The following is a 72089-nucleotide window of genomic DNA, read 5'->3' as shown; positions in this document are numbered from 1 at the left end:
CAAATACCACATGTTCATTTTAAAGCATGTGATTTGGAAACATTCCTTTCCCCTTATAGAACAAAAAACAAGAGTATGTGAGTCATATCTCTCATTTTAAGTAGAAGATTAAATGTACATGCATCTCAAGTCGTATGGACATACAATGCCATCTTGTGCTAAAAATTATAGCTTTTAAAAAGATCCAGAACACGGTATGTGACAGCCAGGGATGAACGAGAAATCTCTCTAACATGGCAGCTAAGAGATGAGAGCGTTTTATGCTGTCATGTACACCTGACGGTTAGCAAGAGAGTTAATGAAAATGTTAGCCTTATGGAAATATTTATATTTAAAAATTGCTGTTTATTATTTTTATCAATCAGATTAATCAAGGGAAGAGAGTGCCATTCACCAGTTCATCACATACTGGTGTTTTTTAAGGTTAAATTCAATTGACAGCTACACATTTGCCCATTTTACCGTGCACTGATGTTCTTTTTAAAGTCAAGTGCCACTGCCCACTATACACTAAACAGATATTTTAAGGTCAAATGCCACAGTTCAGTACAAATTTGCTGGTATATCCCTACATTGAAGTTTTTGAGGTTAAATGCCTAAGAAAATCAAGAATGTGAAAAGAACCAAAACCATCTAGTACAAAATATTTATACAACAAAAGAACAACCAATGCACACAAGGAGCACGTATCTGCTTCTAAAGTAAACAAGTAACTAACATTGTCTAACCATTTGAGCTGAAAATTACCATTACGCATGCATATTAAAAATCTCCAGCTAAATGCGCTGAAAATCGACCAAACTTCATTGGAAATTATAAATAATTTTAAAAAATTATTTAATTATTAATAATAAATAACTAAAAGATTAGTTATTTTAACTGACTTAATCGATTATTATTATTAATAACCCATTTTTTACATTGACCTCAATATGTATAATTCATACCATGCAATAGAAAAATAAATTATTATTCCTTTTCAACCCTAATTTTTTCGTGTAATCAAATTTTTATTAAAGTGATAAAATTAGTCTAGTTACAGCAGTCAAATAACATAGTCAAAAAAATTAATACAAAATTTGGCATTTGGGATCTCATACTACTGCAAGAACTATTTTCTATGATCAAAGGTTTATTTAAATTAAGTGTTTTACTTCACCTCAAACTTCTTCATATGCAAAGAAGAAAAATAAGAGCTTTAACAGAGAATCAAGAAAATAAGGATAATTAAAAATGATTTAACTAGCTTTCAACGTAGTTAAATCTACAACTTACAATAACATATTTGTAATTTAAAACTGGGGAAAATTTAAGCTGAATTTAAAAAAAAAATTAAAAAAATATTTGTGAGTTGCATAGGCCAAGAGGGTGAATTTAACACATTTAAGAAAAAACAAAAACAATAAAAAAGTACTACTTTTTTTTTACACATAGAATAAGAAAATTTCAAAATTTTATTTCCTGAATTTTTCTGATATCACGATGTCGGCTGTAATTTTCAATAAATTAATGACCTTGTAAAAAATTTTTATATTAAATTAGTAAAAAAATTAAAATACACATAATTAACTATTTTCAGCAAAGCAACTTATCTTTTGCATTTTAAAGCAAAACATTTACTCGGCTTGAGCTTTGATGGCAGTTTGAATATATATTACCTAGAGAAAACACTAGCATTATTTCAGAAGACAGAAACTTTTTTTATGGAGGAATTTTCTTCACAAGATGTATCTAAAACATTTTCTTAACTTCATTCAAAACTTTAAATGTTTATTTTTTTAAGGTAAAATTTTTATTTTAAAAATGCGTATTTAAAAATGAAAAATGAATAATAATAAACCATCATAAAAAAATTTCAAAATAATTTAAAACAGTGAAAAAAGTGAGTACTAAATCATAATGCACATTATAATAGAATTTTCTAATGAGATTATAAATATAAAAAAAATTATATAATTGGTTATAAATAAATAATTAGATTCAAAATTCATAAAACTAGAAAAAGTGTGTATTAAAAATTAATTTGCACAACTTTTTGATGTTTTCTTTTAAATTTTTATCAATTAGTACAAGCCATCTCTGGTTCCTCTTTACCTCCATAGTAATCCAAGATCGATGAAAATTATGCCCTTGGGGTTTGTAACGTACTTGCTGTGGTACATTGTGCTGGTGCCCTCCGTGGTGTCTTGGGCTTCCACTTCCAATTACTATATTTGTAAGATTATGATGATGGCGACGTCTTGAAGATGGTGATGGTGAAGGACCAGGACTTGAATGCCTACTACCTCCACCACCACTAGGGGTAGTAGTAATAAGTGTACCTCCACTGAGACTTGTACCTGCAAAAAAAATCAATTTAGCATTGATATAATCTCAATATGATTTTTTTCTAAATTTTAAATATATAAAAAATAAAATAAATTGCATTATGAGAAAAGTAAATAAATTTTAAAACTTAAACTTGAGATACTTTTCAAATTGAAAAATAAAAATCAGATATTAAAGTAAAATATTTAGAAATATGAAAGGATTTTTCACAAAGTCAAAACAGAGGTGCATGAACAGAAAATTTTGAGTAATATTACATAAAAGTCAAAACTATGAATCAATTAGAGTATTGTGTATTACACCATTACTTCATACACTGTATTATATAGTGAAACCTGAGAAAGTTGACCACTAAGTTGATTACTTCACTGGTAAACTTAGACAGGTGGTCAAATTACAGGGGAAAATAAGTAATCATTTTGTTTTATCATTTCTTACACCATATTACACTCATGTTTTTTTCCCCCATTTAACTACCAATGCAATTACCTTTTTTTTTAACAAGACTTTAAAATTTTATTTAGCAACTACCCCAACATATATTTTTAGATATGAGATTAACTACCAGAATAAATTTCAATTTCTTACAAGATTTTGAAACTAAACTAATTACCTATAAACCTTATTTTGTTAGTAATAGATGCCAAGTGTTAATTATAAAATTTTCTTAAAATATGAGTACATAAAAATGTATGCAATAATAAAACTAACAAATTTTCAAAACCATGCAAAAGTGATAGCTGCTGAAAAATCTATAGAATTATTGCAAATACTTGGATGCGTAATTAAAATTTCCCGTGAAATATATAATGACATATCGCACACATGAAATATAGCATGATTTTATCGATACTTTAAAAAATTATGTGACAGAAAAAAGGTCAAAATACTGCATGAATTTAGCGCAAATTGAGTGTTTCAAAAAACAATTACTTAAATTCGCTAATTCTTGTGTTACGAATTTCTCCTGCTGTAATAATACCATATAAAAATATCAGGATTTTAAAAACCATTTGAAAACCAGTAGCAAAGCTGCGAAAATGTCGTTCGTAAAAAACAGTGGTATTGTCATATCAAAAAGTAATTTATCAACTGCGCGATTCAAATTTCGAGTATCGTAATAATATGGGAGTTTAAGAAACCATGAGAAAATCAATAGCAATAACAGCTAAAAGAAAAGAAAAAAAATTATTGGTACACAGCATAGATTTACAATGAAATCCAACTTGTTAAAAAGTTATTAGTAAAATAACATTAACCTTTTCATTAAATCTTATTAAAAACATTAATTCTTAATAGAAAAATTAATTAAATAAAAATTTTACCTGAATAAAAAAAAGGCAGAAAATATACCACATTGAATCAAAATTTGTAATGAAATAAGCATATTAAAATATAAGTTTTAAAAAAATTGAGAAAAAAGCACCACTTTTTTCTAGAAAATGATCAAAAGTAATTTGGCTTGTACAGCCAAAAGCATTTATTACAGAATTTTTCTTTAAGTCTCGTGTTCTCGAAGTATACCAGAAATTGTATTTCGCTTTTACAAATCCATATAAAAAAAAAAAGAAGAAAGAAAAGAAGAAAAAGAGGGACCTAAATGACTTACCTAACAAGATTTACTTAACAAGATTTTGACTTACCTAAAATGTGTGTCTGATGGTGCATTGATGAGGGGGACAATGTTGTACTGGTAGATGAATGAGGGGGTAACTGACTACTTGTGATGATACCTGTTTGATCCTCAACATCAAGTGGGGTGGTGAGAGGTGATGGGAAATGTAAATTCGTCAGATCAGGCAATGAACCTGTATTATTTGAGATTGGCACAGATCCACACTCTTCTTGAGAGGGATAGATGCTGAAAGCAACACAAACAGCTTTCGTTTACAGCATTCACAAAATTATAGAACAATGGGAAAATGTACATATGTAAATTAAATAGTATGCTGAACAAAACAAAGATATGCTTAAAATAGTTGCTTCATACCAAAGAACAATTATAAATCCAAAGAAAATAGAAAATATGATAAATTGAAATTGTTAGAGATAACACGAAGAGATTTTCTTTCGAATAAAATACGTCAAAAGTATGAATACCTTTTTAACACTAAATTGTGGAGAAAGTAATTCCTATCTTTTTACAATCACTTATAAAATTCTGGCTTATTTGTGAGCCATGATCTGACCAAACAACAAAATTAAAATAACAGGTAATCAAATAAGAATAAAAACATTATTTTTAATACTGAATTTCTTATTTTACTCCGAGAAAAGTTAAATTAGAAGAATTTAACATAACATTTTTTTCTGCATTAATTACATAATAAACAGAGCTAGTTAAAAAGTTAAGTTATACTGATAAGATCTTGCAATAGAAGGATAAATTTCAAACAACAAAAGTAATGCATTTCTTTTTGTAAACAAACAGCACATATTTTATTATGAAACAAAATAGATATCACTTATACCTCATATGGCTCTGAGGCTTATGCCTCATATTAGGCTTAACTTTTCACCAACTTTCCTTGACACATACTTTATTTCTTAATTTAATGTATATATCAGAAAACTAAAACAGATGTTCTTTAAAAAAAAGTTATTTTATTTTTGCATTGAACGCAAACATTTCTTCATTAAATATTAAACTTTATTAAATTTCTAATAGTATTCTTATTAATTTTAAGAGTAATTGCTTTTAACTGTAAATTTCATATTATTAATTTTTAGAATATTTTTTTTAAGGTACGTTAATTTGTTTGGCATAAATAGAAAAATATAATGGTTATGTTAATAAGTAGAGAAAGGCACCTTTTGAATAAGAAAAAACAGAAGTTTTGATAGAACCATCATTAAACTTTTGAGATGGCTAATACAACAGTTGTAATTAAAGTCTTTTTTTCTTCTTCTTTGCTATAAAAGTGTTTTGATATGAGAAATATTAATTTTTTGTGATGTCACATTGGTCCTACATAATATACTCAACATAACATGTCTCTTATATATCACATATTTTTATAACAAAAAAAAAGAGACTTAAGATATAACTGTTCTACTAGCCATCTCCAAAATATTAAGTAAAGGTTTAATTTCATAATAATAGAGAATAGCAAAAATTTATCATTTTTGTATTGTAAATTGTCCATTAAAATTATTTTGGTTTTCCATTTTTTAACTGGACAGTGGTTCTTGGATGATCTAACTGAAACTTAACATTTTTATACAGCAATAAAATTATATTTTAATGCGAATAGTTTAGAAATTATTCTAAGAACATTCCAAGTTACATAAAGTATTTCCACTCACAAGCACACACTAATTAGTTTAATTTACATACAAGACAAATATATTATTTTAAAAGTATAATATTTTAGAGGTATTTACTTTATTCCTGGAACTTCACAAGATTTTGGCCTCGACTGTTGTAATGGCATAAGATGGTTCTGCAAATAACAAAATCATTTAAACAAACAAAAATCAACTTAAAGTAAATAAACAAGAGAGAAATAAACTCTAATACTGATAAAAAATTGGTTTGATATTTAATATTAAAATTTGGGGGATAATCAACAAATATTGAATGGAAAATTCTATTTTTCCTTTTTTTTATATAACATAAGAAAAAAGGAAATTGTTTTGAAATCAGAAATCAATAAAATAACAAAATATGCTACTTGAGACAAGCAAAGTTTTTCGGACACTAAAACTTAAGGCAAATGTCACAAAGTATCTAAAACTATTAAAAACATAAGGAAGAAACATACTGAAGATGAGATATAAGAAATCTAATCTAATTTAATTAAATCAAATTATCTAAGAAATTAATGTATAAATATAACTGAAAAGTCAATGTTCTGTTTAATGAGATATTTTTGCTAGTCAAATGGAATAAGATACAAATTTAATGATTGAGTTTCTGATAGATTTCTTATTAAATTAATTATAATTATATTTCAAGATTTGATCAATGCACAAACAATCTGGGATTGCCAAATTGGCTCCTTCAGACTTCAGTCTTTTTAGTGTTAATGGTATGNTGAAATCAGAAATCAATAAAATAACAAAATATGCTACTTGAGACAAGCAAAGTTTTTCGGACACTAAAACTTAAGGCAAATGTCACAAAGTATCTAAAACTATTAAAAACATAAGAAAGAAACATACTGAAGATGAGATATAAGAAATCTAATCTAATTTAATTAAATCAAATTATCTAAGAAATTAATGTATAAATATAACTGAAAAGTCAGTGTTCTGTTTAATGAGATATTTTTGCTAGTCAAATGGAATAAGATACAAATTTAATGATTGAGTTTCTGATAGATTTCTTATTAAATTAATTATAATTATATTTCAAGATTTGATCAACGCACAAACAATCTGGGAAGGGCCAGATTGGCTCCTTCAGACTTCAGTCTTGTTAGTGTTAATGGTATGTGACTTTTATAAAATTCTATTTCTCAAGAACAATTTGACAGATTTCTTTCAAAGTTTGTATTTTATCATTTAAAATTATATTATTTTAAATAATGTTAAAATTAATAATTATTGTTTGTATGATTTATCTTTGTATAAATGAATTTTATAATTGTGAGCAAAATTTTCTTGGTTGGTTTGAGAAGCATGCAAGATTTAGCAAAATAAACAAGTAAAATTCACATTAAGTGGTTCAAGCTTTTGACCTCTCCTGATCCAACTATTAGTATTATATAAACCAGATTTCGACTTCACCCTAAATTATATCTTAAATCCTATATTTTAAGAGTCATGAATCCACATCCATCGAAAAAAGGTATACTTTTTTCAGAGGAAGTATGTTTTCGTAACATCTAAAGGGGAAAGCAGCCAAAATTTTCAGAAAATAGAAGGATTTTTTTTAAAAAAAAGGAAAAAATAGGAGTGTTGAAAAACAAATAAAAATTTAACTTTAAAGTAATTTAATCAATTTTTATGAATATTAATTTAAATCAAAAAATATCTTTTTCCCTACGTAGCCAATATAAATTTTGAAAACAGTAATAAAAATAAAATTGCTGAAAAGATCAAAAATTATTTAAGTAAGACAGATATTTTACTTTCATTAGGACTTTAACAATATAATTATGATGCATAAGTAATTTGTATAAATAATATATTTCTATAAAATTGAGCTACAAAAATTTNGAAAAGATCAAAAATTCTTTAAGTAAGACAGATATTTTACTTTCATTGAGGCTTTAACAATATAATTATGATGCATAAGTAATTTGTATAAATAATATATTTCTATAAAATTGAGCTACAAAAATTTATCAAAAAATTGTTTTTGCCGAATTGGTATTTCATAAATAAAAAATTCTTATATTAAAAACTATTATTTTATCAAATTTAAAAATACATTCATTTCATACATAACTTTTTTTAAAGAGTTATTTTGGCATGGAAAAAAAAACAAGGAAAAATTCATAGCAATGATCAAAACGCTACATATATTTATGATGCTACATGTTAACAAATAAGTAATAATAGCTACATGTAAGCACATGTTAACAAATCTGAAATTGCAACAAAATCCCCACTCACAGTCAAATTTTATTTAAATGTACAATATATCAATTTTATTTAAATGTTCTTTATAAAAATAAAAAGTGAAAGCAACAACATGATTTTTAGAGCAAACTATCTTTCAAACTTTCGCGATTTCAGAATTTTTCTAATATTATCTAATTGAAATTCTAGCAGAAGCCCATCATTATGAAATTTTTTAATTTTTTTCTCAAATAAGAAAAGAAAAATCAGAAGCATTTCTTTCCCCTTTGATGGGTGAGAAAAGTATCTTTTGAAACTTGTTCAACAGAATAAAAAATATCTTTTAAAAATTTCTGCAAAAAGAAAACTAAAATTTTTTACTTCATTATACTTAATTTTTCATTATTAAGAAATGAAAATGGAAAAATCGTGAGCATTTCTTTTCCCTTCTATGCGCGAAAAAAGCAAGGAAAAAATCTTTCGCAATTACTCGAACGTTCTGTGACAATATCGCCATAATTCCGGCACACGATTATTGATACTATCTACAGTTTAACCTAAGTTTCAACATTTTGCTAAAACATTAATCGAAATCAAAAGGTAAATCTTATTGTGCATCACAATCTTATCTTTATGCTGAGCAATTTTATTTCTCCACCACTCCAACTAAACATGAATTGGCAAGCAGAAACAGAACCTGACGTAATAAAAAGAATTCATGTTCTACCACGTTCTGCCCCCTCCTCACACCCCATTCAAAATTAATGAATTAAAAAACAGGTGCAGTTGCAATGCTTGACCTTGAGTCTTTATTCTGTTCACTATGTTCAAAGGGGGAATAGCAGAAATGAGAGATGATTTTTAAAAATATAAGAAAAAGTAGGAAAAAGGAAAAAACAGGAAAAAAAGGAGGGGTGCTGAAATAGGAAAAGTAGGGGAAATTAGGTCTGCTGTCCCTGCATCTATATATATTTGAACATCGTTTGCACTAATTATTAGCATATCTGAGGCTATCAACATGAACTATAAGTTCTAGCACGCAAGAATCCGATCCCTAAATCAAAAGTTACTCAGAATGTTCTTTTTGCGCACTCTACAGATAGATATATAAAGCTTAAGCTGCAAAGCAAATTATGTCATGTACTTAAAACGAAATTGCCAGCTCCCCTCCCTTGAAAATATATTGAACTATACACTGTAAAAGCCACACAAAAAATTTGCAATAATAATTGGCATCCACCTCTAAAAGAAAACTGTGAAGAGGGAGGAAGTAAATCACACTTGTAAACACTGTGTTTATTATAAAAAAATTACACTTCAAATGCCTTTTAAAAAAACAATTTATGCTTTTGAGAGACATAATATTGATAAAGAAAAGAAATTCTAAGGATTCTGAAGAAAAGGGTACATAAAACTTACTTTTTTTGGGTCCCAATAACTGTTAACTTGATCATTTTCGTGCAATAGTACTCTATCAACTTCTACAAAAATCAAAAATGGTTTGTAAGAAAAAAGAAAATATTTAATGCTATTTTCAAACCTCTATAGCAATTTTTATCTGTCAATTATGCAAAAATATTAATATTATACAGATGACAATCTTCTAGATGATTCCTAGATAATAAAATTTAAAAGCGATTGCTACAACTCCAAGGTCAAATATACATAAGAGATAAATAAAAATTATTAACAAAAAATTTTTTATGTGTATTCAGCATGAAGGATAAATTAATTCTAATGATAAAATATAAAACAGAGAAATCAAATAACTAAGAGTTTAGTAACATTCTTAACATCTTAACTGGTACACCAATTTTAGTAATGGATAAAATAATAAAAGTCATACATAAAAATCAACTACATACCAAATGTCCTGTTATTAGGAGGTGTATTGGCACCATGATAGTTGTCTTGGGGGTTCATAGCACTCTGATGAAGGGCAGAATCTGAATTGGTCCTAAAATAGCATAAGTTAATATTGAATTTCTTGGTGATAACTTTATAAAAAATGTTTGTTGAAAAAGTATTTATTGTTATAATATAGAAATTTAGAATTTTCATACAAATGTTCAGTTAGAATGTTTATTTATAATCATAGAAAGCAATTTAAATTCTTTTTCCCATAAAATGTGTTTTTTCCCTCATAAATATTATTTTAATAATAAGCGACTAATAAAATGATGAGTTTATAATTTTTTTCAATATACACAGCATTTTCTGGGAAGTAAAAATACTTTACTAATAGCAGCAAAGGAAATGTTTCTATGAATCTATTAACAACAAGTACAGTAACCTTGAGTTTCACTTTTCCCACGAAGTCATTCATCATTTTTATGGTGAGCCTTGTCTGAGTAGCATGTCTATATAACGTTCGCCTCAATTAAAAATCCCACCAGTTGTAAAGTGCACTCCATAACATTTCTCATGCAAAAGGTAAATAAAAATAATACAAGTCAAAACAAACGCAGGATCTTGCTGACAAAGAGTTTATTTGGTTTTTAAAAAATTAAGGCTAATTTCATTTCGCTTACACATCAGAAAATTCATCACATCTAAAATATTTAAAGAAAACTCAAAAATGGCAAATTTCTTTATAAAAGAAATAGTTTGTTAAAACTAATAAAATAATTTACTTTACCTCCGCCAGTTGGTATCAGGTGGTGGTGAAAGATAAGATGAATTGTAAGGTGAAGCATCAGCCTAAAAGTGAATTAGAAATTAAATCCACATATATACTTCCAAGTAAAAAAATTAAACCAAAAGATTTTAATAAAGACTCAATACAACTTCATTTAAACTAAAATAGAAATTCAAAGGTGAGGTCATTATATTTTGAGTGCACAAAAATAAAAATATTTACTTTAAAAAAAAAACACTAAACTTATTTTGACCATCAAATTACATTAATAAGAATTAAGAAAGTAACAGAATAATTGATAATTACCCGACTTACTTTTTTAATGCAAATATATACTTAAAAGTAATATCTAACATATTACATAATGTGAGAAGAATATGTTTAAAGAAAATCTGGTTCCAGACATTATTTTTAATAAGTAACACACATTCAGATAACTGCAAAGCCTAAACATAATACAGCATATGAGAGGTGAATACTTAGCAATATACCAAAACAGACCAGCAAAATTTACAAATAAAAATATGAGTGACATTTTTCACTAAGATATTTTGTGTACAAAACCTTTAAATTAACTACTTGTACACATAATTGCTACAAAAAGATATCTATATATTGTTAAATGAACATTTCAACAGCTTTTATCTAGATTTCTTGCACAAAGATTCAATATTAATTACTCAAGGATATAACTCTAAAATGCTAATTAATTTGAGCAGATAGTATTTTAAATTACAAAGATAGGCTTTCTCTAAAATGCCTTCCTTTTATTTATTTATTTATATGTTATTATTTTGGGCAGATTTGGGTTCTAGTCAGTTAAATTATAGGAGGTAAATGCAATCTGGAAAATACATATTCAATAGATTTATTAGTTGAAAGTTTAAGATAAGAGAGACAAATTGAGACGTTATGGAGACAAGTTGAAAGTTTGGTTCTTGTGATATAAATTTCATTTACACATTTTCATAAAAAGATAATTTCAAGCAAAATATTTTTTTATGATAATCTATTAATTTTTTATTATTTAATTTATAATAATTGCTAAAATTTTTCTAAATTAAGTTACAAAAATTTTAATTTTGCAATTTTAAATATCTAAACAAAAAACTTCATATATAAAGGTTCAAAAAATTATTGAAATTTTCCAAAGGGTCAAAAAAGTTGAAAATAAAAGATTTTTGAAAAACTTTTATAATTCAAAAACCTTTCAATCAGTTTCATTAAAATATTGGACTTCCCTAGGGAGCTCCTTCCCAGTTAACTTTCTTGGGTCGCACTGCTGCCTGGCAGTACAAAACACACACTAAAACTAGTAAAATTACCCTTTTATTTTCAAATGCAAAACGACGACTCTGATGAGGAACTGCATGCCGTCCTCTTTCTCGGTGCATTCTGTCTGCTGAGACTTCTCGTCCTTGCTTCATATCTTCTAAACTATTTAAAGCACTCTATAAAAGAAAAAAGAAAAATATATAAAGTTGTAAAATCTACAGTAAAGAACGAGTTGAGGTTCAACAATGGGCAATTACGGCATCTCCTTATTTTTTTAAAATTTCACTCCCAACTCATTGGAAATTCTTTTCTGAACCCGAAAATCTGATTGTTTTTTCTCCAAACTGCGTATATATTTAATTACTAAACATTTAAATTGCCCAAAAAGAGCCTCGTTGGTGATGCAATCAAAAACAATTTCCGATTGGTCATGGTAATGGCAAGTTATGTGCTGAATGGAAATGTGCCGTCTCCATCTGCTAAGGCTATTTCAATGTTCTTTCATTTTTTATATCATTTATATTGTATGAATATCCCTTGTATATTATTAGTATATTATTATTAATACAATAGTCTAAAGGATTTAGATCTGGTGAAGAAGGGGTTGACATCAAATCGAAGAAGGGGCTAAAATAACTTGACATCAAATTTACTTATCTGAGAATCCTACATAAAATTTTAAATACAACCAATAGAAAACAAAAACTCATGTATTTAAAACAAAACAAGTTGGCATCTCTACTGCAGCAACAGGTTAGTGGCATAACATATTCCACTGTAATCCCATTGATAAAATAAAGTGAAAAATAAAAACAGCACTTGTAAAAATTAAAAGACATACAGAAGGGGAAAAATAAAGCATGATGATCGTTCATGAAAAAATCTGATCTATGGCACAACAAAGAAAAATACCCGAATTTATTCGTTTAGAAGCTAATTGGTAAGAAATGTCCTCAGTTTTTCATAACTGGTTGCAAAATAATAGTTTTTTTCTATATTTTGATTAAAATAGTCACCAGTCTCCTTCACTTTAAATAGTCGTTTTTTATTTGTCAATGGCAGCCCTGCATTTATTACCTATTCTAGCAAAGAAACTGTAAATCCAACTATAAAAAATTATGCTTCAAACAAATTTAAAAAATTAAAATATGCATTCTTTTAACATATGCATTCATTTATCGATACTTTCGTTTTTCTCCCAAATATTTGACATAAATATTCGAACTCAAAATACTTATTTTAGTTTAAAAGTTTATTTAATTTTGTATATACAGTGTTTCAAACAAAAGGAATATAAATACAAACGTTACTCATAATACATACCTGTAAATCAATGCTATTGTTACCAATCTGATTTACGTTAGGTAAAGAGCCAGCTCTGTATGAACCAAGAGACTGGTTAATTATGAGGTGATGATTTTTTGGAGGACCCTGTAAAAGCAAATAAAGAAATATTAAAATTAAAATCTAAACAAAATGAAGATGACAAAAAAAATATGAAGTATTGTATTACAGACAGAAAATTAGTTTTTGTAGATCATCAAAAACCTACAGACATCTCTTTTAGTTTAGCAGAGTTTACGGCATTGCATAGTTGACCAGATACTGATTTTAGCAAAGGAAACAATTATTTTGGTTTTGACACATAATATTTAAAACATAATATTTTTGAGGTAGTCAAAAGCCACTTTTTTTTTTTGTTTTTGTTTAAACCACTAAAAAAATTAGGGCTAAAAATGAAAAAGGCTGCTTTTTTTAAACAATATATTTCAAAAACTGTCATTTCAACTGAAATTTTAAAAAATTTGGAGCAGCAACTTTTTAAATAAAATATACTCAATTGTTTTGAAAGATACAGTTATATGGAAAAGTGCCTAATTTTCAAAATAATTATTTCAAATTTTAGAAGAAGTAAATTTGAGTAGATAAATTTAAGCTATAACAAGCGTTATTTTATTTCTAATAATCTTTAGAAAAATAAAAACTACAATTTTTTGAGCTTAACCCTTTGCTTATGGGGTTCTATGTTGTACCATCACTTATGGTCCACATGTTGTACCAGCCGTAAGCAAAAGGTCAATTAAATATAATTCTATATAGTTTTAAATTTTATTTTAAACTGAGAGTAAACAATAGGTATACATAAAAAAATTCTCTTTTTTTGATTACTAGATTTGTAAAACTAATAATCAAAAAAATAAATACTGTGAATAACAAAAGTTATTGTGAATAACAAAAAAACAGTTACTGTGAATAACAAAATATTACAAAAAGTCAATACAGACTATTTGTAGGTAAAAACTTGAGATTTTTAAAAATAAAAACCAGTCAGTCTGGTATTTTTCACAAAAGACCGGCTTTTTTGCAACCTAGAGTATTTTCCGAAAATAAATGTATGGAGAAAGAAAGTATCATGATAATAGCAGTAACAAAGGCTGGGATAGCCTGGTTGGTGCATGTCCAAGAGTTTGTGGGCTCGATCTCCGCCGATCGAAGACTCCCCGTGTAGTAAATGGTGACTGGTTAAACCTGTCAAGTCACAAAGTCCTAAATGTTCCCATAACAAATCATACCTCTTGGGGTAATCATCCAGGAGTTTCCTTGTCTCCCGAATTGGCTCAAAATTACAAGGCTACAGAATTGAACATTAGTCGTAAACTCAAAAAATTAGGTTGGCTGTTCAACGTCGGATATAAAATAAAATAGCATTAATACAATATTAATTGAAAGTTAAATAAAAGGCCATAATCTTTTATCTTCAAACACAGTAGTTGACTATAAATAATTAAAAACTGTAATTGCAAATTTACACAATAGGTAATTTTAATTCTTATTTATACTCACAATCCCCGTGGCAAAATCGTAGCGACAAGGTGACATTGTCGCAGAACGTTACAGAGTTCTTGCAGAAGGAATTTTCCTTTAGAAAGTAAAAAATTTTGTTTTTCTTTCTGCAAAAATTTTATTTTCTCTAAAATTATATTTAAAAGATGCCTTTTTTGAAGATCAGAGGAAAAGGAAATCATCGTAATTTTTCGATTCTTCTTTGAAAAGAATAAAAATAAAGAATATTGAAGGAAGAAAAAAAAATTTCTGCAAAAATTTTTGAAATATTTTTTGCCTCCACAATTATATTCAAAAGATGCCTTTTTCATGCATCAGAGGGAAAGAAATGCTCATTATTTTTTAATTCTTATTTGAGAAAATAAATAATTAAAAAAAAATTGGTTTTCTTTCCTTTCACAGATTTTACGATTTTCAACTATATTATGTTATGATGATTTGCGAAAAAAAATAATAATTAGTGCATCACAAAATTTGAGAATATCGCCAATGATATTAAAATAAAAAAATATTACATATTCACTAAAAAAAAAATAAATAAATAAAAAAAAAACATTTTATTATATCCAAATAGAGTTTTTTTTCTTTGTAAATACAACGTTTCTGTTACTTTAATTAACATACATATTAGTTATTATTAAAAGTATCTTGTAGAAAGATATTAGTGCTAGAGAGGTTTGTCGCAGAAAGCCCAAAAAAATTTTGCCAACTTTTTATAAAAACTGACAAAGAAATCAAAATGACAAAATTTAGATATTAATGTTGTCACAATTACAACTTAAAGCAATTGTGCAGATATTCTAAATTATTCAATTCTTGTTAAGAATAAAAAAAGAAATACAAAAATGCCAAGTAAACTTCGAATTAAAAATTTAAAAAGCAAATTAATAAAACTACACTTAAAATTTTTTTAAAAAAAATTTAATTTTTTTTAGCTATTTAGATTGATTAACAAAGTTAATATTTTTATTTTCTAAATTAAACTATTGGAACACAAAACAGAATGTACTCATACCTTTTTAAACACTTGTAAGTAGATTATTTTACATCAATTTAAAAAAATATTAATAGCAGTCATAAATTTGCTCTTAAGTTTTAAAATTTAGTATTGTTATGCTTACTAACTATGTTCTTATTGTCAAGTAATTTGTTCCATTATCATTGTTTGAAATTAGACTAACAAGAAACTAAATATGTAATAGCATAACCAACTGAATCTAAGATTCTAAAAGTTTTTCAAACAGAAAATATAATAATTTTCAAATAGTAAATACATAAGTTTTCAAATAGAAAGAGTAATAATGAGATAACGTTTTTAAGAAGGGGAAGCAAACAGCTAAACAAAACAAAAAAAAAGTAGTTTAATCCATAGCTTTTAAACTTTCATTTTGTGCAGTATATTTCTTTGAACTTAAAAAAAAAGGAGAGACAAAAAGACAACACTTATTTCAAAACAACTAAAATCCATAGTGTATTAAAATTATTACTATAAAAAAATTTATGAATTACCTCCAAATTTAAAGACTAATTTTACAACTTATTACAATATTAATAATCACTAAAAAGATTGACTACAATATGAAAATAAAGTGCAATACGATGTTACATCATATTTTTAGATAATGCAGACAGTTAGCGAATATCATTAATTTTTATTTTTAACAAAAATTATGGAAAACTAAAAGTATTGAGGGGAAAAAAATTTCTTAAGGGGGAGATTCGCTATTCAGATGGCAGAATGGCACCCTTGACTCGTACCTTAGATCAGCGACATATTTTCAGTTTGTCAATACTACAATAACATAAATAAATACCAATAAAGAAACTAAAATAACACGCAATGTTGGGTCTTTTAAATAATTTCAATAGTCACAGATCATTTTAGGTATATAGTAGTTCATTTATAACAGACAATAAAATTACAATACAATAAATAAACTTACAATATTTCGTAGAAAAGAAGCCACAACAAGATTCTTGCAGTAATATTTAACTTTCATTTTAGACATATTTTGGACCTCAGCAAAAGCAAAGTTATTTTTATTTAAAAATAATGAAATATTGTAATATGGAAGAAGGGTTTTATTGTTTTAAAATTGTCTACATGTTTCTGAATTAAATTTTTTAAAATTTATTACTTTTTATCCTTTGATAAAATAAATAATTGCATTAATATCACTGTTTGTAAGATATAATTAAAATTATCTTGATTTTTAATCAAAATCAAGCACTTGAATTCATTATAAATAGAATTCCAAAATGGGAAAAAATCATTTGGTCTTTTACAGTTGCTATGTATAAAACACATTTGCTATGCTTGATCTTGAGGTCAAACGCCTGCGACAGGCTTATAATAAAAAGAGGTGAAAAATGAAATGAAAATAGAAAATGATTTCGTTCGAAGGATGGTGTTTAGTAAAAATATTTCATGCAGCAATAGTTCATTCTTCAAAGAAGAAATGAAAAAAGGGGTTTCATTTTTTTATGCTAACTCTTTTTCATTTGATACCTGATTTCAAGGTTGGCAAGTTTTTGACACATGACTGTTTTTACCGGTTTATACCATGGTTTTTAACCCTCTGTATAAAACGTCAAAAACCCATAGTTTTGGTAAAACTGTATTTTTATTTGAGTTTAACTGCTTATAATTGAAAATTAATTCATTTTTGGGCAATAAAATTAGAAAAAAAAGTTGTTGAAAGATATTTTAGAACAGATTCTTGCATTTTCCCAACATTTATCAAAACATACTATTTGAAGTAAAATATTAGGATACTAAACAAAATTTTCAACATTTCCAAGCATCATCTTGTTTAGCATATTACATTACTAAAGAACGTCAAATCATTCTTGAGTTAGAGTTTGTTAGTAGTTACAAGTTTTGAAAGTTTTGTTTAGCTTATTTCTAATATTTAAGAAATGCCAAATTTTAAATTCTTCTTTTTAGTTCTTGAATTTATAAATAGTTCCAAGCTTCTTTGTTTGTTTGTTTATTTATAACAATTAAGAAGTGCAAAATTTTGAATCCTTTGCAAATCAAGCTATAATGATAAAAGTAAGTATCACTATTTCAATACGTATATTACAATATTTCTATATGAATGTATATCCTTCTATAAGAATACATGTATATACAGTATACTCTCGGTTATCCGCGCGCGGATTATCCGGTTTGCAGATTATCCGTGCTCATTCCGGAGTCACACAAAAAATATAAAGAGAAACATTTTCAAGATTTAAAAAAATTTGATTCATGAAGTTATAACACTACCAAATTTTTGGAAGCAATATTCGTTATTGGATTGCAGTATATGGAATATCAGCAGCATGGTCAAAGGTAAAATCGTCTGCGTTATCACGATCTTGGAGAAAGATCATACCGCTTGATGAACAATCCTCTTCAGATGTTCAAGAAAAATATGATAACAGTATTCTCGAACAAGCAAAAGAAATCTAAGGTTTCGAAATTCTTGATGAAGAAAATTTAGAAGATTGGTTTCAAAGTGATGCATGTGAGCCTGGCTTCCAGTATTTGACTGATGAAGACATCGTTATGTTGTTAAATCAAATAGTGATGATAGTAACTGATGCAGAAGATGTAGTAAATGAATGAAATACAATTTCTCATTCTGCTGCTCTGTGGAAACTTTATTAGATTATATGGGAGGATTTGATTACGGTGACATTACTGCGGTTCGTAAAATATGTGTATCGATATATGGCGAAGACGCATTACACATTTTTTAATAAGGAAAATTCCTAGTTTGATGTTATGCATGCTAATGTCAGTAATTTTTATATTTTTTGTACTGACATTGAATTTTTCTTTAATAAAAGGAGTTTTCGGATTATCCGTGTTTTTCGATTGTCTGTGCGACCTGTCCCGGTGATTAACCCGGATAATCGGGAGTGCACTGTAGTTGCAAAACCAATAGCAATCATTTACAACATTCATTTATAAAGACAACTATGCAAAAATAATATATTGTCCGCAATATGCCATAAATTAAAGAAAACAGTAGGCTTTGGATGGTTTTTACCACTGTCATGTCAAAAACCAGTTTTTGATGGCAAAAACCCAACCCTGCCTGATTTAGATTTCTTTTTTACTTTTCCTTTTCTTTCTTTTTTTTTTGGAAAAAAAAACATGAGTTTAAGCATTGACAGGTCTAGTTTTTCTAATTTCTTTCCTACTAAAAATCCTGTCGTTGATGAAATGTTCCATTTTGAAATATCAAAAAAGTATGAAAATCATGACAAAATACCAAAAATCAACAATCAATTGTTTGGTAGAGTTATAAATACATTTAGTACAAATCATAATTTAAAGCACTTTGATTAATCCTCAAGAGTAGAGGATATACTTTTTTCTACATAGAATAAAGCAAACACAATGTGAATAAAACATAAATAAATGACAGAAATGGACAAATAACAAAATGAACAAGAGGTAATATTATGCATTTAAGCATTTACCATTTCTGCGTTTTTACTTGCGCTTTATTCATGTTCTTTTAGTTCTATGCATTTCAATTGAAATATCATTCATATCAAAGTAAATACCAACTATACTAAATAAAACAGAGGCTCGTAACAAACCTTACATAAATAATACTTTCGTAAGTAGGTACATAAAAAAAAGAGAAAATTAAAATTTAATTATATAAATCTAAAAGTTGTAGTACAATATATGTTATTTGATGACATATTTAGTTTGAATTACTTTTAGCAACAATCACTCATTAAAATTGAACTATCATTCACATTAGATATCTACTACTAAACTAAATGAAAGAAAGGCTTAAGTATAAACATAACATTATAAATATTACGTAAATTTAAAAAAAATTTAATAATAACATAAATTTTAAACTGATTTTAGTACAGCAAAGGATCAAAAGGGTACCAAACATTTAAATAAGTTTAATATTATAAAACCTTTAACACATAAAAATTAACATAACTCTATTATCAAATATTAAGAATATTTCCTAGCTAGGATTGGGCGATAAATCGATGCATCACGAACGATTGATTTAAGGCATGTATCTGCATGCCGATATAGTGACTTCCGTTTTAAGCGATGCACCAAAAATTTGATTTAACCCAGCGATATAAGACAACCCTTGTGGTTTACCTACATAACGATTTAACATTCTAGCTGTGAAGATGTTGATTGCATCTAGCTAGGAAAACGATGTTCATTTCGTGATGTTGACTGACGAAGAGCTAATTTAATCGGAATTCCCGGTTTTGCATGAGGACCAGGGTTGAATTATAGAATGCAATGCACAGTTTTATCTTTGAGATTTTAAGTATCATGAAGATTATTTTCAGCGGGACTTACGTTATTTTGCGGTCGCTGTGCCTTTCATTTCGTGCAGATTTAATGTTTCGAGTAAATTATTTTCAGTTAGACTTATGCTACTTAGCGATTGTTGTGCATTATTTTGTCACTTTTATTCTGTAGGGATTTAACGGTTTTTGTCAATTATTTTTAGTAGACATACTGTTACTTTTTTATCGCTGTTATTTTACGTTTTCATTCTGAACTTAATATCAATGAAAAGAAATTATGAATATACAAAAAAAAAATTCTTCATTGAATTTTTAATCATTGTTTTTCATTTTATGATAAAATTTAATAGGGGTATTTTATATTTAAGTAATTCATACTTTTATAAAAGTTAGTCTGTTTGTTTAATAAGTTTATTTACTGCATGTAAGTATAATAATTTGATTATTTTTAAACCAATAAATCCTATTTTTAATTATAAAAAATTAAAACTATTAATTTGCTTTAATTTTTGCAAAAAGTAAAACAAAGTTTGTGCTATTTTTTCTAAAAAATACTTTGGCTATTAGTTAAATTGGCCAATTTTTTTAAATTAAATAAAAAGTTAAGCAATGTTTAGACACTTTTCAATAATTTAACAACATTACTTTTAAACATAGTATTTCTTTTAATTTTTGTTAAAATTCTTTTTGTTCGTTTGATAATTTGTTACATAGTCAGAGTCAGTATTATTTTTAAACCAATTAATCTTTAGTCTATTTTATTTTCAAAAAAGAAAATAAATAAATAAAAAACTTTCACTTATATTTACATTTTTTAAGTCAATACATTTTTATTATTTTAAATAAATAAATAAAAGAAGGCCTAACAATGTTCCAAAAGCATGTTTTTTTTTTCAACAAATAGTTTAAAAATTGTTTTACTTACTTTTCTGAACATTTCTTTGGTTTGTTTCTTATTTCAGTTTTTTTTTTTCCCCCTTTAATGCATGTATGTAAAATATTCTGTTACAGTTTTTTTATTATTTTAAAACTAATAAATCTTAAGTCATTTTTAATTTTTAAAAAAAAATTTAAACAAAACAAGACAGTGGTCTTAAGCCAATCCATCTTTATAATTTTAATTGAAAAAATTAAATAATGCTATTGATTTAAGCATTTCTTTAGATTATAGATTTATTCTACTTATTTATTTTTGATTGATTTAAAGATTTCTGATAGATAATTTTTTAACATATGTTAAATCGCTCTATATCACCGTATCACAATGTCTAACAGACGATATATCACGATATAAAGTTTCTTACATCACCCAGTCCTATTCTTGGCAGAACATATTAGCACAGCTATTTTAAAATTTTATATCTAAGTAAAATTTTTAAGTATGTAATAAAAAAACCAAATATAAACATGGGTATATCATTAAAAAGTCAAAACTTTAAAATTACTAAACATAAATTTAACTCTGAAGTTACAATAAGTATATAAAATTGAAAAACATAATATGTCTAATCTGATATTCAAAATATATATATATATATTTTTTTAATGTCAGATAAAATACAAAAAAAATAATCAAAATATATTTAAATAAATAAACAGTGAGGATGTTAAATTAGTAATTTTTAATTCCCGTCGAAAAAGCTTAAAGAATTCTTCGAGGAAATCAAAACGGATTATAAGATATATACCACATACAGTAAATTAATACTCAATGACACCAAATTCAACGATCTATAATGAATTCAACAAATACTTTAATTTCATGCTAAACATAGTTATCATAAGATTGCATAGCATAGACAAAATAACATAGTTATTATAAGATTACTGAAAATCTATAAACATCAATTTTAAAGTCAGATGCATAAACATAAACAGAGTCGTAACGTAGTACTCACTACTTTTACATGTAAATAAGATGCCAGTTAGTAATGATCATAATTTTTACAAATTAAACAAATAAAAGGTTTAAAATCATTTGGACAATGTAATGCACCGCAATTAAATAAGGAAAGTATAAATTAAAGCCAAATTTGTTTGTAAATAATGCGTTCAGCTCGTAAGGAATGCAATGTTTTGACAGTATTGAACCACAGATACCCAAACAAATCGCATTGGTATTAAGTTTGAGAAGCACTTAATTATTAAACTTTAAGAAGTAGATCAATTTTAATAATTACCCTCGTAGCTCCAATAACTTCTTTCATAATTTGCTCAAAAGCAGCCGTTTCTTCAGCTTGCTTTTGATTATGAAGAGCTATTTTTTCACTAAACTTCCTCGGATTCGCCATCACGGAGTTTTGCTTGTACCTACATACTCTTCAACCCAGTAAATAATGACTGGACGTGAAAATTAATCAATAAAAAACAAAAACATAAGCTGAGACGCAGTAAACAAACATGCATTATCCTCCATGTTTGATGCTCAGCTCAATGTTAAGCGGAAATAAGCACAACAGCCCAACGATATTCAATATTAGTAGGATTTCATTTTTAAAAAAATGATCTTAAGAGATAACAGCAACAGGGAGAAGATCCTTCACGTTCTCTCTGCATAAAATTAATACAATACTTTGTGCACCCAAAAATTTTAAATAAAAGAAACTAATTTTGAAAAATAAAAAACTTAATATTGAATTGCTTATTATAAAAAACTTGCAAATAATTCGAAAACTGTTTTAAACTGCAGTAAAACAATTACAATTATTTAGCATTAAAACTCAATAATTAATTAAATTATTTAAGTTGGTCAACTGGAATGTCTATGACCTTGAGCGTTTAATAAAATAATAAATTGAATGAAGGAGATTTAGTTCATAAAATCATGTTCAATGCTTTAAGACACTTACAACTTTTATTCATTTACGAACGAGTTAGCTCGTTCTTTTTTTTTTTTTTTTTTTTTNACTTACAAAAAAAAAAAAGGTATCATTTAAGTTCAAGCAGAGCCAACAAATTTTGGTCGAAGTCGAATTTTTCTTTTTCTATGTAATGTTTAATAATTTTTTATTTTCGCCTCGTCGTTTTATTTTAAACTTCTTATCAATTTATCTGTAACTGTAGATTACTAATATTTAAAAACTTGTCTGCAAGATAAATCAGCCATAGCAGGCAAGTTAAAAAATCTCGGAACTGCTACACCTAAGTATAATAGTGCAAAAAACAGGATTATTTTGTCAAATATAATAGGAATTTATAACTTCTTTTGTTTACCTGCAAGATGTAGTGAAACAAATTTTTTAAAAACCTTGATATATCTTTCACTTTATATAAAATAATAAAGTAACTTTAAAATGATGCTCAGGGTGTGTTTATTTTCAGGTCTCTGTCCATTCCTGATATTCATTGGTAAAAGATTTGTTTTTAACGGTCACAAAGTTATTTATTCTGTAAAAAGAAAAATTTGACTCAGAAACATCATTAAATTTAATATAGCAAAAGATTTAGTTTTAGAAAGCTAAATTAATATTGCAGGAATCAGTGCATTTTTTAGAAAATTAATTTGCCTACTAATTAAATTGATTTTAAAAATTAATCTCTTTAATTTTCCCATGAAAAATATTTATTACTGGTATTATATTTATTAATTAAGAAGTCAAATAATATGTTTAAATCAGTATTTTGAGTTGTAGAATTAAAGTAATTCAATTATTCTGAATTTTTATTTAAATGTTTTAATTGATAATTTAATAAAAATATATTCCAACTATATATTCCAACGTTAATTCTACAACTCAAATCGTTATTCCAATGTTAATATATTCCAACTACAAACGCCAAGGTTCAAAATGCAATTTTTACTTGCAAATTCAAAAAAAATAAAATGTGTAGATGTTTATGGGGGTTGCTACAAGTTATCTTCCGTGATATTGTTGCTTAATTTCTTGTGAGCTACTGCTTGCCTCCTAATTGATCTTTTTTTAAAAAGTCAACAATTCTTGTGATATATATATTTATTAAAAACTGGTTCAACAAATTCAAAAAAATAAAACATGTCGATGTATATGGGGTTTGCTACAAGTATCTTCTGTGATATTGTTGCTTAATTTGTTGTGAGCTACTGCCTGCCTCCTAATTGATTTTTTTTAAAAAGTCAACATTTCTTGTGATATATTTATTAAAATATGGTGCAGAAATGAATTGATTTTAATTTTAAACATTTAATTCTATACATATTCTCCCAACAGCCTGATATTCCCCCTCTTTATTTTATTCAATTGTTAAATCAATTTGCTATAATTAATCAAGTTTTATTCAAAATAAACTAATTAATATGATGTTATAATGAAGTACGAAAATGATTTTAAGTTATAGACAAATATGTTTATTGTTAAATTTTGAGTGGACCAGTGATATTGTTTGTGGGCCAGTAACTTTTATTTATAATTTCTAACTCTATAATTCTTTAATTATTGTAATTTTCTTTCATCAAAGCCTATATATTTGCTCAAACAGAATAAAACACGCAATTCATGCTTCTTAATATGAGAGTATTAAACATGTCTATAACCAGTTTCTTCCTATAGATCTTGACAAACTGATGTTTGAAAAAGCATTTTATGGGCCAAGTACATTAAATGTACATTTCTTTTTACTGTCTATTATTAAAGATCTTAACTTTTTTTTTTACTGGTTATCATATTCCTAACACAAATACTATTGTAACTTTTAAATTATTGAGGAAAGGTTTTAACGGTTTTTTCTTATCTTTCTCGCTCTAAAAGTGCTCATCCAATGAAATGCATTTCAATGTTGAATTTTTCCATAACGCGACACTCTAATAAATAAAAGCAAACTGCTTCAATCTAAGACTATTTTCTTGAAAATAATGGTTCTCTTTTGCTGCTTTCCTTTCTTTGAACTATGACTTGCCATAATATGCATGTTTGAGGACAAATACGTCTGAAATGAATAGCTTAACTGAAATGTTGTTCGCAATGACACTTGCCAATACCAGCAAGCCTGCTTTGGGAATCCAGAGGATGTGTTTCTTGTTTTTCAGCGGCGCCATCTATGGCTAAGAATACGACTTCAGCCACACATGTTTACAGAGAGGACCCATACATACATCCATAGACCATAATTTTGACCTGAACCAGAGAACGATCAATCTCCAATTCAGTACCCCCAGAGGTATTGATTTGTTATGGGAACTTAAAGGACTTTGTGACCCCCATAGATTTAACTTGCACCAGTCACCATTTAATACACAAGGATTCTCTGAACAGCTGGATTTCGAATTCACAATCTCACGAGCATGAGCCTGGCATAACAGAGATGCCAACTGCTCCGGACATGCCAAAATAATTAAAAAAACGGTAAGTAACTAAATGTAAATTTTCCAAATATTTGACTATTTTTGCTTGAAGGTATAGTACTTCAGTACTATAAAATGACGAATTATATAAGTCTACGAATTATTTGGAACTAGTGGTGAATAAAAATCTACTAAATTGAATTGGAAGAATCACAATTGATAAACTACCACTTTAAAATATATACTTGCTGTCCGGAGCAAGTTGGCATCTCTGGCATTATACCAACCAGGCTATCCCGTCCTTGCTTAACTCAGATTAATACTAAAAACTTTTCTTAACATAATAACCATTACTGTTGAATAATTCTTTTACTTACATTAATTTACTTCAAAGCAGTTTGCATAGTAGCACCTCCTTCTGAAAGTCATTTGAAAGAAAGCTGTGTAAGTCAAAACAAAATTTTGTTGCTTATTACTTCCTTCACTTTTTAACACTATTCAGGCTAATTCGTAAACCTTTTTTATAAATATCATCCACAAATTCTACAATAATTATCTTCCTACATTCTTTTTTAATTTATTCCTGCAGTTATTATTTTTTAGTTGGGATGTTTTGTTTGTTGTAGATGAGACAATTCTGTGGGCCACCGGTTGAAGACCTCTTTAAATATAATGCAACAGTGAAACTAAAGAGTTCACAAGTCATAAGATTGAATTTTTAGATTAAATGTGGTCTTAAATTTTACTACTATTATTTGACAGGAGAGCTTAGTATGGTAAGTCAAATAAATTTTCTCTCTTGAAAAATACAGACATTTTAAACGGTTATTATGGTAAAACCTCAAACAAATGTTTCCTTGAAAGGAAAAAAAAAATAGGATCTAATTTTGAAAATTTTTTATAAAGCAATTGTGAAAAATGCCTGATGTATACTTGAAAATCAACGCAACCAATGTAAGCTACTCACACTAAGTATGCAAGAGTAAATTCTTCTATATTAACTTTGTGAGTAACAGCAACAAATTAATTTTTTGAATATTGTTTATCATTAAATAATTTAAACATAAAGATATAATATTATGTAAAGAAAAGCTTTAAATTTGAAGGTATGTATTATATTGTGTAGATCCGGTAATGCAGATGCAGGGTTAATAAAAAAGGAATCAATATGTCAGTACTGAGAAACACTACCAAATCATACTGAAAATTGAATTGAGGAGCTTAGTGGAAAAACCAGATAAGTGATATTTTTAGGGGAATTAATGAATCAGAGAAAATAATATAAATCGGTTGCATCAATATAGGTATGTTTAATGTAACAGAATTGTTTGAGCCTTCACTTCAATCTTAACAAACTAATCCACATTAGTTTTTAGTATTCTTGATTGATTTTTATTCCAAATTAAGCGGTGGTAAATAAAATAAGGCAAAGAATTATTAGTCCGACTTTCTAATATATGGATAATAAAATAGTTCAGATATCACTTTTTTTTTCATATTCTGATTATAACCTGTCTAAAAATGTCACTTAGCTTGTTCTTCCACTAAGTCCTTCAATATCCTTAATAAATCTAAAATATTTCAATTTTTTTTTATATTTATTATTATTTGTAACCCTTTCCCATGATTTTATGTTATTAAACTAAGCAAAACTGGTTTATCTTAGTTCATCCCATCATAATAGAAATTAACAGTATTTTGCTTCACTTAGCATGTTATTGCTCGTAGTCAACTAATGATAGTCTAAACTTACCACTATCAATTTTCTCTGTAAATATCCCTTTCAAGAGGAATATATCCCTTTCAAGAGGAAAAATTGTCAATATAATACTTTATACCTATTTTAATACATTTGGTACTTATATACATCTTCAACAAAACAATTACATCATTTATCTGTAGCAACAAACCAAATCCAAATGTTTAAAAAAAACACACACACACAAAATTGATGTTTACAGTAATTGAAACAGTAATTATGTGGTAATAATTAATTTGATAAGGACTTCTGAGCATGACCATTTCTCTTTCTAACCTTTAAGTTACAGTTTAATATATTTATAGATAGTAGTCAGGGGTCTGTCCAGGCTGAATTTACTACCGTTTAGCGGTACCTTCACAAATTCAACTTTAGGAAAATCAGTACTTTCACAAATTCAACTTTAGGAAAAATGGTAGTTTCACAAAAGACTTTTTCTTGAAATTTTATTTTTGTATCCCTTAAGAAACGATAAATCCGTATTTTTGTGTTGATTTTTTATTAAAATTTTTTATTTTTCACAAATTATGTCTTAAATTTTCACAAAATAGGTACCCCTCAGAAAAACCTAGACAGACCCCTGGTTGTGTAAAAAAATTTTTCATTCTGTAGGACGATTTTCTACGGTTCCCCTAAATGAAATTCGATTATACATAGCTTATTTTTATTATGCACATAGTATTTTTTTTATTTCAACTAACCCATATTACCAACATTAATTAAGCATCATTGCCGTCAATAATAGTATGGCAATTTTTTACGGTTCTTCATAACGAATAATTACCTTTACTCTATTAATTTAGCCTTTTACTACAAAGCCTATTTCTTTTATTTCAATACTCATATACTATCTAAACTAATTAAGAATCGTTGTCGTTAATAATAATAAGGCGATTTTTTACATTTCTCCTAAACGAATCAGTATCACTTTTCCATTCATTTTACTTTTGAATACATAACAATTTTTTTTTTGCATTTCAATTACCATTAATTTAAAATAGTTACTTTTTTAGAAACACATTTTAAAAGAATAACTATAAAAAAAATGTGGTATTTCATAACTTTAAAAATAGAAATTTCGTGACATAATCCACACGTTTTACAAAACTCTTTTTTTTTAGCAAATAAGGCTATAAACTACAAATATCACTGATGTTAATCTTTAAAATATGTGATTTATGGAATCGTCTAAATTTGAATTTAAAACAATGGCTAGTGCTTAACCAATCAGAAAATTCAATTTCGTTTTTCGCTGATCCCACTCGAACGGTTTGTCGTAGAATGTTCTAATGCCAACAGTGACCTTCCTTGGGGTTTGAACTATCTGCCAAATAATTTCATAGCTTTCGGTCAGATGGTTTAGGAGTCTATAAAGGAATTACACACATCCACAGACAAACATTCATTTTTATATATATCATTTAATTTCCTTTAGAAACTTAAAGTAGTTTTGAAAATAAATATAATGGTTTGAAAAATAAGTAAACTGAAATTATGTTATAGTTGATTGACATTATTAATTAGTATTCTCATATTGTGTAGTTTTATCTTGCAAACTAATAGATGTGGATATCAGGCCAATAGAAAAAATATACTAAATATTTACAAACTATAAAAAAAATTGCAATACACTCAAAGAAAAAGAATTTAAAACCCGAATTTTACTCAAGCTTGGAAAGAACAGTTACCTCAATTCTCTCATAAACCATATGTTAAAGACATTCAACATAATTTAAGTATAAAGGGTGTTTCAACACAAAGTTTACAAGTTTTTACTCTACATTCAGGGAAACAGATGATGCAGTATCACATAGAAATGCTATCATGTGGCTGATAAAAATCTTACAAATATACAATAAAAATTTTATAAATTTACAGAAAATACAAGAGAGAACACCACTTAAGAGAATATACAATTTATTATTAAATGAACACCAACAAAAGTAACATGGTAGACTACATGTAGTCCATCCACTGTAAAAAAATAATTGATTTTAGACTTGGCGGGGTCTGTGTTGTAAAATCATTTGGGCCAAGATTTTCTCATGCAAACCATAAACGTATGTTTAAATGTAACTCCTCTTTAACTACTGGATTGTTACTATGATTTGCTCTTTAATCTTCTTAGAGTAACTGGAATATGAATGTTGGGAAATAAGTGCTTAAGCCGTTATCAACAAGCTGTGATACACTCCTCATATCTTTCACATATGAAATGGAAGCCTGTGTTTCTTAAAAGATTACAGATATGTATTGGTCTCCCCAAAATGCTGGGTGTGCAACCAGATTCTTCAAGTAAGCAAGACATAACAGGGATAGCAATCGATGACATTAATATAATGTCAAACCAACTACTGACTAAATGTGACAGCTAGATTATGAAAAGTCCATGAATAATAAGAAAACCAACTTGCATGCAAAACCATCTAAGTTGTATGCAAAACGTTTGCAATTCAACTTTGCTATATGATTCAACCATCTAAGCGCATCCTAACCCTCCTAGAAATTTGAAACCCAAGTTCTGAGAGGAGAATAGACATAGTATGCATTTCCTTTTATATGACAATTCCTTGCTATCACTTTTAGAGATGTGGCACAATTTTATTTTGATATAGTACCAGATTAGTAAGAGCATTTTACACAACATAAAAATCAAGGACATTATTTTTGTAACACAACAAAATTATTTTCAATCTGTACATTAATGCAAGATAAAATTCAGCACTAAAATGGAAACATTTATTTTAAATAGCAAGATACATATTTACAAGTTATACATTTTTTTTCATATCTGGATCAACTAAATAAATTGAAAATATTTAAATTACATTTTTAATAGGTATCTAAAAATCAGTAACTCTTCCTTTTCTTTCCCAGTCTCCATATCGAGTAGGTTCTGGGCCTCTGGGACCTCCTACTTCTCCAGTGGCAGGATTTTTGTTTTCAGGAAAAGGAGCGTAAGGGTCAATAGTACTTTCTTCAGTGTCCTCTTCAGCTACAACTTCTTTATCTAGTTTTCCAGTTGGGGTCTTACCTCTTATCTTTTTACTAGAATCTGAAAAACTTCTGTGAACAAAATCTGGAGAAACCATCATAGGTGTAACTAAAAAATTTTTCCCTGTAAAAAAATAAAAACCATTGAAGGAAAATATGTTGTAATAATAAAGCATGTTGTAGAAAATTCATTTATAAATATTTTTACAAAATTGTAAATTATTATAGATGTAATAATACATAGATCAAAAAAAAATTTATCTAGTCTAAATATTCAAACTAGGAAACTCTATCCTTACTGCAACAAAACTAAAACCTTATTTTGTTCTCGACAGAAGTATTAAGTACCAAGCCAGACTTTTAAAAAAAATTTCAACTACCTTATGAAATGGTGATTGTTAATTGGGCATAAATAATCTGATTTATGTTGATGAGATAATGTAATTTAACTAGTTCTTAAATTTTTGAAGCTTATAATGCATTGCAGGTTATGATGTTCTGGTCTATTTGTATCTTTTGAGTGTTTCAATTTATTGTTCATCCTAATTTTTTTTAAATTATTGTTTCACTTTTTCTAAATTATAAACCCCCTAGATTAAGAGACATTAGTTGATCTGTTTATTAATCAACACACTATTTTTACTTAAAAAATTCATTGAACATTAGTTGTTTGAAGTATTTGATAGTAACCAAAATGGAAAAAAATTATTTTATTCAATTTTCGAGATTAACTTTATTTCTGATGTGATCGGAAAATGTTTTGCATCTCTAAGCGTTGCTTTCAAAGGCAAGCTGATGTTGGAGATCATGTTACTCTGTGCCAGAATAAATGAGTCTCATCTGTATGTTAGTAAAGTATAAATGTCAACACTCCCTCGGTTTTTAAAGGTTTGACAATTTTTGCACCATTCATTTGTCAAACTTCCAAAAAAATTTTTAATCTTCTGAATATTAATTAATTAAATGTAAACAGATTTAACATTTTCCTTTTAGACAGAAGGAGAAAACCTTTTTGAGTTCGACATGAAAAAGCGACATATTTAAATAAAGGCTTGAAAAAAGTTGTAGTTGATAAAAGGGGGAAAAAAATTTATACTTAATAATGTATGCCAAATTTATGATGTTGAAAGTTTTTAGATGTAGTGCCTTAAAATAATTATTTTGGCAAAATGTGCAATCTTAAAGCAAAAAAGATAGTGGAAAATGAGTAGAAGACTCTTCAAAATCAATTGTTTCTGTGGTTCCATTTTCAATAGAAATTATTGGCAAAGAATTTAGTCTCTTCAGTGTACACCTTAAATACGTTTTTAATTTGCTAAAAGAATTAAAATGTTTAAATTTATCTATAAGTTGGGAAAAATATGTTCAAAGTTGTTCTTATAAATGAACATATATTATCTTGTTATTTTTTTATAATTGTACATGTTTTAATAATAAGTTAAAGGTGATTTGCATTCAATGTACGCCATTTTGTTAAAAATTGTTTGTTTTATAAAATGAGACATGAAATTCATTAAGTGTCATTTAAAGAAAATATTTTTCTTATTTTTTTTGCTGCACAGCACTTTTGAACTGAGAAATATTCTGCAACACTAATATTGCACTTTGGAATTGAATATCTTCGGGTAAAAATTTACAGTTGGGCTTCCCTCTTATTTGAAAGATTTTCATGTTTTTCCAGAAAACATAGAAAATGTCTTAAAATAAGATTGTCTAATAAAAATAATAGGGGAAATGGATTCTTTTAAAGACAGTAAAAGGCCTAAGTTGCAGTACCCATCTATTCTAAAGGGACACCTAATTCTAAATTCCAACTTCTTCTAATATCCTAATAAAATGTATTAAAATAAACCTTACATTGGAGATTATGATTTTGGGAACTATTTTTTCTTCCTACCTTAAAAAAAAAAAAAATGAGGAATACGTTTCATTAGATTAGCATAATCAATAGCTGACGAAGTAGGTGAAGGGAAGTAATAAGTTTGGAGACAGAAATTAAATTTAAATTCCTTAATCATTTTCTTTTAACAAGGATGTAACCATAGCATATAATTAAATATGTAAAAACTCACTAGGTTTTGAAATCGTTCTCAGCATTTTCGGATAAGTCTTGATAACCCTAAGCATCTTTTGATGGTTCGTTAAATGTTTAACATAAGTATTTAGGGAAACTATATTTTCATGTTCAATCCGAAGTTCAATCGCAATGTTTGTTTACATAACATTGCAAAATAAAGCGACGAGTCCTTTGCGAAAACTTGCAGCTCTTCTCGTTAATATTTCGTCGTATTTACTTTTCCTGTTGCAGGAAAAAAAACTGTCTTAGCAGCCGCGATTTTAACCCTACAAATCTGTGGCGCAACGATATCTGAAATTCGGGAAAGCACGCCAAGTTTTGTCCGAGTAGTGGTAGCTAGGTTTTGCGCAGGATGTGAGGAGCATGTGATGTACAGTCGGCTGAAAAATAAGATATCATGCTGAATAACTTTCATTCTAACAATCGGATTTTCACGAATTAAGTGTCAATCTTAATGGTTCCTGGGTGTGACCTCAAATATGCTATTTAATTAGTGCTAACTATTAATTAAGTTGCGAAATCAAACGCACTTTCTCTGTATAAATGCATTAATATGTTTTTTTCATATTTGGAATCCTGGCCCTTGAAATAGGGTGGGGGGGGGCTTTGGATAAAAACGATTTTTAAGTAATATTTAATTTATTGTTTTCTTTCTTAAATAAATGTTTATTTATTAATAATATGGGTTACTATGGCGGAGGTTTGTTTTTCATCAGTAGCCGCCAATATTCGTATAGTGAATGATTGTTCATTTTGGCCATTAATGAATGGATTAAACAATTAACAGTCTCCAGGAAAGAATATACAAATTGTTTAGTGAAATTTAGATTTTATTAAACATAATTAGTAATATAGAATGTACACTCTAACATCATCCAAAAAAAATGAAATCTCCTAAAGGGATCAAATTCAATATTCTCACACTGAGAGATTACACAGCCAGAATATCATCAGAGTCTAGCTTTTTCCAGCATGGCAGTATTATATTGCATCTTTCTAATGTCAGATAATATCATTTTCATTTTGTTACCTGGGCTATTTTTGAAACATGTGCAAAGTGAAAATGATAATTCTGCTTATAATAGTAATTCACTTTATTTCTACAAGCACTGTGGATAATTATTCTTTATAAGACTAAAAATTGAGAAGTATGAGTCACTGACGAATAACTTTAAATAAGAATTGTATGAGTATACTTTACTCCTTACGTAAACCTGCTAAATCTAAAAATGTTTTATTCTCTTATCAGTTATTTTTACACCAGCAGCACTTATAGTTTGTAAAGTATGGCGTAACTTGAAATTTCTTTCTCTCAATGAAACGGAAAACAATTAAACATCAAGTCGGAAGGAACTAAAATCCACCCCATCTGCCCTAAATGCCATCTACACCTGGCTTCCGCCGATCACATCCTGAACTGTCTTGGTCTTCTCTGGGAAGACATTTACTCTACTCCTCTTTTGGTGTTTGATTTTCTTCAGGTCAACGGGTTCATAGATCTGGTCTGACTTCATCAGGCCAGAAGAGGATAAGCAACAACAACAATTAAACGTTTAGCGTAAGATAGAAATAAATATATTTAAACTTTACACGCAATCAAAATGAGTTGTGTATGTGAATTTCTACTTTGCAAACAATAACATTTCTTATACTTCGAATCATTTTTTGTTAGACGTATTATTTTAAGTATCTTAATTTACACACTTGTTTATTAGAAAAACATTTTTAAAATGTTATTAAAATTTTAAAAATTTCACCCAGTTGCCCCCTGCCTGCTTCACTAGCTGCAGTGAACGACCAAAGAAATCAACAGGAAAGAGACCGAAGAACTTCACAGGCAACATGGGTGAAAGCCCTTATATAGCAAGACGGAAAAGAGAAAAACCTGGTACGTAAAACATTTCATTCCAGCATTTTTTTCGAAAAAAATGAAATATCTGTAACTATCAAGATTTCTTTTATAATTCTGGCATATATATAAAACTGCTTCTTTTTCAAAATAAAGTAGATATTGTTGAAAAATTTTAAAAAAGATACGTAAACTCCTTCCCAAAACTAGCTATAACTGAAATGGTTTTACTACCAGCCNTAGATCTGGTCTGACTTCATCAGGCCAGAAGAGGATAAGCAACAACAACAATTAAATGTTTAGCGTGAGATAGAAATAAGTATATTTAAACTTTACACGCAATCAAAATGAGTTGTGTATGTGAATTTCTACTTTGCAAACAATAACATTTCTTATACTTCGAATCATTTTTTGTTAGACGTATTATTTTAAGTATCTTAATTTACACACTTATTTATTAGAAAAACATTTTTAAAATGTTATCAGTAATATTAAAATTTTAAAAATTTCACCCAATTGCCCCCTGCCTGCTTCACTAGCTGTAGTGAACGACCAAAGAAATCAACAGGAAAGAGACCGAAGAACTTCACGGGCAAGGCTACTAAACTTCTAGCATCCTAGAAGTGTTCCTTCAAAACGCCGAACTAGTGACGATGCTGCAATCACTCCTCTCCGAATCCCAAGCCTAATCCAAAATCCAGGACTAAGCCTTTTCCACGAGCCGATCACAGCTGATCATTTTTTCTTCTATTTTCAGATCCTCCAACATCATTGATCCTCTCAACTTCGGTGAGTCGGTTAAAGCCACTTCGCGGCTGTGTACCGAGATAGATGGAATTTATACCGTTCTGTTATTATAGAGGTTAAAACATAGTTCTGTTTTATTAGTAAATGCAGGCGGAGCCGGAAGGGGATTTAAGACAAGGACGCTTTTATAAAATAGTCAGTTCACTTCATCATTTTCGACTAAATGAAAAGTAGGCGTAACTTGAAGTTTCGTACAGTTACTGAGAACAAAACTTAATAATTAACTTTAATAAAAACTTATGATAATTTATTCAAGATCATTTTAAAAAAATAGAACAAAATAAAAAAATTTTATAACTTACCATACAACTACAAATTTTAAGATTCCAGAATATCATATGCTTTCTCATGATCAATAATCATAGGTAGACTTATTCACTGTGATATAGACTAGTTTTATATTTCGGTAAAGTAATATCTATTCAAAATATATGGGGGGAAAATCCCTTTATACCAATTATTATATAAACTTTAACAAAACCTAACATATTGCACATTAAGCTAGTTAAATGATTTCTGATAAAGCTGTTTTACTGCTTACTTTTCGGGTTACTAGAAACAAGTCATTTCTTCTCTAATAGCTGAGCAGATGTGCATCTGGATATGTGATTTTTCAAATAAAGTATAGTCAAGAAAATCAGAGAGTAGGCGCGGTGCAACTGGGAAGTAACGCCCACCTAGATAATTTCGCCTTTGATTTTATGAATATTTTTCATAGTTCTGAATTCCGATTACTGAGTTGTTACAACACAATCTTACGCGAAAAGGCCGAATCCTTAGGAAATTACAATTGGTCGTGGGGCAAGAAACGGATTACGAATAATGCTAAACTAGAAGACTTTAAATTCAGTCACAAAGGTTTGGCTTGTGAGACCCTGAGACCGAAATGGCCCTTTTACCCATTTGAAATTCGGGAATATGATGTAAAATCTTAGTGTGACATAAAAGAAGTGAAATTGGGGAAAATGGGCACATTTGCTCAGTTAAGTCCAAAGGACGAAATGAAAATCCGGAAAAGCATGGGATGGTGGCAGGAAAAAGAGTGGTGAATGGTCAACAATCATGAAAATCGCTGTACTTTGCTCGAAAAAAACATCTGACTGCTTAAGCAGATGCTTACGCAATGAGGTAGTTAACATCCCATGACGCCGCTGCTAACTTAACCTGTCGGTCGACAGCAGAACTTAGCTTCATGGGAGACTCCTACCAGCGATAACTGCTACGGACAGACGGGCTCAAACGCAAACAGTTTGACGGCGAACCTAATTGCTGCTACCGAATACCGCCACAGAAATTACGCTATTTGATCAAACCGCTACAACAATTCTCAACTGTTTAGTTTACACGGTGTTATGTATTTTATCTTCAGTGTAAATGCGCCTTGCAGCGACTCAACTCAACTCCATCTTTTGTTATCCCGCGCTAGTCAGTTGTTGTTCAGCTTTAAACGTAACAAGATGTAAACCTCACCTTCTCCCTAATAAAATATGATTTACCTTGATTCTAGTATATAATACACGGTGTGCTTGCTTTGTCCTGGTCTTAAGACCACAAAATCTTACATTTCTGTCATAAATACGTTGACCAGTTAACGACTCGCAGAAATCCTGCATTCCGTAAAAGTCGCAATTCAGGCACACGAAGGAGAAAAGAATCATTTCGGAAGCCTGAAGTGGACGGTGCGAAGCTCGACTGGTAACCGGAACTCATCGGACCGGACATGCGTCCAAGTCATGGCGAAGGAAGACGTCGACGACGATCTTTATTTGATAAGGTAGCTGCCCGAGAAAGCGGGAACCAGACCTCTTAATCTGTAAATTTACCCTAGGGCAACTGTTGCGAATCCGCCACCTTCATCTAGCGGACAAAATTGAAACTAATTTTAGCTGTAACCGAAACTGATGAGTTTATGTATTATTATTATTGCTTTTCGAATACGAAGTGAGCAACCGTTCCGTTCAAAATGATTACTTCGACGCTTTAATTGTAAATATCTTCATTAAAATTTTCCTATTATTCTTTTTACTAGTTAATAGTTGAGTCTCAACGAGAAGTAGGCATCAATTAACAGGAAAAATGCGGTCTGATCAGCATCGAAGAAGAAGAAGCGATTTAAAGAAGAGGTAAGCTTTTACCCAAATTATATTCTACTGGCTTTAAATCGTAAAAGAACTATATCATTTTTAATAGCAACGGTGACTATTAGCATATAAAGATGGAAATAGAATATTCCAGAGAAGGAATTCTGCGGTCGTCATCAATGGATTTTCTTCGTGTCTATGTCTTGGAAGATGAGAGAAGAAATTGGAGCAGTGGAACTAACTCCGTATCTTTTAAGAATTCTTGTAGTTCTTTGACGTTGTTCAGGAATCTGGTTGCGGTGCGGTCTTACTCCGAGGCCTAGCCCTGCAGCCTGTGAAACAGGCCGAGTGTTCTTCCTTTGCAGTTGACGCGTGTCGGAGGCTTGTTCTGGGGTTTCATGCAGAGGTAGGAGTAATGCGCGTCTGCTCATTTCATGCATGCCGGCTCATCGGTGCAGTTTCTCTGGGTGTGGCCGATGCCTTATAGCACTGTATTTCGTAGTGACAGCCACGAAATCTTTCCACTCGAACAGGTCTAGAAGTCGATCAATTTTGAAGATTTCCTGGTGCTTGGGATCATTGGTCAGGATCACTAAGTAGAGTGGGAGGAGCTTGAGTTCCTGGTCCCGCCTCTTCTGCATCTGCTCTGTTTTGAATGGTCGTAGTAGACCATCATCTGAATGGTCTCTTTCGATGGTGAATCTCGATATCGGCCTTAAGTCCTCGGATGAGTATTTTTAACTTTCTGGTGGCGGGTTGCAGAATTTCTATCTGTTCATAATTTTCAAATGGAGTCTCGGCGGTAGCCGGGGCTTCAGAAGTGGTCAAATCTGGGGTGATTTCTTCTGACGCAGGTAAGGGAGCTATCTTTTTCTCCTGGTGAAATGGTTCACTATTCGGTTCGTATTCAAAAGTTTTTAATGTCTCCGGGTTGACACTACCCTTCTTCTTTTTCTTGTTTTGCTTTTCTACAGGTTTAGCTGTCTCTGAGTTGTTGTTCAAGATCGGCTTTTCTATCTCGGTAGGGGTCTCAACTGGGACTGCTTCTTCTAAATCCATAGAGGTTTCGGCTGGTGTTGTTGTCTGATCTACTGTTGCTGCGAGTTTCATTTTCTCTTCAAATTCTCTATAGCTTGAAGGTTGAATTTCTTTCATAGCTTTCAGTGTTTCAACTGTGTAGGTTATTTCCTATCTTAATCCAGGAAATTCGGGATTTGTAGGGTCTCTTTTAAGTCACGCTGTGTAGTTATCTGCATATGACTGATAGTCTCATCAACATCCATGTCGGAGTTTCTAAAAATCAAATAGGAGCTGCTATAGCCTTTACTACGCATGCGTTCCTTCAGGGCAGTGTCATCGATGTTCAGTTCGCAAGAGGGTCGGAAAGCCTTCCCTCCGCGGGCAAATCTGTAAGATGCCATTGTAACGCAGGGCTCGGTTATAAGATAACTTTACTCCTCGGAGTCTGGAACGAGAATGGTGATGGAAGACGTCAAATTCAAAATAATGAACAAAAATATTTTTTTTAAAAAAGTGCTGGCAAGATTTTTTTCCATTTTAGTATTGTTTTTTGATCTTTATTGTTTATTGCATTTGAAATAGATCAAGATAAATAAATAAATAAATAACTTGTTGCAGCCGCGTCTACCTTTTTATGACATTATTTGTGAAAAAGTAGTTTTTGATTATTTTTGAACCAAAACTACGAATAGGGGGTCCATTATAAAATTTGAATCAATTTAACAAAATCACGTATAGATAGTGGCTCATATGTCAATATTATCTAGAGCTTTCTTTAATTAATTATAAATCAGTTGCATAATTTTGGCGTATTTATTTAAAATATGGCGTTTAGCCAAAATATTGACTGATATCTCTTTAAATGTATTTATGACTTGAACATCCATTTTTCATAACCTCTAGAACTTGAGCAGCGATGGCTCAGGAGATAGAGCGTTCGCCCTCCAATGAGGTGAACCGGGATCGAATCCAGCTACGGCTGGTCGATACGAATCCGCATCTGGCTTGCACCGACCTCAGTGTAGACGTGAAATATCCTCAGTGGTAGACGTATCATGGGTTAGAGCCCCTTCACCGTCAGGCTAACTGTGGAAGGTTCTCATGGTCTTTCTCTCCATGTAACACAAATGCGGCTTAGTTCCTTCAGAAAGTCCTCCACGAAGGCAAATTTCTCCCAATACTTGATCCAGGAGTTCCCTTGTCTTTTGGATTGGGTTCAAAATTACAATTGTACGGAGTTGAACATTAGTAGTCGTGAACCCAAAAATTGGGTCGACTGTTCAATGCCAGTTATAAAATAAAATAAAAACCTCTAGAGCTTCAGCAGAAACAAATTCTGGTCTATTTTGCTCTAAATTTTAACTCCTCATTAAGAAATTCAGGAATATAAGACAGAAACTACACATCGTAAAGAAGTCAGCGGGGGCGGAACTATTATAAACAAACGAATTTCTCTCCTCATGAAACTATGGAATTCTTGTATGAGGGGAGGGGACATCCCCCTGGTTGGGAACCACTGTTTTGGTGTATAATCCCAACCACAACCAAATGATCATGTATCTAATATAGTCAGTAAATATAATGAATTGTGTTCATTATGACAATGAGTATTTCCAGTATAAGTAGTTGACTTCTGTGTAAAAGCACGTTATCTAACTATAAATAATAAATATTATAGTTAGTTCAGAATATACTCGTAAAGCAGCATTTACTTAGTTATTCGCATACGACAGAATTTTTCTATAAAAAAAATTTTAAAAAAAGTCAATGTAGCAAAAAATCTTGTTTAAATTTTCATTTGAAAAGTCCTGTATATTGCTTGTGAAAACATGTTTTGTAAATGCATAATATAGTTTTTTTTATGACTATAATTTATCAATATCTGAAACTTGACTCTAGCCTCCTGCTCAATACTTTACTGTTTCACAACCAGAGCCTGTCAAAGGCAGGAGCATACGGGGCTGCTGCTCCTGGCCCCAAATCAGAGGGAGGGGGGACGAATCGAAATGAAAGTTTATTTTAAGTTTCCTTCATTAATGAACTTTTTTTAAACAAAATATCAGTTTTTAAACAAAATACACAGTCCAGTCACATTAATGTGACCACCTGTTAAAAGCCAGAATAACCACCTTTGGTAGAGTGGACCGCTGTGAGACGTGCAGGAAGAGAGTCAGCTAGGTTTCTGAAGGTGTTCACAGGGATGTTGAGCCATGCCGACTTCAGTGCCATGGCCAGCTGCGCTAAATTACGCTGTTGAGGATATGTGGCGCGAGCAACCCGATAGAGGTGGTCCCACAGATTCTCGATTGGGTTTAAATCTGGAGAGTTTGCTGGCCAGGGAAGTACGGAAAACTCATCCTTGTGCTCTTCGTACCACGCACATACACTGTGAGCTGTATGACACCTTGCATTATCCCGCTGGTAGATGCCATCATTCTAAGGAAAAATCATTCGCATGTAGGGGTGGACATGGTCCGCAAGGGCAGATGCGCACTTGTGCTGATTCATCGCTTCTTCCACAATGATGAGTGCACCCAGTGAATGCCAGTAAAACATCCCCCTAATCATAATGCTCCCTCCTCCAGCCTGGATCCTTTCGGCAATTGTTGCAGGGTGTTTGCTTTCAGACGTTTCATGCTGTATACGCCAGCGTTCATCCGTCCGATGGAGCATAAAAAGTGATTCATCGAATAAAGCCACCGGTCGCCACTCTGTGGACGTCAAGTTGCGGTACTGGTATGCAAATTCCAGCCATCGTCGCCGATGAACAGCAGTCAGCATAGATGCATTAAGCAGGCTTCTGCTACGGAGGCCCATACACAGCAACATTCGCTGAACCGTTGTTGAGGATACATACTTGGTAGCCCCTTGGTTCATCTGGGCGGTCAGTTGCTCAACAGTTGCACGTCTATTCACCCGAACGCGTCTCCGTAGCTTTCCTTCGCCTCTGCCATCCATAGCCCGTGGTGCACCGCATGTGGCACGCCGCTGATTTTGGATAGTGCCATTTTACCATGCACGGTATACTTTCAACACGGTGGTACGAAAACAGTTCACAAAATTGGCCGTTTCCGAAATGCTTCCACACTTGGCCCGAAAGCCAATAATCATACCCTTTTGGACGTCGGATAAATCGCTACGTTTTTGCATTACGCCAACGCTTGAAATGCTTTCCGATGCCCTAGGACATCCTTTACATACACTCTACTGTAANGAGCAAGTGTATACCGGGCAGTGACACTTGACCTTAAAAAAACATCAGTGTAGGGTATACCGGGCAAATGTATACCGGGCAAGGGCACTTAACCAGACCTAGTATGACTAGACCTTTGGTAAATGTCCGAAATATATACTAGGTCTAGTGCCACTTTTGCTATAGCTTAAATATTTAAAAAACATTAAACAAAGCGTTTGAATCAATTTTAAACTGATAACGAAATTATTGCTTTAAAATTAAAAAAATAATAATTAAAACTGCGCCAGATAAGAGTAATTGAAGTAGTTGCTTTATACAGCGCATGTGCGGAAAAATTTTTTAAAAAAAATTATCCACGTGCATCTAAAAGTGGATGAATATCCCAAGACACCGTTTTGGTTTGCATGTTTTCTAATCTATACCATAATTTCTCTATGCCATTATTGTAAAGGATTATCATTTGTTATTAAATTTTGTAGTATGATAAAAAATGAAATTTGGGAAAAAACCCATATCGTTTTGAGATTTCTTTTGCAAAGTGCAAAAACTACTTGAATTGCTTGAAACTTTTTAATATTGCCAAATCAATTTTTTTTCATTAGTTGCCAAACAAGATTCACTACGAAATTATGAAAAAACTTTTTAAAAATTTTTCAGTACATACGCAGTATAAAAGAACTATCTTGAATACTTATAACTTTCATATTTTTTAAGGAATTTTTAAAAATTTTAAATCGACAATTTGGTAATCAATCTTAAATTGCTACAAAAATTTTGTTTAATTCCATTGAATATCAATAAAGTTAATGAAAAAACGTAAGGCGAAAAAATTTTCATATCTCCATAAATATTTACTCTAGGTTTACGAAACTGTATGTGGTTATTAAAAAGAACAACTTAAGTAGTCGATACAATTTACAAGCTTGTTGCTTGATTTTCTGGCATAGGGAGTTCAAAAATACTTGTTTACTTTCATAATTTATAGTAGTTCTCTCAAACCAATTAAATCTTTAAGTTTTATTGCTAAGTATGAAAAATGTCATGGACTAAACATCTTTAAAGTTACAAAATAGTCCTTTACTGATTTCTTGAAAAATTTTAAAAAATGACAAAAACTGAAAGTGTTTCTTCCATTATTGTACGTTAGTGTAATATATATATAGCATAATAAATAAATAGAAAAAAACACGAAGAAAATTAAGAAAAACAATAAGTTTCATTTATTGCGCATAAGATAGAACTCATAAAATAAGTTCAAAATGAAGATAAAACAAAGGAAAATTAGAGACTAATGAAAAAAGAGGGAAAAAGAAAATTAATAATAAAAATAAAAATAACAAAAACTGGAAAAAGAAAAAAAAATTTAAAAAAAATCCGAAAAAAAGGATAGAATTCTTTTAAAAATCCGGAAAATAAAAGATATAATCTTTTCATCAGCACACACGATTATATCCGCAAGAAAGAGTGCTTTCTAATATTGCATCAATATAGCCAAAGCAAAATATATCAATACAATAGTGTGAGGAGCACTCAAAAAATTTTTTTTGCAAAAATTACAATAAATAAAATAGAACACAATAAGTAAAAATAACACATGGAAACAGAAAATAAAATATAAGGAAAAAATAGAATAAAACATAATCTATAAATCGAGTAGCGAAATCGACATGAACGGGACTTACGAATCGAACTTACTATCGACATGAATCGAACTTACATGAACGGGAAATTTTTCAAGAATGATTTGAAATATTTTCGTAGCAAGATTGCCAGATTGCAAAATATGAAAATAAAGGCGCAAATTGAGATAAAAGCGTAACTACAGGAGTTTTGTTTTAAAGTGCGTTCATACTGCATTACTGAAGTGAGTTTGATTTGTTAGTTACCAAGGATGGGCCCGAAAATGGATGTGCTCAAGGTAATATTATACTGGATAATTTAAAGAAGTTGACTATAAATAATTTTGGAAAATTAAATATTTATTTAAGAAAAATAGAAATGTGTTATTTTTACTTATTGTGTTCTATTTTATTTGTGGTAATTTTCGTAAAAATGTTTTGATTGCTCCTCACACTATTGTATTGATGTATTTTGCTTTGGCTATATTGATACAATATTAGAAAGCACTCTTTTTTGCTGATATAATCGTGTGTGCTGATGAAAAGATCCTATATATTTTATTTCCGGATTTTTAAAAGAATTCTATTCTTTTTTTCGGATTTATTTTTTAATTTTTTTTTCTTTTTCCAGTTTTTGTTATTTTTATTTTTATTATTAATTTTCTTTTTCCCTCTTTTTTTCATCAGTCTGTAATTTTCCTTTGTTTTATCTTCATTTTGAATTAATACACATTTATCTTGCAATAGTATCTACTATATATTTTAAAAATCGTAACCATAAAAGAAATCTGCATGGAAGGCAAGTATAGAGTAAAACATTATACAGTGTTACACTATCATACGTACATTTTGAACTAAAAGGAGCTAAATTTATGCATAAAATTATATCTGCATTTATTATAAAAGTAATATTAAACATGCATTACCACATGCGTTCTTAAGTTAAATTGCTACTGATAAAATCCGTTAAATTTGTCTGAGTTTTTCGCTTGAAATGCAAACAAAAAGGGAAAGGGTTCTAACTGCTTTCTCTAAAGGTTAAGTGGCTTCAAAAAGCAATTCAAGGGCATTTCCCCCATAAAATGCGTTAACATGTTTAAAATGCACTGAAATTTTACGGTAATATGGAAAGTGGGTCTAAAAGAAAAATTCGATAAATAGAAAATTCACTTCGCTATTTGGAAGTTATTTTAAGAAGAAATTTCCAAAATGTTCTTGGTTTCTCGAAAAAATTCGCAAAATAGAGAAATTCGTAAAAGGGAAGTTCGTTAAATAGAGGTATGACTGTACATATATATATATAGATTTTTTAATTCGATTTCTTAAAGAAATTAATTAAATCACGATTAGTAGGAAATACTAAACTTCTAAAGCAATTAGTTCTATCTCAGTTTCGATATTTCAGAAGAACTAGAACAATTCATTTCTATTCCTAGTTTTAATAAAGGAACTCTTGAAATGACTCCATTAATTTCTTCATAGGTACTATACTAGCTTTCTAATTTAGTGAAACACATAAGACTTCCATTCATTTTAGGCAGCCAGACCAATGCTCGAAAGACATGCAATTCTCATTTCCGATAAAGCAAATTTAGATCTTCCATATCTTGATGTCAGACGAAATTGACCAATTGTAAACTATTACAAGTTTATCCGGTAGATTACGGTGTTTTTGCCATTCACAAGGACTAAAAGTATTCCGTAGAAGATTTTAATTTTATTGTTTTGAAGCATTTTTTAACCCTTATTTGACCTCAGAATCTCGATTAAACATGTTTTTAATACTTTGTTCATTATTTCGTATTAATTTAGGTCAAAATAAGTGAAAAATATTATATTTAGCATTTTAATAATTTATGGTTACGAAATACAGCACGAAACACCGGTGTCTTTTTCTGCGTTAATTTTCCAAATACGGCTCACTTCCAAAAATGAATCTTTCAAATTTTTATAGTTATTTATATCTAAAAGAAGCAATTATTTATCATTGAAATTTCTATACGAAAACAAATTGTTGAACGAAAACAAATTTTACGTTGTTTCTATACGAAAACAAATTGTTGATAAACTTTTTTAATAAGAATGAAAAAAAATTCAAACTGCTTTTTTTCGATTTTAAAATTTAGATTATCGTAATTATATTTGTACTAAGATCTATTTTTTAACAACTATAGACAAGTCTCATGTGCGTCAAGGAATTGAATATTATACTGCGCTAAAGGATTATTACAAAGGATTAAATTATTACATATTATCAAACAAATATTATGTTGTATCGTAAACAATTTTTAAGAGCATATGTCGAAATATAAGGTAGAATTTATAATCGAAAAAATTTATTTGGAATCATTTTAATAAATTATATTTATTATTATTTTAAAAGTTTCCGGTCTTGGTGGATAATTCAAGAACTTAATGTAAACATTTCGTGGAATTTTTCCAAGTACATGCATTAACTAAATGAGATTTAACTAAAATGGAACTAAATTTTCAGTTTCAATTTAACGTTGCCGAAAGTCAAATTTCTTTAACTTGGAGGATTCGCTCTCCACACCCCGTATTCTCCTTCCATACGAGGTATTCATTCTCATTCATCATTGCTTATTTCTGCCAAAACGTCAATGTTTTACACACAAAAAAAGTGGACGTTTTGTGGAGAACAAACATATTTTGGTTTCAAAATATATAATTATCTTTACGAATGAACATGTTAAGTATAATGAAATGGATATTTACCTGAACTTTAAAAAAGTTTAACTTTAAGAACACATAGAACGAGTGACTCAATAGAAGGATGTAAATGAAAAATATTTGTATTCTTAGACGAAACTTATAACACTTCAAATAAAAAATGATTTTAATCTCTTATTTAATATTTATTTTTAAAATTTTCATAATAAGTTTTACAACTCATAATTTTTTACAATTCATAATTTCTCTCTTTTCAGTTTGTTACTTTTGATTCCATCTACTCAAGCGAGAGTTTATAAACTGAAAAGATAAAGATCTAGTAAGGGAAAAATAAATTTTTACAACAATGGATAAATAGGCAGTATTTGATGCAAAAAAAGCTGAAAGAAATCACGAAAATTCAGTTAAAATTGCAATAATTCTTGAACAAATGGGATTTCCCCACCCAAAAGAAAACTGGTTAAAATTATAACACAAAATGGTCCTATCAGCATAGTAAATTTAAGCTGGTTCATTTCATAGTAAATTTAAACTATATCAAAAATAAATGTTTCATTTCAACGGATACACTAGCATTTTTTTTACCAGTTATAACAGCCAATAATTATTAAACTTTATCGAATCTTTATACTCTTTGTGCACTTTTCTACACGCCTTCGTAGTTTCAAGTCTTAAATTTTTTTGCTGTAAAGCAAAATGTGGAGTAAAGAAAAAAAAGGGGAAAAATTAACATAAAAGGCGCTTAAAAATTCAGTAACTTTCGAACAACTGTATTCCAGCTCTGTATTTGCATTCTTGCTGCGTGTAAAGCAGACCGTATGGTATTTTTCCAACAAGTTTAACAGTTAATGCTCGAACAAACTATAGAATGTACATTTTTTTTAAATTCTATCTCAATTCCTGTACTTTTTTCTATACATCATTATAACTACAAGTTTTATAGTTTTGTAAATGTAACGTTAAGTGTAATGTTATGTTGAACATCCAAAATAGCGTCATTTTTAGTGTCGGCCCTAACGATTTTTTAACATAGACAAGTACATTATAGAATTTCATGTTTGATGTGCATTAGATTTTGTGAAACTAGTGATTACCTCATAAGATTTAATAAGACTTGCACGAAAGTTTCATGAAATAACAAGTTAAGACATTTTCATGTTCCTGAAAGAATAAAATTTTGGAATATTTTTAAACAGTTTTCTTTCATTACATGTCTTCTCATGTTTTTAATTATTTGTAACTCTTAGACTAATCGGTATTTATGTTTGCTGATTTGTCATTTGAAAATAATTAAATATTGTATTTTAATGTTGTATTATTGTAATATTGCACTTAACTTAAATTTTTCTTTATCCGTTTCTACGTTTTCCCAAATATTTTACTTTCTTCGAACATTTTTATTTCCTAAGCTAAGTTATTTTTCTGTCAAAAAATGAACGTAATATTTAAATGAGTAAACAGTCTAAACACTAATTATCAACGAAATACGAGAATTTAGAATTCATGACTCAGTTGCCGAAATCCGAAATATTATGCCAAACACAAAAACGTAATTCCGATAAACTTTTCAAACCATGTAGCAAATCATAACGGCGCAAAAATCGAAACGTGACTTCGTAGGATTAATTTGCATATATACTCTAAATAACCAATTATACTTCAAAATTACTCCAAATTAAGTAATTCAAAAAATTTTAAATTCAAATTCAGAAGTTAGAAAAAAATAAACTGAGAACAATTAGAATTTTTTGTTTTTTAAAATACAAGTTTATTCAAATTTTAAAGTCAGATTTTTTTTTTCGTGTAAAATGTAGATACTACAGCATTGTATTACATAAAATTAAAAAGTTACGACAGTTTATTTTAACAAATTTTTACGAAACTTTAAAAAAAATAACTTAATTATAGTTTACAATTCCGCTTTAAAATTCAGAAATTTGGAGTTGGTTCGAGTTGACTCGTTTGACGATTCAACATCGAAACTTTTGTCCAATTTGGAATTTTTCCTTTCATTCGCCACTCCTCGTTTGGTGCGTACTGTAGGCCTTTTACTTTTGATATTGGAAGGAGGTTGTGAATAAATTGAATACATTTCAATGTACTCATTCATTTTTTCTTTTAGTAAATGTTCAAGTTCGCTTTGAAAACTTTTGTTTATGTTGTAAGGGTGATAAAATTGTGGAATTTTTATTTGTCTTTTCTTAGAATATGATTTTGTACCTTTTTTGGAATCGAAAATTTTTCCTTCAACATCTGCGAATCTTTCGTTCAATGCCCCAATTATTTTACGCAACTGGAGTTCTAAATTTTCTCTTTCTTCATTATAAATTTCAACACTAGATGACTCTGCAGTAACGTGTGAAGGGGGTCTTTCAAGGGAGTCTAAGTAGGATTCATCTGTATTAGAGGTTTGATCTACTACAAGATATGATACAGACTCATCGGGTGAATACGGAGGATCAACTAAAATATATGTTTCTCCCGAGGAATGTTCGTGATCTCCTTTGTGAAGCTCTTTTACATTTTGGTTATTTTCACCAGATAATTTAATATCGCCAAGCTCTTCTTCCGAAACTTCCTCTGTAACTATTTCTTCCGGAAGATCCATTAGCTCCCCACTTCTGTGTATATCAAAGTAATCAACTTCGGAAGTGGAAGTATCGGTGGTAAAAGAATCTAGCGATGTTCCTTGTTCATTAGCTATCTCTACAAAATCATCCACCATACCAGATCCGGAATCTATTAATAATGAAGATTCAAGCACGAAAGATTTCTGAGACTCGTTTACATTCTCGTTTTTTATAAGTGACTCCGTGACACCAGGTTGCGTGTTTTCATTGATTAGATCCAATGATTTCGGAAGCACTAATTGCTCTCCCTTTGCATGAGAATCAACTTCAGAGGTTGGAGTATCTTTGGGGGAAAAATCTGCAGCTATTCCCTGTTCAGACGCCAATGTAAAATCTGCTTCTATGCCAGATCCGAATTCTGTGTATAATGAAGTTCCAAGCGTAAAAGGTTTTAGAAACTCATTTACTATCTCTGATTCTACAGTAGACTCAGGCTGCATGCCTTCGGGAGCTGGATCTGAAGGTTTCAATTTAAAAGAGCACTGGAATATTTTCTTTGCATTTTCGTCTTTCCACTCACAAGACAAGGTCTGTAAGGGAAAGCTATCCATGTTCTCCCAAGATATCAAAGCTCCATCTTCGCTTATACTCTTAACCAAGAAATCTTCATTGCAGCTTAGAAGCTCTAACAGATCTAGAATGTAATCCTGCAGAGATTTTAGCTCAGCATTAAGTTCTTGCGAAATTTCTAAATTTAAAGTTTTAATTAGTCTCGATTCGCTAAGATTATCTAAACAGCTAGCTAACATTATGATCTCCGTTTCGCAAGGCTTCAAAATGTTTTCATAAAAATTAGAACCCAACTTATAAATTTCGGTACTAGCCTCTGATAAAACTTTCTTAATATTTCCAAACAGTAAACTAAACCCTCTTGCACTCAAATCTGGTTTTGGAGACAGTTCACCTTTTGGCAGTTTACATTTTTTGAAGAAAGGACCAAATTTATCATCAATTTCTTGCTTAAAAATATATTTTCTCAACTGATATTCATCCGATTCGAACAAATTTGATAGATTCTCTTCATTCATCAAGAGAGCAAAATTGTCCATCGTATCAACCAAGGCTGCTTCAAAGACATTGTTAATAGCTTTTGAGAGAGCGACAGATAGAGAACCGATTCTTTTTATAGTTTCTGATTGGGATGGTCGGCGTCGTTGGTATCTGCAGTACAGAGAATTACGTAGCCGAATCTCGCATACAATATCCCTGTTCTCTATTTTTAAAATGTGCATTCTTCTATGTACTTCAGCTGCTACAGAACCGCATCTTTGTTTCATTTTCCGAATGGTACAGTAAAATACTCTTTCAAGGGCCCTGAAAAGTAAACTTATTATTGATTTAAAAGTAAAATGTGAACTGGGTTCGAAAAATTATTATAAAAACGTACTAAATGATAAGCAAAATATCTTGTAGTTATAATATAATAAAGTATATTACGTAATATAATTTTGTATGTACAGTCGAACTTCGTTAAGGGGAACACGACGACGTAGATTTGTTTTTACGTGAACTAATTTTCGATTTCTCTACAAATTGTATATGGATAATGCTTTAAAGTACTTTTTTAACGTGAACACGCTCGATGTGAAATATTTTTTATGGTAAACTCTAATTTCATTGCCCTAGGAACGATTTTCGCATTTATCGTGAATTAAGTTGTTGTTAATTTACGTCGCACTAGAGCTGCACAATGGGCTATTGGCGACGGTCTGGGAAACATTCCGGAGGATGATCCGAAGACATGCCATCACAATTTTGATCCTCTGCGGAGGGGATGGCACCCCCGCTTTGGTAGCCCGACGACCTGCGCACTTTACGGTAACACAGTTTAACGAGGACCAATATCGTGAATTAAAAATTTCGAAATTGTGCAATAAATCAGTTTAATTCAATTAGCTAGTAGCTTTTTAGTAATTTTTATTTGCTTCTACGTAATAGAAAAAAAATACAGCATAGAAAGTACACATCATAAGATTTTTTTTTCTTTCTTTCTAAGTTTGTAATCTCTATAGCTTTATTTTATTTTTTTAAAGCAATTAGTTGTATTTATTAGGAGAATATGTATGGAAGATATTAAACATTTATCTTAGAAATTTAAGCTTAGTAGAAAATCTGTATTGTATGATTTTTATGAAAAATTTCTGAACCGATAATGTGATATACTTTTAACAATTAACAAATTTTCTGTCCCCCTTCGAGTTTACTTTGAAACAAAGTTTGACTGTAACACCAGAGGGCAGCCCCCCCTGCTCAAATTTCTAGCCATCTCCCCAGAATTGCGCTACTAGTTCCTTTCGGATTTTTTCGCAATTAGAGCTCACTTTGTTCGCTCAATGAACACTATTCTAATTTAGTCAGGCATTATATGTTAGATTAAATTCCTTAAAATGAAGTTCTGAAAGTAGGCAACATATACATCCAGTAAAACCTTAAATTTATATGCATTTAATTCAATTTATATACATTACTTTTTGATTTATATGTATTTCTATGCTACTTCGAAATAATATTTTTAGACAAATAACTAATAAGATTATAAATTTTTACAATTATAACTCATACACATTGTGTTTTTAGTCTCGGCAGTTTCACATTTTTTAGTTCAATATAAACACGTCAATTGCGTAAAAAAACAAAAATATAACGAAATTAAAAAGCAAAACTCAAAGTGAATCTCAGGTGATAAAACTTAACTCTCCTGTTTTAAAGAGAGTTGTTTTGTCCGTAGGTGATTTTGATTTCATTGAGAAAGTAACAACAGTCAACTTTTTTCAACTTTCCATAATTTTTCTATAATTTAATTTAGAATTCTGGATTTTTACTGTAGTTTAACGTAAGCACAGGCATTATTTGAACACAAACACTTTTTGAAACAATGTAAAGCACTTAAATAATTTATATTCACTTTGGAGGTAAAATTCGGCGGGGAAAAAATACTAAGGCGTCTTGCTCTCACGGCTAAAATCATAGAAATCATGCTAATGACTTAGAACTACTTTTAATAGACAGTCAAACATACCCTTTTTAAAACCAGACTAGCTTAAAGAAATTTAAAAATGAAAATATTTTTTTTTTTTTTTTGAATATAAAAATGTTTAGATTTAAAAAAATCCAAATATTTTTATATTTAAAAAATATACTCAAAATAATTTAAAACAAATTATTTTGATAAAAAAAAAACATTTACCAATATGCAAGTGCTATAGTATGAATTTAACAACATAGTATACTCGCTAGTTATCAAGTTTTAACTTAATAGGTTTATTAAAAGTTTAAAAATCTTACACGCAAGGTGATTGAATTTGAATTGAGAGCAGATTTAAGGAAAATGCTTATTAGATTTAAAGCTTGTCTAATGCTTATCATTAGATTTGAGTAAATTTTAAGCGAGATATTTTAATTTTTAGAAGATTCCAGATTTCACTATTCTTGCTTTAACTTTGGAAGTTTTAATTATATTCTTTTATTGTGTGTTTCTTTGTTCAGTATAAAACAAAATACAACATTTTTTTAAGAAAAAAAAATCCAAAATTTTGTTAGGGAAAATTTTAAAGAATTATAAATTAATTATAAAGAAAATTCAAAATATAACTAAATTATTATTAAAACTGCGTAAACTGACAAGCACAGTTAAAGCAAAAATATAGAACAGTGTTATAATCTGTTCGATTTTAACTTTTCATTTTTGTCCAACTTATAGCTCAGTTTGTTTTTGATTTTTGTTGCTCATACAAAGAAAGAAATATATTTCAGAAGTTTATAAACTTGACTGTTCAGGTGTTAGTGCCAGTCTCTCTTCTTACATTTCAGTTTTTATTGCAAAGCAAAATAGCAATTTCATAAGACTTTTTTAACAACAGACTAATCAAATAGTTTTATAAAGTGATGTTTGAACAAATCTGTTATGTAGATTGGGAAAAGATCACTGTATCTTCAATGGCCTAAGAGTCAGGCCCGGATATACTTAGGCACTAGAATAGCTCGAGCTAAAAGAATATTACCTCTTATTTTGGGTAACGAAATAAACCGTTATTACTGAGTCTTACGCTGACGACTACCAAAATAAAAGAACAAAATAATGATAAAATGCTATGGTGGTTTGGGATCATGGAACCTGTGTTTACCTGAAAGCAAACCAGACTGAATTAAAGTGGGTAAATTTCGACTGAAAGTTACAGTATGTGTACGTAAATATTTTTAATGAAAATCTAATATTAAAATTGATGTAAAGAAGGTCAAATTTAGTAGAAATTTGAACATACTCGCATGGTTCAGGTATAAGGCACCAGTATGGACGATCGTCTACATATTCCTCCTCTTCTTTTACGCATTCTTCTGCGACTTTCTTCTCATTTTCATTGATACACTTTGCAGAAGAAAAGTAATCTAGGAAACAATAATAGATTCAATAATATGCAAACACACATTTTGTAGATTTCTAACTATATTTGAAAATCTAATGATGGTGACGTAGTTTTCCAATGTTGTTGGCAAATTTTTATTGGACAGATTATTACATGGTAAAAAACCAGTTTCCCAACATTAATTTACATTTTGTTTTTGCTTCTCATCTGCATGAAATAAATATAAGTCATAAAGATATTGTTTTCCTGTAATACAATTTCGTATCCCTAATTTAAAAATATTTAGCTTTAACATGTGTTTTTTTTCTACTTTGCTTTCAATAAGTTTTTAATTAGTTTGTTTTCTAAATTTAAATCTTAAAAGTAAAAGCGTTGTTTCAGTATTATAATGTAATTCTATGATATTACATTATTCCGCTACATTTAAGATAAACTTCTTTAAAGCAGTCTACTTAAAGTTTTTCCTATTTTTGCTGCACATCCATTAATATACTATTATAAATTACAGTTAAAGAGATTCGTTAAATGATTAAATGAACTTATGGCGAGTTTTTACTGAAGTTCAGAAGAGGGTTTGATTTATTAGCTACCTTGAATTGGCCAGAATCTGGATGTCCACAATGTAAGTATATTATACTGGATAATTCGAAAGGTTATCAAAGCTTAACCCAGTCAGGGGGCATCCGGAGAATACTGTAGACTAAGTGCGCGTACGTGACCTCTCAGCAAAAGAAAAAGATTATAAAAGGTCGGCTTGATCAAAAGGTTATAATTAATAAGGTTAAACTGCGATGGCTCAAGGGGTAGAGCGTTCACCTTCCAGTGAGGAGAGCCGGGTTCGATTCCCATCGGTGGCTGGTCGATACGAATTCCGCATCCGGCTTGCACTGACCGGAGTGCTGACGTGAAATATCCTCAGTGGTAGTCGGATCATGGATTTGCGTCCCCTTGTCGTCAGGCTAACCGTGGGATGCTCTCGTGGTCTTTCTCTCCATGTAGCGCAAATGTGTGTTAACTCCATCAAAAAGTCCTCCACGGAGCAAATTACCCAATACTTGATCCAGGAGTTCTCTTTTCTTTTGGATTGGGTTTAAAATTACAAGGCTACGGAGTAAAAGACGTAAACCCCAAAATGGGGTCTGCTGTTCAATGGCGGTTATAAAATAATTTAGAACTTAATGATCAGCTTCATGCACAATGTGATTTATTAATATAGCATTTTATTTAGCATGATTTATAACATGTGACTATTTAATATAAAAGCCCTTTTAGGTTAGCGAAATTATTAAACTATGGTTGTGAAGTCACCAAATATGTTATAATAATATACTCATAATTTCAAATGTTTTTTTAAAAAATAATTACTAAGCAAAATTATTAATGTTCCCTAATAGATCTTAATATAATCATAAGGGAAAAGTTTGGACATGGGAAGTAGACACAACGTAAGTAAACAATTGTTGTTAGATATATTTTAAGTGAATAGCTTCAACTTTCGTAGGAAAAACTTAACTCAGGAAATAATTATTGTGGAGCAATTATTGGGGTTGGTGAGAGGCAGCGAAAAAAAGAACTTATCACTCTAGTTCATTCATGATCTGTATAAAAACGAAATTTACTTCTTTTCCATTCGAAGTCCGTACAAAAAAGTTTTAAGCTTCTTCTGTTGTCAAGAATCATTCTAGAGACGTTCGTAAACTTCTCGTTGCAGAAATCTGCAGCCTGTTCAACGCATGCAATGAACTCTTTGTGCTTCCTGGAAGAAAATTACTTTAAAACATGCTCAGAAAAAAGTTATTTTTTGAAAAATAATACTCCTTAGTTGAAGTTCTTATTCGTTCTGTTATAAAAATAAGAACAAATATTAAAAATCACTAGCTTGGTATCGAAAGCTAAGGAGGAGAGAGTTCAAAGTTAATCAAGTAAAACTGAAGGAACTTGAAGCAGCAGCTTCCGTACATTAAGGAGGAATTTCAATTCTTTTACGAATCAATTTAAAAATAAAAGGAAAATGAAGTCATTTCCTTGTTAGAGCCTCAATTTCAAACTATTGTAAAACTAAGTAAACTAACCATATAATTAAGCATAAATTTAAAGTGAGTTTAAAAGTCACTCACTGAATTATTAAGTTTAAATTATGGAGATTTCAAAACAAAAACATTAATATATTCGAGCAACTTTAAAATATTGAGTTGAACCTGCATATTTCTGAAAATCTATGTGGTTCTGTAGCCAGACGCCCTGTTCCACCTGTAACACTCATCCTGTAATCTCCGCACAGGTAAACTTTCTTGAAACACTCGTCTTTGGCAAGTTCGTCATAGGTCAGGCAGCTAATTACCTGCACTAGCACTGAAAAAGAAATAAAGCTAGATTTACGAAATGTAGACATTTTTTCATTAATTCTATATAATGTCCACCATTTATATCAATATGAATCTTCATCGAAATATTTAGTGTTATAGGATATACAGTGAAAAGAAATACGTTAACTTCGGAACGGGTAAAGTTATTAGTTGTGAAACAAATACAGTTAAAGTCCGTTTTACAACAATTCACAATAGCCGATTGAAATACTGCAAAAAAAAAGCTTGAAAGCAAAAGTACATATCTAATGTTAAAATGACGCAAGACTAGTGGGGAATTGTTTGAACGTCATTAATAGCAAAGTTTATTTCAATATTAAGTGGACAAAAAAAAGTTTGACAGATACGCTTTTAACAAACAGAATGTTGTTTTTAAATGTGAGGCGGGACTTTTTGAAACACAGACATTTTCTTTTATTAAGAGGAAAATAACTTTGCCAGTGGTCCCTCATATGCTTTCTTTTAAACAAAAGATTAAAATTACAAGATGGTAAAATGATTTTCAATTTTATCCTTTCGTTAATGATACAGAAAGAGATTTTTTTTACTGTTATTAAATAAAATAAAAAATAAATGTTTAGCAAACATATTTTGCATGAAATTATTTTTTGATAAACTAGTTTTATAATTGTCTGCAAAAAATTTTCAATTCCTCAGAAAGCTCTCGAGGTATGGTGAAATACCTGAAGTAAAATTATCATTAAGGGGTTCAAACTTTGGAACCCTCTTCTGACCAAACTATTGGGATTGAGGCTAGTCCCTAGGTTTTGGGAGTTACAAAGCCAATTCAGTCTAGAGAAAGGTATATTTATTCAGAGGAAGTAAGTTTATGTGTCCGATTTTCATAACCTAGAATATTGTCTGTGCTAATCATTTAGCCTATTTGAGGACACCCCTTTGAAACATTAACATTAAGTTTTAAAACTTGAAAATACGATAATTAGATCAAAAAATATTTAAGTCAGTTTTTTGCACAAACAAAATACAATCTTGTTTTAAATATTGCTTCAACACGAAAATATTTGCTCGGATTTTATTTCAAATTCTTAAGGAAATTATTTCTTAGCGATGATTTTAATCCCAAAACACTTTCGACGATTAAAATGTTCCATCATGTATACATCGTATCAAACAAATGATAAAGAAATTGCGATTTAAGTAAAACGATTATCTTCTAAATTAAAGATGCGCAAACCCTGTCAAGGTAGTGACTTCAAACCAATTTTAAGTAATTGAATTCAGCTTTATAATTAAATCAATGACAAGTCGTAAGTTGTGTACCTAGATATGCTAAAAGCCCATTAAACAGTTTGGTATGTAGGATTCATCCGTAAGATATATTCAACTGGAATGTAGAAACACTTGAATTTACACCAAAACTGTTGAATCTAATCAAATGACTTATCAACCTATTACGAAGTTCCAAGGATTAACTCGTTTTTCCTAAGTGACACGCCAAAAATGAATTAAAGTTGTCGATTCTAAATGTTATGGAGGAAATGAAGCTAGATTTTCAGTATTAAAATAGTTCTGCTGTGTTAGTTCCTTGCTCAGGAAACAGCGACTTAAAAGTAATTTAATTTGAGAGAGACTGAAAGCTGAATGATTACTTCCAGAAATTTTATTTAAAACATTTTAAGCTGCACTGTCACTTAGCTAAACTTGTCGAAATGCCTTGTATTCAATAAATGGAACCTTTTGTATTTAATTGCCTGAGAAACGTTTTAATTTAAAACTCAAAAATTACAACAGTGTTAGAAAATTTAAGTTTAATTATTGCCATATTGTAAAGAATTTAAAAACACCCATATAGACAAATAAGCTCTTTCCATCAATGTAATACGCGTGCAAGGCATTCTATGAAAGATTTACAAGCTCATTACAACATATTTATTGACACATAAAAATTTGTTGTTGTTGTAGTTCATTTACGTCGCACTAGAGCTGCACAATGGGCTATTGGCGACGGTCTGGGAAACATCCCTGAGGATGATCCGAAGACATGCCATCACAATTTTGATCTTCTGCAGAGGGGATGGCACCCCCGCTTCGGTAGCCCGACGACCTGCACGCGAAGTCGAGCACTTTACGGTAGAACAGTTTAACGAGGACCAATACCGCACACCCTCGGTCCCTACGCAGACTGATCCAAGTGGTCACCTACCCGCACACTGACCGCAGCCAGTGATGCTTGACTTCGGTGATCTGCTGTGTCTTAACGATCAGTCCACTGCGGGACCATGAAAATTTGAGCAAAGATATTTAATTATACACTAATCTCAAAAATGTTTGCGACAAATGAAAGCGAGGTAGTCTCGTTTAGGTTTTAAATAATTTGTTACACAGAGTTTTAATGGAAGAAACAAATAGCATTAAAAAAAATCAGGTAGTGTATATTTCTGACCAAAAACAACTAACAATTCTATCAGTTCAGACTATTTTTCAAACGATTACACGGGAACTAATTATAATGGCAGGTAACTTTTTAGGAAATCTATATTCCACCTTCTTTACTTTCCTGTCCCGTTACGGGTAAACCGCAACCTTTTTCTTATTTCATTGAGGGTAAACCGCAATACTTTTTCTTAATTCGTAACGAATTCATCTCCTCAACAAAAACTCTGCCTTAATCAGTCAAATCTGTAATATTTCTAAAAATGTCGTTTGCATTTTCCATCTATCTAGTGAGGCTGCACTAATTTATAGCTTATGTTAGCCTTTGTTTTTGATTACTCTTGTAAGGTACTTAAGAATTAGGAATTGGCATTATTTTTAATACTTATGTCACGTGACTGCATTAAACCTTCTAATTCAGGGGCTCTACTTAAAGATAGTTTTCTTTAACTTTTAAAATGATCCCATAAAAAGATTTTAAAAAGAAAGATCGACCTTAATAGAAATAAATTTTTAAACTTGCATTCATTAATACTTCAAAAGCACAAGAAACAATCACTTATAGATGTTACTTTGTCTTTACTAAACATAAACGAGATACCAAAGACAGACGTTTCTTTGTAATTTGCGGGTTAATAGTTTTCTTTTTTTTCGTTTTTTTTTTATATTTTAAAATTTTTGTTCGAGTGCAAAAACAGAATCGAAAAATTTTATTTTATAATCAAAATCTTAAAAATCTTAAAAAACTTTATACTTTCAAAATTTTTTAGATTATTATTCAAGGAAAGTGTTTTCAAGTTTTTAAATTTACTTAATCGCTGTGTTATAAAAAAATTGAAAAACAAGTATTTTAAAAACCACTTCTTAAATGACATATTGGTGTATATTTAACGTTTATACATTTTACGCCGTTAAAGCTGAATTATAAGTTAACACAATTCTAAAAGAAAATAAAAAATTTGAAAACTAACGTATGTTAAATTTAAAATTTATATCAGATTTGACAGCAGCCATTAAGGAATTAGGTTAACTGGAAATGTAAAAATTTTCTCAAATGCATTTGATAAATTTAGTTTATATTTTTCTTAAAGCATAAGCAAACTGAAATGGGGAAAAATCAGTGCATTTTGGTTAAAAAACCACATTTTCTGCATTCCAATAAATTAAAGCATATTACTACCAACTTTAAATTTTTTTAAGTTGAATTTGCAATTTACAATTCATTGTTAAACTCAGAGTCAAGGGATTTTTCTGATGAAAACTTGTTTTAATGTCTTCCTTAAAAAAAATATTTATCCTAATTGTAATTAATTAAAATTCATGTTAAATTTTAAAAAACAAAAAAAAATTGAAGAATGTTTCTGTTAACATGTTATTTCAACGCAGCTCAAAATTTGGGAAAATAATGCAAAAATACTTATTATTAGAAAAAAACTCATTTTAAAACAATCATCGTACTCATATTTTTCATCTTACTCTTAACATTTTAAAAGAAAAATAAACTTAAAATGCTTGAAACTTTAATATACTTCAAGTATTTTTATTAGTTAGAATAAGGATAGAGGATTTTCAAATTTTAAGTTAAATTTATTCATATTTCATATTAGAATTTTCACAATTTCTTTTAAATGTCTCATATTTTAAACTTCAACAGAAATTCACTAAGTAAATTTATTAGTGTCTTCAAGTTGTTTTTTTAAGAATTAAAATACTCTAAATATTTGATAGCTGAAATATTTTATTGCATAAGAATGTTAAAAATATAACATAATCCGCATAATTTAGGTATAACTCATAAAAAGAAGAAAAACAGAAAATATTAAAAAAACACTTTTGATTACGATGTTGGCAGCAGAATAGTTTAAAACAACAAATCTTGCACAGATACAGTAATTTAATTAGAATACAAACATTTTAAACAAGCTGTGAATTTCTGTACACATGCGAAACTTAATGAAATTGAATTTATAAAACAATTTCAGCTGTAAAGAACTTGTCTTTAGTTTTCATAAATACTTTTAATTTTTTTTTTCATTTACTATAATTTTAAAAACTGAAAATCAGAGGTCAAATATAAGAAAATAACCAGATTAGGGTGAGTAGGCCACGTTATAGCGTTTTTGTAAATGAAAATTAGCTAAAAGTACAATGATGTGCAAAATATTTCAATATTATACAACTTTAATAACTTACCGAGCAAGAAAACTATTTTCATCAAGCTCATCATATTGGGAAACAACTGGTAAAGAAAGCGAGTCCCAACTAAACAGTGTATATGCTATTCATGTGGGCGTTTTAAAAATAAGCAGTGTCAAGAGCGCTCGCCAAAAAGTCTAAACCCGCTGCCGTTCATAAAAAGTTTGGAAAACAAAAGAACGGAATAAAATCAAAAACTGAAAAATTATCGATGAGCAACATTTATAAAATATCTACTGATTTCCCTATTTTATGAAGTTTTCGTAGGTTTCACTCAATTTGTACATTAGTTTCTTTCATTTAGTGTCCCGCTGTGGACTGATCGTTAAGACACGGCTCCCAGCAGATCACCGAAGTCAAGCATCTCTGGCTGCGGTCAGTGTGTGGGTGGGTGACCACTTGGATCAGCCTGCGTAGGGACCGAGGGTGTGCGGTATTGGTCCTCGTTAAACTGGTCTACCGTAAAGTGCTCGACTTCGCGTGCAGATCGTCGGGCTACCGAAGCGGGGGTGCCATCCCCTCTGCAGAGGATCGAAATTGTGATGGCATGTCTCGGATCATCCTCAGGCATGTTTCCCAGACCGTCGCCAATAGCCTATTGTGCAGCTCTAGTGCGACGTAAATGAACAACAACAACGACTTTCATTTAGTATGACTGAAAGATAAACATCCCGTACTTCGATACGAAAGGCCCGCAGTAGACTGATCGATAAGACACGGTTCCCAGCAGATCACCGAAGTCAAGCATCAGCGAAGTGCGGGTGGGTGACCACTTGGATCAGTCTGCGTAGGGACCGAGGGTGTGCGGTATTGGTCCTCGTTAAACTGTTCTACCGTAAAGTGCTCGACTTCGCGCGCAGGTCGTCGGGCTACCGAAGCGGGGGTGCCATCCCCTCCGCAGAGGATCAAAATTGTGATGGCATGTCTTCGGATCATCCTCCGGGATGTTTCCCAGACCGTCGCCAATAGCCCATTGTGCAGCTCTAGTGCGACGTAAATTAACAACAACAACAACTACTTCGATACGAAAGGCTTCAAAAACTCAGTAAAAATTCCAGCTAAATCAAATAATATCAAAGTGTTGAACTTAACTGATTGCAATCCATGTTAAAAGGAAACTAATTTCTTGATCTTCAATTAAGAATACGTCTATTATTTTTCAGTAAGCTTGTCAGTTTCTTCGGAACACGAACCCTTGACCTCCAGCGTTAGATATTAGGTTGATTGATTGATTGTTAATTTACGTCGCACTAGAGCTGCACAATGGGCTATTGGCGACGGTCTGGGAAACATTCCAGAGGAGTTAGATATTAGGAAGCCGTTATTTAGATATTAAGATCCCGAACAGCTGCGCAGATTGATCACTCTTTGAAAATCATTCAAGAAATTTCATTTTTACTGGCAAAACTCATAACATATTTATCATTTAGTGCATAAATCTAACAACTAAGCCTTTGTACGAACACGTAATCAGGATACTGAGTATACTTGAGTCTGGTATATACTTGAGTATACTTGATACAGAGTACTGAGTTTACGTATTCGGATTGCTGAGTCTCCAAATATAGGGGGTACCCGCAGTCTGGGAAATATGGTCCCCATTGCTTGATCAGGAACGAGGTTCAAACTTAATTTTACTTTTTGTGTATTTCACCATATCTTGAGAACTTTTTAGGCTAGATGAAAAATGTTTACTCGTAATTAGAAATTTAGTTTATCCAAAGATAATTCCATGCAAAATGTAACTTTTATGGTATATTTATTATTTTTTATTATTTTATTTAATAATATTCCAAAAACTTTTGAATTATAAGTTGTATATGCAGTTTTTTAAATCATTTTGGAGAATGCAATATTAAAGGGCTACAAAATTTGAGCGAATTTGGTCAAATAGTTTCTGAGAAATCGAGTTTCGAAAAAGTTTTACTTAAAAAATTCGAGTTCTTAGGAACTATCAGACCAATTTTGCTTAAATTTTGTATTTTGTCATGTAGAAATACATTATTTTAAATATTAAAAAAATAGTGTACAAAATAATAAAAAAATAGTGTTAAAAAATAGTGTACAGTTCAAAATTTTTCGACTATTATTAAATAAAGTAATAAAAAAATTGTAAATACTTTACTAAAAGTTATTTTTTGCACGGAATTTTAAAATTTTGAGCAAAAAATTTTGAATTCACTTAAGAAGTTCTCGAGATATGGTGAAATACATAAAGTAAAATTAACATTACTTTGGACAGCTCTTCTGACCAAACTATAGGGACCATATTTCCCAGATTGCGGCTATCCCCTATATTCGGGGGGTCAGAAGTCCAAATCCGTCAGAAAAATGGTATGTTTATTTAGAGAAAATATGTTTTTGTGTCTGAATTTGTAACTTAAAACACCGTCTGCACTAAATAATTAGCATATTTGAGGCTACCCCCTGGAACCATTAAGATTGAACCCTAGAGCGTGATGATCCAATCACTTTATCAAAAGTAATTCCGGGTGTTTTTTGCGCATTGTACACCTGTAGCTCTGAGGCAGCTCAGCAAATTTTTAATTTGTAATGCAGAGTATAGTCTTGGATCACACATTAGCCAAAAAGAAATTTCTTAAATCCCCAGAGAATGAAACCATCAAAAAATTCATCGAATGCAACCACTTTATAAATAAATAGAACAGCTTATAAACATTTGCCAATTGGAAGAACGGATAGCACAAATTAGAGGTGACAATACAAATACATCCCCCGTCACTTCATTGTTTTATTTTTTATAACCGTCGTTGAACAGCCGACCCAACATTCGCGTTTACGACTACTAATTTTCAACTCCGTAACCTTGTAATTTTGAATCCAATCCAGAAGACAAGGGCACACCTGGATCAAGTATTGTGAGAAAATTTTCTTTCGTGGAGAGCTTTTTGATGGAGTTAACCCGCATTTGCGTTATACGGAAACTAAAACCACGAAAACCTCTAATGGGTAGTCTGACGGCAAGGGGATGGCACGACCCGTCTTCCACTGAGGACATTTTCTGTCAGCACTGTGGTCGGTGCGAGCCGCCTGAGGAATTTGTATTGACCAGCCATATCGGGGATTCGAACCCGGCTCATTATATTGGGAGTCGAACTCTCTATCCCTTGAGCCACCACGGTTCCATGCGCAGCAATTTATGATTTCTTGCATTCTTGTCAAAGAACATATCTATCGAAAACCTTGCACTGTTACTTTCTGACGGCAAGAGGACTGATCCGTCTACCACTGATGATATTTTACGTAAACACTGTGGTTGGTGCGAACCGGTTGCGGAACTCGAAACAACCAGCAAAGATTCGAACTCTGTTCACCTCGAACGTTCTATAATACCTTGAGCCAGCACATCTCACCTCCATATGGAAGCGCATTTGGTGGAACCGCCATATCGTTTGGCTAAAGAGGTTCCTAAAAACGAGTAGTATTCATTTATTTATCTTTCTGGCGAGTTTTGAATGCCACCATAACCCTAGATGTATGTTTGTGATGTCTTTCTCTAACTTCAATTTGACTAGGGCTTAACCCTTTGCTGAGCAGAAAAGTTTAATCTAAAAGAAAAAAACATTAAATTGTGGAAAATCATCGTATGCATCATCATCGAATCATGAAAATCATTTTATGCAGATCCATAATCAAGCAATTTGCTTTATTTTTACTTTTCGGAAAATAAAAAGTGGTTGATAAAAAAATTATTGTTAAGGAGATAAAAATTAACAGAATTTTTTAGATTTATATTATTGTATTATCAAAAATAAGTGAGCCATTTCTTATCCCAAAATAACTTAACTCCCAAATAATTTAACGGAAAAGATTAAAGCTCAACTTGTTATAAGCACACAAAGCTGAATACGTATGTGTAAAAATAAAAATAAATATATATTGTTATAACCTTAAGCTGTAGAAGATAACTATATTAAAAATCTATGTAAAAAATAATTCTTGATTACATTTGAATCGCTGGTAAAATGCAATTAATCATTTGACGCAGAATTGTGATTAAACACATACTTTTAATATTTTTTTCTTATTTACTAATAATTTAGATCAAAATAAGTGAAAAATATTATATTTAGCATTATAANATTAATTTAAATATTAAGTATATTTTATAGGATATATACTTTCTTTATAATGCCATTACATATTTCTATTAATATAAAAAGTTTCAGAGCTTTTTATTCACTTTACTTTTTCGGGATTTTATGAACTGAAAAATGACAGTTTTCGTGAGAATGACCCTTATAAATAAATAGAACAGCTTATAAACATTTGCCAATTAGAAGAACGGATAGCACAAATTAGAGGTGACAATACAAATACATTCACGGTAACCCCGTCACTTTATCGTTTTATTTTTTATAACCGTCGTTGAACAGCTGACCCAACATTCGGGTTTACAACTACCAATTTTCAACTCCGTTACCTTGTAATTTTGAATCCAATCCAGAAGACAAGGGCACACCTTGATCAAGTATTGTGAGAAAATTTTCTTTCGTGGAGAGCTTTTTGATGGAGTTAACCCGCATTTGCGTTAGAATTTTTTTAATATATGAAATCAATTGCTGATAAATTTTGAATAAGAATGAAAATTCTTTTTTCAAACTGCTTTTCTTTTAGATTTTATGCTTAGTACAAGTATAATTCCTATAATCTAAAAATTTTTTAGTAACTATTAGACCAATTTTTATAATTAAAACCTACTAAAATGCATTTTTGTTGTATTTAGTGCACCAGAAAAAAAATTGTATCAAAGAATTTCGTATTTGGAAGAAATATTTCATCGGTGACTATACCAGGAAACAGCTTCGTCTTAGGCATAGAAAGTTTCGTGAAATTTGAGTATCCATTTTTATAGTGTGTTACCAGGCAATTATTACAATATATTACAATACTATAAGCATAATTAATTAAGCATCACTATCATCAATAATAGTTTGGAATTTTCTACGGTCGCTTGAAACGGAATAGCTCTTACATTTCTCTCGAATAATGTAAAAGAGTCATTTTAAATGTGTGAGTTTGAAGAAAAAGTTGAATTAAATAATGAATTAAACGATCTTATTCTAGAATGATATGGCTTAAAGCTTCATTTATGGAAAGAGAACGTTCTATTCCTTTAGCCAGCACGATTCTTATTTTTATTATTTGGCTTACTGCTTAAAAAATCAAAATATTAACTTTCACTTTCGAATTTACATAAAACACTATTATATAATTATATTCAGTTTATAGCCTTTTTGTCACTAAATCTATACAATTTTCATTCGAGAAACCGTTTCAATTTTAAAATGTAGTCTCCAACTTTACTTTTCAACTCTTATAGATAAAATTTTAAGAAAAATGTTAGGAAATATTTTATTACTTATAATGTAGCAAGGGTAAAGAAAGCACTCAATATCGGTTTATTTTTTTATTTCAGTTGAAACGGACTCAACATTTGTTTAACTTTCATTTATAATGTTTACTCATCTTGTTTCTCCGAAGAAAGTTATAAAAAGAGGGAAATTTCACAGTTAGTTTCAAGTCTGATGTTTTTTTTTCGTTAATTGATTAATATTATTTTCGAGCTTCTATGACGAAAGTTTTCTTGTTAATTTAGGTTGAAATGTACAAAAAATAATTCAAAGCACATTTTACTCAAAATGTTTATAAGAATATTTCATTGAACAAAAATCTATAGTTTCTACGAAATAGAAAATTCTTCTTAAGTACTGCAGTTTTATTACCTAGTTTTCCTGTCAGTGACGGTGGAATATTGCAATCAAAATTTTGAACACTTTCCGACTAGCCAGAGCCCTTACACCTCTACTGAAGCACCGTGTCTGATGATAACACAAATTTCAATCGTTTAATGATTGATACAAGCAGAGTTTATCACCCCAGTGAGTTTAACGTCAATCAAAATTCCGATTAGCAAAATCACTCAAATTTTTACTGGACTGTCTGATGATCATTTTATTCATTTCTTGATCACTACAAGCAGAATTTATTGCCATATCTGTATCTCTGAGGTATAAGACACCATGTTTCTAAAACTGAGTTGATACTATGTCTATGTTGTATATTTTTCACTCAATCTTGCGGTGTGCACTATATCCTGTCATAATAAATGGTGAAGTATAGGCAGTTTGGAAAAACACCATATCCAACCTCCTCTAGAGGCAAGAGGTAAAAAATTGCATTTTTATGGCATGGTGTCCTAATACTTCCAACGTAGAGATATTAAAAGCTACAGAGAATTCAGAGCAAAAGGCAGTATTTAACTCACTATTTAATTCGTATAACATCTGATGTATGAAATTAACTATTAAAAATTACTTGAAAATAGAAATTGAAGTTGAATAAGTTTTCAAGTAAATCACCAATCAAAATGTTTATTTTTAAAGAAGGATTGTTTTTTATTCTTTATTAAAGAATTTGTGTATTAAGTATTGTAATAAATATTTAGAACTCACGTCGTATTTTCTGTTGTGACACTACAGAATCATTGCTGATGGCAGTGGTGGGATTTTCGAAAACTTTCATTGGTTTCTAAGATTTGAATTTCTTAAATTATATTACAAGTTATTAAGTGTTTTGAAAGTATACTGAAACACAGTAGTTCTTCAGTTATAATGCTATAACAGTTATGGAATTCTTTCAATAAATGAAAAAAATCAGATCCTGCTGATCTAGCTGAGGAGTTAGATAAAACAATTCCTCCTCAAGTACAATTAGAATTGAATACTCAAATACATCAGCGTCAAGATAAACCAGTATCAGTGGAAACAAATCATAAAATACAGCTATTGCAAATAACTACTAAATTTCAAGAGATTAAAGAGGAAAGGATATTATATCTCATCAATTTTGAGCGTCGAGCAGAGATAACACAAATTCCCCAGGAATGGGTGACTTATCTATTAAGCTTAGTACCACCGGCATATATGGCAACGTTACTTTTAAAAAGTAACGAGTAAAAGTACAAGTATTTTTAAAAAAAGTAACGAGTAAAAAGTATAAAGTTCTCAGTTTAAAAAGTAACGAGTAAAAAGTACAAGTAAAAGTACAAGTACTAAACAAAAAAAGTAACGATTTAAAAGTACATTTCTAGGAAATCGAAAATTCAAAGTAACCTAAAATTTTATTGAATAATATTCTTATGTTCTTTAATGTTTTTGCAAAATTGTTGTTATTTATTTAATTATTTTTAATTTTGAAAGTTATGGACATTAATTTATTTTTAAATTCGGAAGAATATTATAATATAATTTTATAATATAATCGTATAATATAATTTTAAAATCAAATATAATTTTAATATCAAACTTTTTATGGATTTGCACGAAAAAGAAATTTTATCTATTGATTTTAATTTTTAGTTTATTATTTTTATTTATTTAAATTACCATTGATTTAAAATTGTTTTACTCTTTAGAAACGCGTTTTAAAAGCACAAACATAAACAAAGCAAACACGGGGTTTCAGATAGCTTTGTGATCTTTGAGCTAGTAAAAAATAATTGAATGTGCAGTATAAGTTGAAACAGAAGGTATTTAAACACGAAGTTAGCTGTGAATGCATATATATTGGACATTAATTTTATAAATCAAAAAAACATAAGCATTTTTTTTAAATTTAATTTTTTGTTTTTTTAGAAAGCTTACCGAGTTTTAGAAAAAAGTAACGATTTCATTCGACATTTCCGTTACAAATACTTGTACTTTTTCCCTAAAAAAGTAACGAAAGTACAAGTAAAAGTACTAAATTTAAAAAGTAACGAAGTACAAGTAAAAGTACGTACTTTTTACTTGTACCGGCGGTACAAGTAACGAAAGTAAAAGTACTGCCATATATGACCACCGGACATTTCAAATAAGTTGGCGAGAAAATCTCCTAAAGATGCCAATAATTATGATTTTGTGCTACGAATGCAGATCTTATGATCACTTACTACCTCAATGCCAAAAGTTAAAGGAAAATACAGAAATTGTGACTTCTTTACACGTTTCGGAACCTTTACTTAATGATGCAATGCCACCATATAAAAGAATTGACATGGTGAATAGTACTGAGATACCGATATTACGAGATATTGGCACCATCTTGAGTTTAGTTTCTTAGAAATGGGTAAAACCAGAAATGCACACAAGATAAAACTTCTATACAAAATGAATCATTTCATTTTCCCTTGGCTGAAATTGAATTAAACTGTAATTTAGGAAAGGTGGTTATCAAGAATAATAACTAACTTTTCTTTAGTTACATTTAAAATAAAGATAGCTTTTAAGGCTATCTTACAATTTTTAAAATTTTGAAGATCAAAATTATGAGAGCAATCTATAACAACGGAAATTCATTCTTGAAGACGATTCGTTGCTGACAAAATTGGTCTTATTTGTTCTAAATGAAGGAATCAGAACTTGCATATTATTATTATGTGAGAATACGAATAAAGTGTTATCAAACATTGAAGTTCTGAGTTCTGTTAAAGCCCTTGCTACTTAGTTAAACTTCGTCTTGTGATACATTCGTGAAACTTTTTCTTAGAACTGCTTGCATGATTTTTAATTTTTCTTTGCTGTTGTATTTTGGATAAGTGTACAATGCGCAAAATAAAAAAAAAATCCCCTTAAACAACTTTTGATCTTATCAACGATTTTTATGAACTATGGGTCAATCTAAATGGTTTAAAGAGATGGCCACAGATATGATAACAAATAAATGCTAACTACTACTTAAGTGGCAAAATTGGACATAAAAATGTATTTTCTAAAAGTAAGCAAGCCTTTTTTAATTTTTTGGATTTTCGGCTTTTAAAATATTAAAAACACAATTGCCACAATCTGGAAAATATGGCTTTAAAGGCTGAAACAGAAGAGTGGTTGTAAGTTTGGGCCCCATAATGTAAGTTTCACTTTTTAATTATTTGTCAAAAACTCGGAAATTAATGAAGTGAATTCGAAAAATGAGTGTTCACAATTATAAAATTAGTTTCTCTAGAGAAAATTCCAAATTTAATGTAAAAAATGTATTTTGATAATTATTTATAATTTTTATTACTTTACAAGAATTGAAAAAAATTAGAATTGTAAGACATACAAATTATTAAAAAATTTTATATTCTGAAATTTTAAATAAGAAATACAAAATTTGACCTAACTCAGTTAAATAGTTTCTAATCACTAAAATTTTGATAAAATTGTATTTTTGAAACTTTATTTTTATGAAATACTTTTTTAATTTCGTTCTAATTTTGTATTTTGCAGATATTTTTTACGTAAAACTACCCATTTGAAAATTAGAATATAATCTACAAATCAAAAAATATTTAGTCCCAGAGAGAACCGGGAACAAACAAAACGAACTACGATCTTGCTTTTAAAATGAAATTGAAATAGTTTCTTTTCACCCTTAAATAAATTAATCGTGATAAGTTTATATTTTTTTTTTGTTTTTCTTTGTTATTAAAAAATGAAGTAAATAAATAAATAGTTAAATAGTAACCATACGCATCTTAATAGTTTGACTGATTATAAAATAGCTCAGGAATTACAAATATTGCCATTTGAACTTCTTTCCTCATATTATAAATTCAAATGAAATCAAACTTTATTTAACAAACTTGACAGTTTTATAAGCCTTAAAATTCTTATATCTTCAATAAGAATTTTCGTGGATTTCAAAATACTTTTCACAGAAATTAAGCCATTGCTTGAAAATTAATTTATTTCACTGGAATGTGTGATGGAATTTTTTTTTTAAAATTAAGTACAAGAGTGGAAACACAACCCGTAATTTCAAATAATCATTCGAATTAAATCACATTTCTCTTTCTTATTTCCCTTTTTCAGAAGACATTAAATTTCAAACCAAATTTATTTTACTCATTTCCAATTCTCTTGGATTACATTATTTATAAGGAATTTCAATTAAAGAGATTTCGGAATAAAAAATAAACTTTTAATTTTGTCAGTAAGTTACATAAAGCAATTTTCGAGTTTAAATGCTTATCATAATTTTAACTAATAACTATAGTTCTTTATAAATAGTTATTAGTCAGTATCAACTAGCTTTATAAGAATACTGATATTTAACCACCGACCTTGAAAAAGTGAGAGTTGGAACTTTAATAGTGGCAATTTTATTTATGACTATTACAAAAGAGATACATGTTACCAAGTTCTTACTGTCTTTTAGTGTAGTCACCATCTCTGTTTACAACATTGTGGAAGTCATTAGAAATCTTTAGTAGTGTCTGTTTCGTTGGTGAATACATTAAAGTGACCTAAAGCCAGAGAAATATCTGGAGATAATGTCTCGAAAGAATTTCTTCATCTTCAATCAAGTCAAATTCATAAAGGCGTAAATCCGGATAGTATGGTAGATGTTACAGAATTTACCAAGATCAATAATGGAACAAATTATCCATAGCTTGCGCTGTACGATGTACCTTAAAACGATGGATCGGCTTCTTTAGAAAGTGTCACCGCTCTTTTCCTTCAACAGGTAGGAGGTTGCGCTTCGGAATTTTTTTTTAAAAAATGACAGTGCACTGATGATTGTTGAGGGGGTACATATGAGTTTGAATAACATCATCACAATTACGCAGTGAACTAAGAAAAGAAAGGAAAAGAAAATATAAACTAATATGTAAGCAAGAAAAGGAAAAGTATTTACTAAAATTTTTTGAAGTAAATTATCAAAAATTAAAGAATGAGATGACTTGCTAAATTAAAAAGTACCCATCGCTCGCTTAGTGAAGTTCTTCCTTTAACACGTAAGGTGAATCGGGGTCCATGTTGGACTACACTTGTTTTTATTAGAATTGTACGAGCAATGACATTTCTATACTTTATGAGAATAAAAAGCAATACTTAACCCAAGATAATTTCATTGACACTTAATTTTTTATTCAAATTAAATAAAAACTTACATTATATGTATTATGCAAACCGATGCTAAATGATGATGATGATCATGACTCCCAAATTAAAATTTTAAGAGAGAGATCCAAAATGGTGCATCGAAAAATGATTTCAAATAAGCGTCGCCGAAAAGGCATATCTGAATGGCAGAAAGCAAGATTTCTTGTCAAAGACAAAAGGAACTAGTGATTTATGCTCGAGGCCTTATATGCCTAAGAGCATGAAGATGTTATTCGATAATGTATTTATTTAATGGTACAATATATCATAGTTACAATCTAATTAAAGTCTAATTTTAGATATATTGAATTAAACATAATAACTAATTATTTTTTAATTAATTCGTGTATTTTATTTAAATAATTTAGGCTATAATGGGGTTGTATTGTATCATCGATTACGAGTTCGAGCAGACAAAAGCTAATAAGTGTCACTTCTGTGTTGCAAAACTTGTCGAACTTTCAGTTTTAATTGCTTTTAGACTTATACCCTATACTTATGTATCTTATGAAACAGAACAAGCAAAAATTTGGTCAAAATTTAATTTTTATCTTTGAAAAATAGCTGTTTTCAGAAAGAGTTTTAAAACTTAGCATCTTCTACTTTTTGTAGCAGACTACAATGAGGGGACGAAAGCCATGGGATACCTCTTAATATCATGTCGGTCCTCATCTACTCTGCGAAGTAACACAGTTCGATGTGGCATGGACGGAACAATGTAGTTGGAAGTCTTTTGCAGGAATATTCGACCATACAGACTCTATGTAGATCCATAATTTGCGAAAGTGTTGCATATGCAAGATTTTGTGCACGAACTGACCTCTCGATTATATTCCATAAATGTTGGATGGGATTCATGTTGGGTGGTTATGGTGACCAAATCATTCACTAGAATTGTGCAGAATGTTCCTCACGCCTCTCGCGAACAATTAGAGCTCGTTGACATGGCGCATTGTCATCCACAAAAATTTTATCTTTGTTTGATTACGTGAAGTGGACTTAAAGTATCTGAACATAGTCAAGTGATCTGAAAGTAGCTGAACATAACGAATTCTAGTCAATGATCTGTGCAATTAGACTATAGACTATGAAGAAGTAGCCCACACCATTATGGGGAGCCACCACCCGATTGCAGAGCCTTGTTGACAACTTGGGTAAATGGCTTCGAGGAGTTTGCTCCATGCTCAAATACTCGCATCAATTCTGACCAGCTGAAATCGTGATTTATTTTTAAATAAGCTACAGTTTCTCTATCCTCTAGGGTAAAACCAGTATGGTCACGAGATCAGGGTCCTTAAGTCGTAAAGGCACTCAAATCGGATTTTTGCTGTCATATCCCATTACAGCCAAATTTCACCATTTTGTCCTAACGTACATATCCATTTCATGTCCAGCATTGATGCTTGTGGTTATCTTACCAATGTTACTATCTGTTAATGCTGAAAATTCTACGCATTTGTCAGCAGCTTCGATCATTAAGTGCAGGCGGTCAGCCACTACGCTGTCCATGGTGGCAGGTTATGCCGCGGCACTCGCGACACTGTGACCTAGGAAAGTGAAATTCTTTCACTATTTCTGAAAGGAATGACATATGCCTCTACCTTCAACTACCATCCCACGTTCAAAGCTTGTTAATTCTCGTCTTGTGATCATAATTACACTATTCTCAGCTTAATAACTTGAACAAAATTAAAGTCCTGCCAGTGCACTACAAATTTATACATTATGTATGCAACTCTACTATCTGCATATTTAAATATTACTATTGCTCTTCTATGACTTTTATCACATCAGTGTATATTTTTAAAGAAATGAGAGACAGTCACCTGCAGCGAAAAGCAATCGCATGTGAATGGTTAAACCTGGGCACAGCTCGAAATGTGCATTTAAGAAAATGAATACGGCATTTGATTCCGTTTTTCAAACTTCCTTTATAAGTATTGATTTGTTTTTAAAGAATTAACTAATGA

The 72089-nt window shown here is 30.0% G+C and overlaps 3 protein-coding genes across 13 annotated transcripts in view; all 3 read right to left on the bottom strand.

The window, feature by feature from the left end:
• LOC107448198 (CREB-regulated transcription coactivator 1) overlaps nt 1–22741 on the bottom strand; it is a 75191-nt gene extending 52450 nt beyond the window's left edge. For 2 of the 10 annotated variants that reach the window (XM_043051628.2, XM_071183574.1), the window contains exons 1-9: nt 22072–22741; nt 13073–13180; nt 11800–11925; nt 10475–10536; nt 9702–9793; nt 9256–9317; nt 5713–5771; nt 3972–4189; nt 2095–2339 (exon numbers count right to left, since the gene is read on the bottom strand). In XM_043051628.2, coding sequence (XP_042907562.1) covers nt 2095–2339; nt 3972–4189; nt 5713–5771; nt 9256–9317; nt 9702–9793; nt 10475–10536; nt 11800–11925; nt 13073–13180; nt 22072–22182 — 1083 coding nt within the window. In that variant the 5' untranslated portion in view covers nt 22183–22741. The remainder of the gene's footprint in view (nt 1–2094; nt 2340–3971; nt 4190–5712; nt 5772–9255; nt 9318–9701; nt 9794–10474; nt 10537–11799; nt 11926–13072; nt 13181–22071) is intronic. The other 8 variants (XM_043051626.2, XM_043051629.2, XM_043051624.2 and 5 more) reach the window with 7 other exon arrangements.
• Nucleotides 22742–29624: 6883 nt separating this feature from the next.
• On the bottom strand, nt 29625–32215 carry LOC107448243 (succinate dehydrogenase assembly factor 4, mitochondrial). Its single transcript, XM_016063378.3, has 2 exons — nt 31974–32215; nt 29625–30025 (listed from the first exon to the last, which is right to left on the bottom strand). Exons 1-2 carry the CDS (start codon nt 32026–32028, stop codon nt 29751–29753), a joined length of 330 nt encoding a protein of 109 aa, XP_015918864.2. The 5' UTR covers nt 32029–32215; the 3' UTR covers nt 29625–29750.
• A 14770-nt stretch (nt 32216–46985) lies between these two features.
• LOC107448253 (uncharacterized) lies at nt 46986–59445 on the bottom strand. Of its 2 annotated transcripts, none has more exons than XM_016063387.4 (5): nt 59189–59445; nt 54434–54587; nt 53855–53991; nt 52134–52257; nt 46986–49185 (listed from the first exon to the last, which is right to left on the bottom strand). In XM_016063387.4, exons 1-5 carry the CDS (start codon nt 59220–59222, stop codon nt 47151–47153), a joined length of 2484 nt encoding a protein of 827 aa, XP_015918873.2. In that variant the 5' UTR covers nt 59223–59445; the 3' UTR covers nt 46986–47150. The 2 variants fall into 2 exon arrangements, with proteins under 2 accessions (XP_015918873.2, XP_071039673.1); XM_071183572.1 differs by lacking the exon at nt 59189–59445 and adding an exon at nt 58907–59170.
• Nucleotides 59446–72089: the final 12644 nt, after the last annotated feature.

The sequence above is a fragment of the Parasteatoda tepidariorum genome, chromosome 7 (genome assembly GCF_043381705.1).
Source record: "Parasteatoda tepidariorum isolate YZ-2023 chromosome 7, CAS_Ptep_4.0, whole genome shotgun sequence".
Classification (NCBI taxonomy): domain Eukaryota; kingdom Metazoa; phylum Arthropoda; class Arachnida; order Araneae; family Theridiidae; genus Parasteatoda; species Parasteatoda tepidariorum.
The sequence above is the reverse complement of the archived record's forward strand: the minus strand, read 5'-3'. Positions and strand labels throughout refer to the sequence as shown.

Coding starts and splice junctions, on each gene's coding strand:
- LOC107448243 (XM_016063378.3), bottom strand. CDS start 32,028: ATGCTTAGGGTTATCAAGACTTATCCGAAAATGCTGAGAACGATTTCA. Junction 30,026..31,973: donor GAGAACGATTTCAAAACCTA/GTGAGTTTTTAC, acceptor ATTTTTTTACAG/GGAAAAATTTTTTAGTTACA.
- LOC107448253 (XM_016063387.4), bottom strand. CDS start 59,222: ATGATGAGCTTGATGAAAATAGTTTTCTTGCTCG. Junction 53,992..54,433: donor AGATTTTCAGAAATATGCAG/GTTCAACTCAAT, acceptor ATTTTCTTCCAG/GAAGCACAAAGAGTTCATTG. Junction 52,258..53,854: donor GGACTTCGAATGGAAAAGAA/GTAAATTTCGTT, acceptor ATTGTTTCCTAG/ATTACTTTTCTTCTGCAAAG.